The sequence below is a fragment of the Pecten maximus genome, chromosome 13, assembly GCF_902652985.1.
Source record: "Pecten maximus chromosome 13, xPecMax1.1, whole genome shotgun sequence".
NCBI lineage: Eukaryota > Metazoa > Mollusca > Bivalvia > Pectinida > Pectinidae > Pecten > Pecten maximus.
Window position 1 is genome coordinate 10,751,526 of NC_047027.1, and position 72,089 is coordinate 10,823,614.

A 72,089-nucleotide genomic window follows, 5' to 3' on the forward strand; every position below is an offset into this window, starting at 1 on the left:
GTTTTGTCATATAATAAAGCAGTTATCAACCTGTTCAGGTGAATACGATGACCTTCGGCCTCAGGAAATATCATTTCTCGAGTTGTTTATAAATCATCATATTTACCTGAAAACAGGTCGATAATTGTATATTATCACGAAACTTTTGCGTTAAAATGCGCAGCAGGTTATATCAGACGATTAAATGGTTTCAGAGTATCAGATACTGACTGTAAAGATGGAGGGCGAGAACCAAGATTTTTTTTCTGTCCAGAATTTTGTAATTCATTGAGAATGAATAATGAAACATCGTATATATCCGAGAACTCATTTCCTTATTGTTAAACACTATCGTTTCAAAGTTCGTTTACGTGTTGAATTGCTTAAAACAGCACTATCCACTATTGTTAAAAAACCCTCAAAATTTCAGCTTGGGATAGAAGGCTAAGCTCAAAATAAAAACTCACTAAACTGTCGTGCCTCATGTCAATACTCTTCAAAAGTAGCCGATACTTCTTATAACTATCAATATACAAATGTATATTCGTGATATAAAGCGGAAGTTTCGCGTAATAACGCGTTAGTTTCGCGTAATTACGCGAAAGTTTTGCGATATAACGCGTTAGTTTCGCGTAATAACGCGCGAAAGTTTCGCGATATAACGCGTTAGTTTCGCGTAATAACGCAAATTTTTAGGTCACCTGAGACGAAGTCTCAGTTGACCTATTGCAATCGCCTTTTGTCCGGCGTCGTGCGTCGTGCGTCGTAAACAATTTACATGTTCAACTTCTCAAAAACCGCTGAACTAAATTCAATGAAATTTTACAGGAAGCTTCCATGGCTGAGGGTGAACCAAAATTGTGAATTATATGGTCCCCACCCCCCAGGGGCCTGCGGGTCGGGGCAAAAAAGGGTCAAATTGACAAAAATTTCAAAAATCTTCTTCTCTACTCTCAGATATGGTAGAATCAAATACTCTTAATCAATGGAAGGGTCTTAAGGTGCTTTACCAAAATTGTGAATTTCATGACCCTGGGGTCTCACGTTTGCCCCTGGGGAGGGGGTAAACGTTACTATAGTTTATATAGGGAAATCACATTTTTGACTATTTTTTGTTGGATTTGTATTGGAATTCATTCTAACTTGTATCAAATTATCAGCATGGGATGACACTTTGATGGTATGTACATGTTGGCCCTAGTTGACCCCCAGGGGCCTGCGGGGCGGGGCCAAAAAAGGGTCAAATTGACAAAAATTTCAAAAATCTTCTTCTCTACTCTTAGATATGGTAGAATCAAATACTCTACATAGATGGAAGGATCTTAAGGTGCTTTACCAAAATTGTGAATTTCATGACCCTGGGGTCTCATGTTTGCCCCTGGGGAGGAGGTAAACTTTTCTATAGTGTATATAGGGAAATCACATTTTTGACTATCATTTGTTTTATTTGTTTTGAAATTCATTCTTTCATTCAAATTTACTGAAATATTTCAAAAATCAGGTGACCGTTAAGGCCCATGGGCCTCTTGTTTTTTATTTTCTTCTACAAAAATGGTCCCAACAGGCTTTCGTACTATCTATATATATTCGTCATATAACGCGTTAGTTTCGCGTAATTACGCGAAAGTTTCGCGATATAACGCGTTAGTTCCGTGTAATAACGCGTTTTTTTTTTTTATTTTCCTCTACGAAAATGATTCCAACCGGCTTTCGTAGATAGGTGAGCTAATGCTTTATTTATTTATTTATTCATTTTTTTTCAAATTTGATCATAAAAAATATTTTAAATATTGACTTACGTAGAATATACTTTCCGTGGACTTGCTTGATTCCGTTTGCAGACCACTGTCTGTGATAAACTCCGGACTCTCGGTTTGCTTTCACATTCGATTTCCTGTTGAAAGAAATGTAGGGAGATATTCAAAGTCATTGTCTTCTCAATTAGCTATATGAAGTACTACTGGTACGTCAGTTTTTTTGATTCAGCCAGTGGTATTCCAGAGGAATATGGGCGACCATTCATTGGTATACCACTGTATTCAAAGCATTGATAGATGCATTTCATTGGGGAGCAAGGTGCCAGTGATGACAATGATGTCAAAAGTATTGATACATTATATACATGCCAGTGAAATTCGATCAACCTTCACTGGTGAAGAGCTGCAAAATACAACATGTCATTGAAAGTGGTAATGGGTTTAGGGGAAGAAGTCGAAAATGTAAAAGACACCGAACTATGATGGACGACGCGCCACGTCATAACCTCACGTAGTCGTCTAATCACAATTCTAGCACGATTCGTTTGCAACGCGTGTTTTGATTGGTTACGGGCCATGTTCTTATCTGCGATAGAACCCCGATCTATCGCGTTAAGCCACGCCCATCGCGATTAAGCCACGTCCCGTTTCTAATCGAAACAATATGGCGTCAAGTTCCCCCTCTTAGCGAAATTAATAACTCCGCAACATTTAGAATTAATTACTCATGTGATTGGAATGAGGACGATGACATCGAAAATGACGAAATGATGGCAGAAGAGATAAACATGACAGACGAGAACCTGGCAAGTCTTCTAGCATTGGCTGACCAAATTGGTCAATCGTCTGCTGACCCGTCGACTGTCCATCTTAGTCAGCCACATGATGATACGTAATTGTTGTGTCTCCATTTTTTTTTACCTTTTTCTGTAAGTCCGTCGTTAAATAAATGCCGCCCCAATGGTAATGTGTTCATATTAAATTCCATGGATTGTCAAGGTTATATTCAATCAAGTGAATTTCTAGCAACGGTTTGTTTTCTTTTTTTAGAAAGCAATATGAATTTTAAATTTTAGAGCCATCCAAGAAAATGACAGAATGGCTGAAGATATAAGCTTAAACATGACAGAGGAGAACCAGACATGTCGTTTAGCAATGGCTGACCAAATCGGTCAGTCGTCTGCTAACCCTTCCCTCAGCTCTACTGTCCATCTCAGTCAGCCACAGGATCATGCGGAATTCGACAAACCTAAAATGTATGTTATGTCTACCATAATTCAATTTTTTCTACAATAAATAAATAAATAGAAAATGAAAAAAAAAATCTTGAAGTTCGTAAATAGATCTAGATTAATATCACTGACTTATGTTTAAAAAAAATTCAAACCAAGGATACTGTATGTCAAGCGGCTAAAAACACTAATATATCAAGTAGCAAACAATTCCATTTTTTAGGTCACCTGGGACAAGTGACCTATTCTAATCCCCTTTTGTCCGTCGTCGTGCGTCGTGCGTCGTGCGTCCGTAAACAATTTACATTTTCGGCTTCTTCTCCAAAACCACTTAACCAAATTCAATGAAATTTGGCAGAAAGCTTCTATGGCTAAAGGTCAACCAAAATTGTAAATTATATGGTCCCCACACCCCAGGGGCCTGAGGGGCAGGGCTAAAAAGGGTCAAATTGACTAAAACTTCAAAAATCCTCTCTACTCTCAGATATGGTGGAATCAAACACTCTTCATCAATGGAAGGGTCTTAAGGTGTTTTACCAAAATTGTAAATTTCATGACCAGGGGTCTCACATTTCCGAGACATACCAGAGTCTTTAAAAATGGTAGTTGCTGCTCCTGCTTAGCGCTCAGCATATTAGGAGTGGGACGACTGGTTCGCCCGTTGTCAGTATACTGTGACCGGGTGGGGTGTGGGGTGGACTTCAGTTGAGCGTTCGCCCCTGGGGTCCCCTGGCCGAGATATACCGGAATATACATGGGGCAGTTGTTACTCCCGCTAAAAGACGACTGGTTCACCCGTTGTCTGTATAATGTGACCGGATGGGATGTCCTGCTGGGTGTCTTCGGCAGTATACTTCAGTGAGGTAGCACTTTAAATCGGCAAAAGTTCCGGCCTATCACAAGGAGACTTAACACGATCATACCGCAGCTTCCCAAAACACACATACGCACTCACCACACGCATGCATGTCGCACGCACGGGATGCCGTCCTTAAATGACCTTGGCTGTGAATAGGACGTTAAACAAAATAAACCAAACCAAATCTCACATTTGCCCCTGGGGAGGGGGTAAAGTTTACTATAGTTTATATAGGGAAATAACATTTTTGACTTTTATTTGTTTTATTTCTATTGGAATTCATTCTAATTTGGTAAACATTGTCAGCATGGGATGACAGTTTGATGGCATGCACATGTTGGCCCTGACTGACCCCCATGGGCTGATGGGCGGGGCTAAAATTGGTCAAATTGACTGAAATTTCAAAAATCTTCTTCTCAAGACGGAACTATGGTGGAATCAAATACTCTTTATAGTTCGAAGGGTCTTAAGGTGCTTTACCAAAATTGTGAATTTCATGACCCTGGGGTCTCACGTTTGCCCCTGGGGAGGGGGTAAATTTTACTATAGTTTATATAGGGAAATCACATTTTTTACTATAATTTGTTTGATTTCTATTGGATTTCATTTTAATTTGGTTAACATTATGAGCTTGGGATGGTAGTTTGAGGGTATGCACATGTTGGCCACGACTGACCCCGAGGGGCTGATGGGCAGGGCTAAAAAGGGTCAAATTGGCTGAAATTTCAAAAATCTTCTTCTCAAGACCAAAATAAGGTAGAATCAAATACCCTTCATAGGTGGAATCTTATGGTGCTTTACTAAATTGATGAATTTCATGACCCTGGGGTCACAAGTTTGCCCCTGGGGAGGGGGTAAATTTTACTATAGTTTATATAGGAAAATCACATTTTGACTGATTTGTTTGATTTCTATTGGAATTCATTCTAACTTGGTTAACATTTTCAGCATGGGATGAAAGTTTGATAATATGCATATGTTGACCCTGACTGACCGCTAGGGGTTGATGGGCAGGGCCAAAAAGGGTCAATTGAATTAACTGAAATATTTCAAATCTCAGGTGACCGTTAAGGCCCATGGGCCTCTTGTTTTTGTAAGAAAGCAATATAAAATTTGAATTTTAGAGCTACCCAAGAGCATGTACTGCCAAAACACGAAACAGTGAAGTCACGATTTGTCAAAATGGAAGAGAGTGACTTGCCAGATTTGGCAGAAAGTAAAGATTCACTACGAACCAAACAACAAACAACGTGGGCAGTCACATTGCTGAAACGTAAGTCATCCAAAATAAATAATTTAAAATTTAAGTAGAATCTACACCAATTGAAAAAAGAGTGGAAATAATGGATAAAATATTCTGGTAACGTCTTATAATGACCCCCCCCCCCCCCCAACACACACACACACACACACACACACACACACACACACCCTCACACACCGTCTCACACCCATACAATCACACAATCACCCCCTACCCCACTCCTTATGTTTCATGAATAGCACCGTTATCAAAAGCATTGTATTTATATTTGAATTTTAAAACTCTAGGTTGGCTTCGGGAAAGGGGACAATCTATCGAATTTCAAGACTACGGCGCTGAGGAACTGGACTCCCTCCTAAGGGTTTTCTATGCAGAAATAAAAACCACAGAAGGGAAAAATTACAGCAAATCAGCGTTTGTTGGAATAAGATTGGGTTTGAATAGATACCTGCGCAATCCTCCACATGAGAAGGCAGTCAACATACTGTCAGACAAAGAATTTCATCGGTCTCACTTGATAGTTATACCAATCTTAAAAAAACTCAAGAGAGAAGGACATGACGTGTCGAAACACCATCAACCTATTTCCGATGGCGATATGTCTACACTTCAAAAGGATCTATGTCAAGCATAAAAACAACCAACTGGTCTGCTACAGAAAGTGTGGTTTGACTTGACATATAATTTCGCACGGCGTGGCAATGAAAACAAAAGGAATTTGAAACGAGATTCTTTTTTGTTCAAAGTTGACGACATAGGTAGAGAATATGTAGAATTTAGCTATAACGAGGCAACAAAGAACCACCCTGGTGATTTAAACGAAAAGGACAATTTTAAACCACGTATGTATGCATCCGGTGATGTTCTCTGCCCAGTACAGTCGTTGAAAACTTACAACAGTAAATTGAATCCAAACTGCGACGCATTCTTTCAAAAACCAAAAGGTGTGGTACATTACACAGATTCCGTTTGGTACCAAAACAAGTCATTAGGAAAGAATACTCTCAGCAATATTACTAAATTACACCTACACCAACCATTGTGTTAGGGCTACATCAATAACTATTTTGTCGCACGCGGGAGTAGAGTCAAGGGCTATTATGAGAATTTCAGGTCATCGTAATGAGTCGTCACTGAAGCATTAAAATGCTGACAGTTCGGAGTCGCAAAAAAGGCAATACTTTGACATTCTCCAAGCTAGAGCTGGTGTTAATCAGAAACCATCTTTCCCGATGAAACGTCCTGAACAAATCAACAATCCCCTTAACAGTCAGCTGGTTCGTCAGAGTCAACAACAAAAATAAACAACCTTGCCCTCAGCCCTCTGACGTCACTCAACAAAGTCAACTTATCTTACACCAGAACTCTCAAAAACTCACAGGACAATTTGCAATTCATAATTCAACTGTGAGTATCTATAATTATTATAGTTGAAATATTTATCTATTAAGAACGAATACTCTTTATTCACCAAAAGTTACTGTTCTAACGATATTTGTATTTCTAGGCCCATTATTTGATAAATATGTCAGGGGTACGGTAGGGCTAGGCCTATAACCACATAGCAAACATTGACAGAAAGTATTGTACAGTACCAAATGGAATGTATTTTGTTGAATGAATTGAAATATAGTAAATAGTGTTCTTACCGTCATTTATTGATTGAAACTTTCATTCCGTCCGTTTGTAGGCATCTAGCCTAGTCAAATCCGAAATGAAATGGAACAAGTGCACAAACCTTCGCATAACGGTTGAGCCTTTAGAAACACATCAACACCGATTTTGTCAAAACGCACATATCGCTACGCATACGCATAGTAAATCCAAATATGTATTTAAATCTTCGGTAACAGGACTTTCCAAACAATCAAAATACACCGCTTGTCAACATACAGATCAAACTCTCGCCAGTATTGGCGTGGCCAAATGACCGACTTTGAAAGCTTCTTTTTGATTGGTCAGTTCGCTACAGTATGACACGTCACTAGCGGGGGTCACAGAGTACTTTACGGCGTACTTGTATGATGTTAAACAATGTTTGTGCGTAAATGTGTTAGAATGGGGATAGTACGTTGTTTTTCGTGGCTATACTGGCGATTAGAACATGAAAAGCGGGACTTCGAATTATTCATGGTTGACAAAAGATCGATGTTTTCTTGATAATGACCACATCTGTTAACGTTCATGTCATCGGTGTCTTCGTGTCGATCGTCGCCTGTCAGGCTCACATCGAAATGTTTACTTAATTTATACCTCAAAGACAACAAAATAAAAATTCTTTTCATTAATTATACCTAAGCATTTTGTTAATTAAACAAACTATGTATCGGTTACAAAACACTGATATCGCGTTTAACAGATAAAGCATAAGAAGTACAATGTACACTTAATTACGTAAGTCGTTAGGCTTTTCTGCTAAAGACACGTGTGCATATTAAATACGGAATGCCGATCGGTTAGAGAGTGCCTGATTGAATGACAAATAATCAATTTACTTGGATATTTTTGTATAAGTTTGAAACGTGACAGTTTGAATATGAGTGAAGACATCGCTAATTGGTTCTGTTTAAAATTGGTCCGCTTGATTTACAGTTCCGTAAAATTTACTCACCGACCGCTGATTTCAATGGCGGCGGAGATTATCAGAGATGACTACCGAAATGTTTTACCGGAGTGACTAAATGTCTTGGCTTCTAAATACACCTTTTATCTATCAATTTGGTCTGATTATTAATTAACTCAATGATTGGGAGTGACAACACACGCTATCGTTATCCCGATTGTCAGTCAGGGCATTTGGGGGAGAGGTGTGAAATCTTGCCGCGGGGGTCACGACAAACACCTGTCCAGTGGTCAGTACAGGTAATATTTTGTTCGAATCATGAGATGTCACTTACCTATAATTTAATAGCTAACGGGACATGAAAAAAGATCGATACATCGAAAACTTCGATTTGTAAAAATTCGAATCATGCATAGGTTCGTTAGTAGCGTTATATAGTAAGGAAATTCGGTACCAAGCAAAAAGTTCGATAAAGCGAGAAATTCGAATCAACGAAGTTCGAATCATCGAGGTTTAACTATTTAAAAAGATCGACTTACGTCAAAAAAACGTGTCTTTAACCTGCTTGATCTCAAGGACCATCCAATATCAGGTCTCGTGCTCCAATGTAACTGTTTTCTTCCTACTCTCTGTTGGTAGAAATACAGGGCACTCAAGTTCATTACCATTTAAATAAGCGACATGGTTATTATTCAAACCAAAAGTACCAAGGGCGGAAAAATATATGTCACTTTGTGTATTTAAGTGATATACATTGTTCTGCTGGTGGAATTTTTGTTTAGAAATAACCCTGTATTTAATTAATATTTGCATTGAAGGATTGATTGTCAATTTTGTTGCTTGCATGGACTGATGAAGGGAAGAGTGAACCTCGTGCAACTGAAGTGAACTGCGAACCAGTTCACGTACCATTTGCGCGAGGTTGACTTCCCTTCATCAGTCCATACAAGCAACAAAATTGACAATCAATCCTTATATTTACGTTAACCAAATTAAAAACTTCGTCACCAGATTGCAAAATTCGGTCGCAACAGTGTGATGTAAGTGTGTTACTTTGTAACATTGTCATATTTATCGTACATGTGTGCACAGTAGTGGAACAGCAGACAGCTGTTCTCGTGGCCAAGGCAACACAAAATATAGTGCCATACACGTTTTGATTATTACGATGTTGATACACATAGATACGATATTTTCAAGGTAAAATATTCATTTATAACAAATATTGATGATATTGTATAATAAAAACTTAGCAATACCCATATAAATACGAATTTAAAGTGCAGTGTTGACAGTATAGTATGTGCATGATTTGGTCACTCGAGACACAGGGACTCGGTTAAAAAATAAGCACCAGGTTAACGTGAGGACAGTTCAGTGAAATGTCACAACATAAAAAATAGTGTTTATATACTCTCTTAAGCCTTGAAAAAAAATCGATTTCGGTAATGGGTTTAGGGGAAGAAGTCGAAAATATAAAGACACCGAACTGTGACGGACGACACGCCACGTCATAACCTCACATAGTCGTCTAATAACAGCGTGAGCTAAAATGAAAATTGTCAAACTTCTGAATACCATTTTTTTCTATTAAATGTTTGTCTGTGAACCCTTGAAACAGCACCTAAAATGCCTAAAATCGAAAAATTTTATTCAGAATTTGCCTCACAATGAATTATTTAAAAAGATCGACTTATGTAAAAAAAACAACGTGTCTTTGACCTGCTTGATATCAGGGACATTCCAATATCAGGTCTCTTAATCCGATGTAACTGTTCTCTTCCTGCTTTCTGTTGATATAATTGCACTTAAGTTCATTACCATTTAAATTAGTTACATGTTCATTCCTAACAAAAATAGCACGGGCAGAACAATATACGCCACATCGAATAAATTATGGCAATTAGTTTTGTAAAAATATTCGAATAAAAAGGCTATGCAGGGAAACAACAATATACCATGGTTTACAAAGCTTACTTTAGTTCAAAGAAAATTTAGATCACCCGACAAAATATAACCAAATACCGAAAAAAGGAAGGGAAATAACTTCTAGGAAACACATCTACATATCCTGGTTATAATTTAAGATGAAGGAGGTGATCCCCAGGCAAAGAAAATGTATCGCTGGACTGACGGACAGGGGTAGGACGTCATGAAATAATTCATTCGCCGGCAATTGTAAAATCACTTTATCTATATCTATCAAACAGTTATCAACAGATACGACATGTTCAATATATTTTTGTGGGTTTGTATCAAATTCATTAACATTGTTGGTGGGCTTTTTCCCCAGAAAGTATTGCGGTACTGTTGAATGATATTGTTCACATGACCGTCAAAGGCTGTTTATTGTTGATGTTGATGAAATAATATAATATTTCACCATCTTGAATATACATTTTGATACGATCTTCTTGTTAATTCAAAATAAATTTTGTGTCAAGGCCATTTGATTGAGAAACCTTGATGCACCCCTAACCTAGCAGGCGACTGTTTACTTACTGAGAAGGCTGGTGAAAGCAGTCTTTTTCTGTCTCTGTATCTACCATAAACTGGCCGCATGATATTTCGATCACCTATTGTTCGCTGTGGAAAATAGGTGAAGACAAATTCAAAAATATCGTATACGTGTACATCTGCATTTTCTACCACAGAAAATTGATAAATGAGGAAAAAGAAGAAATTTCGTTTCGTTAATCGATTTGAAGGGACAATTCTGAATTACCCAATAAGATCTAAATACATGTCGGCCATGGGTGCTTTCAAAATGTTTCTCATCCAGTAATTGTTCAATGTTCTTAATCTACAACAAAATACCGGTACTTGTATCAATGTACAATCAGTATGTAGACAACATATACAACAATCTTATTATTGTACCACTTGATACAATTAATTGATAACCACAGAAACAGATAATATATATATCCAAGTGCAACATTTTATTAATGCATATTCAACACTTGACATACAGAACAAACGTTCAAATCAGCAAAGAGCACAATTAAGTTTTATTTCAATGAGCCCTTAACATGAGTACTACTCAAATACTAGTTTTACAGCAACAATATTTTCTGACACCACAACCTGTCATTCGATTATAGACAACTGTCCTTTTGTAGATTTATTTACATAGATATCCTCCGGCCGCTGAGCCTTCTTGCGATTTTCTTGCAATCCCTGTTGAATGGGCATCCGAGTATGCTTTGTGATGGGAAGGAGATGTGAGGGCTCCCGACTCTCGGCTATCCAATATCGACTACTACTACCCATCTCATCTTCAATAGTAGGTTCTGAAAAACAAGAAGAGGTTTCTTTTTATATATTATGAGAAAGTATGTTGTACCTGTAGTATAGATATAAAGAGCTAAAGTGTTTCATGATTATATAAATTGTAATTAAGATAGAAGAAAATGTTCCTTGGATGGTATGTGTACACATATACCGGTGGTTGCATTCATAGCTCATGGCTGCTATTGTTGTTTGCCGGTAAGTCCTTTAAATTTGTATATGTGTATATGCCTTGACATTTTTATACATACTTTTGACCTCTTCCCTGGCCTTTGTGATGTCCCTCCATCTCTTCATCTTAGCTGTTATGTCCAAAGCGGATGGCTGCTAGTGTAAAATAAAAACTTTCTCCACATTCATTCATTTCCTTACTTAAGTGTAAAGCTTTTTTTTCAAACTCATTATCGCATTTTAGATACTATTTGGTTGCCATGATGATATCTAAAATTCATTCAACAAAAATATTTGATTATTTAATGGTTATCTCAGAAAAAGAATTTCAATAATACCTGACAGGCAAACTCCTATCGAAACACATTTTCATATTAAGAGATCTGAACAACATAGTTAAACAAAGACTGAATACTCCATTACGGTGTGACATACACACTTTGGTATACCTTGTAGCGGTTTTCGTTTACCTGGAATTCTTCAATATGGCTATTAATTTCCATAGCACCTGGCAAAATTGTCAATTAACAATAAAACACCATACATAAGGAGGATAACAAGACATTTTTTTTAAAATAAAAATTGATGCATGCAATCAAAAATTTAAAAAAAATCAATCTTATCTAAATATCACATTTGCCATAAACGCATGTATTCCTGTTTAATATAAATTGTCTTATTTTGTGACAGTCTGTATGATAAATGAAGCCATGTTTATAAAATACATGTTTTTATATTTGAATTATTCGGGCACAGAAATTATGTATGCTGTGCTATAACCAGGTTGGGTACATTCCGGATCACATGACAAGAACGGTAATATGATACTGAAAAAGATGCTGTTAAAATGGACACAGAAATGTAACGCTCGATGCGTTGTGAGGAGAGGCCGCATGATTCAGATAGCTTAGTAGTTATCGAATATAACATTACACTACCAATTTATCGATAGTTGAAGCCAAACAGACATGTCGTCTATACTGGTGTTGTACTCGGTTTACAAAGCTTTCATCTTAAGTGAAAAGTTATTGGAATAAACATACATGTATTTCTTGCGGTCATATAAACACATTTGCAGAACCTTGAATTGGTTAATTTGTTTGAATTAGCATGTGTATCATTTGTAGATATATCTTTTTTGGATTTATTTTACCTTTTTCTGTTGTATATAAACTTTATGTTTTGTTGAATTGACACGCTATTTGATTTTCTTTTCATTGAATTGAAGTAACCATTGTTTGTCCCGCGTTAGAACATCTACCTCCAGTGCTGAACTATTTATGAGGCAATTGCAAACACGCAGCTACTCTATACATATGCAATTGGTAACTTTGCAGGGCCAATACTTTACACTTGTCGGAGACTGACATTCTTCAGCAACACGTCGAAAGATAATATCGCAAGATAATACTTCGCTGAGTATTCATTTCTAAGTTTGTTTTAAGAGTTCGAATATACCGAAATAAAATCGCATGCAGAGAAAACCAACTATGTGCAGTATTCCTAATACTAAACTTGGCTTCGCTTAGAATGCTTTAGTTTGTTCTTGTATCTATCACGTGGACTGCTAGCGCAAGAACTGAAAACATATTTTGGTGTGAAAATACTTCTGACTGTTTTGAGCAGACAATAATAGGAAACAATACAATAATAACTACAAAAACAGAACAGACAACGAACGAAAGTGAACTTACCAGCGACTGTCCTCTGTGGCTGTTTAACAAGATCTCAAAAGATGTTCAAATAAATTCATATCGGAGATACGAGAAAAAAAATGTCGCTGTTACAAAAAACGACCTCTTTACAATACATTAAACAAATTATATATACTTTTGTGACACTTGTTATGTTTCCTGGGATAAGCTATGATTTCAGCGAACTTGACTGGTCTTATTCGTAGTGGTGAACTTGCGCACCAGCTTTTTATAACGCAACAGCAATACAAGTGATCCCGGCACTGTAACTAGCCGAGACATACCAGAGTCTTTAAAAATGGTAGTTTCTACTCCTGCTTGGCGCTCGGCATTTTAGGAGTGCGACGATTGGTTCGTTCGTTGTCAGTATAATGTGACCGAGTGGGATGTGCTGCTGGGTGTCTTCGGCAGTGTGCCTCAGTGAGGTAGCACTATAAAACGGCAAAATTTCCCGCCTTTCACAAGGAAACTTAACACGAACATACCGCAGCCTCCCAAAACACATACCCACCCATACACATGCATGTCGTACGCACGGGATGCCGTCCTTAAATGACCTTGACTGTTAATAGGATGTTAAACAAAATAAACTAAACCAAACTATACGATAAATGCGGTATATAAAGGTTTTTCAATACGTACCTCTGTCTAGGAATGTTGATACGCAGTAAACTCTCCTTATTCACTATACATAGCTGTCCTTCGGTTTTTTATAGCTGAAGTCGTCAATGTCATATATATAATCATGGTATACAGACACTGTAGAGCCAAGGTCCTGCAAAATAATAGCACAATGAGGATATTTTGTTATTATTACAACTGTGGTAAGTGTTTTCAATAAAATCAGAAAGATATGTCAAATGAAGCAGGGATACTGAAACAATATTTCGAAGATTGAGTTCAATTCATTTTTAGATATCCTAGTTATATAATATGGTTGAGCGTCTTATACATTTTATATAAACTAATCAAATCTCGTGAGTGCATGGTTACTCCAAACCGGGTATCTAGTGTCAAAATGTAAAAATGTCGCTTTAAAAAAGATATTCATATCATCATCGGTACATTTATTTTCCTTTTTACGCAATGACACAGACAGATGGACGGTGAACAAGCAAGACGACTTGATCGACAGACATACGGGTGGACAATAGACAACATGATACGGGCTGCCTCTCACGATATTGGGCCATAATAACTCACTAAAACATATTGATATATCTATAGTTTAAATCATGGTGTTCTTAAGTAAAGAATTATCAGTTTAGTGTTTAGTTTAAAATGTTTAATTCCAAGATTAAGACATGGATACAGAGGTAAATCATCGATTCTTTCTATTGGCTCGAATGATGTATTGTAAAAATAATTAATAACAGGTCTTCGGTCTATTTTCTTTTCATTTTGGAAAAAAATATTATTTATAAATCTTCCAAAATGAACACAAGAAGAGCGACAGACTCGACTGTAAAAATGTTTAAGGAATATTTAAAAGAAAAGAACGTGGCAGAAAAAGTCCATAATTGTATAATATTACATGGAGATAACAACATGAACAATGTTACGGTTCAATATCATATGCCAAAAGAACAGTCAGTAACCGATAAATAGTTAACTATGGAATTATAATGTATTATCACTAGACAAAATGTATTTTGTATTTGTATTTATTGTAAACACTGCATAAAGGAATCTCCTTAGATGCATCTTTGACGTTGATCAGTCATTTATGCAGTTTTTAAGCTTATTACCTTTTCTATTAAATAAAATATTAGGCTACGTTTAATCAATTCAATACATTCTGCAGCTCTTCATTTAAGGATACTACCGTCCAAAACCTGGTCTCTGGGCCCTTGGATATTCTTCAAAGATTTTGACACGCTTGGCCGATGTTATCTTGCAACTAGGGCAATGTCATCGATTTTAACAAACTTGGAAGCCATTTCGGGTCTTTGGGCATCTTAAATATTGAAATTTCAGCATGTTAGGTCAGGGTCATACATAGCATAGTTGACCCATGTGACCTTGAATGTATGTTAATATCATTTATCCCAACAGAATATCTTGGCATCTTGGTCATTGAGAAGTCGTTTATAAATTTTAGCCTATTTGACCCACATGACCTTCAATGTAAATCAAGAACATTCATTTAACAAACCTGACAGCCAATTACCCCGCATAAAACATGCCCCATAGCAGGGTACATGTACTGAGTATTAGGTCCATCCTCGACAATCCAAAACAAAAGGAGGCTTAACACGAACATACCGCAGCCTCCCAAAACATAAATACGCATTCACGACACGCATGCATGTCGCACGCACGGGAGGCCGTCCTTAAATGACCTTAGATGTTGATAGGACGTTAACCAAATAAACTAAACCAAACCAAACCAAAACAAAAGTACAAAACTATTTTGAATGAACAGGACGAATGTTACACTATGTTTTGCAACATGTTTTACATTCATATATTAGTCTTTGATAATTAGGAACTCATTTACTTTCACAAATAAATTACATAAATGTAGATGTTAGTTACATTACCTGTATAGAAACATTCCAAGTCAGTCTTTAATACCACTGAAATTACCCTTTGCTATATTTAGAATTACACTTAGCAACCTTATTTACCCTTATCAACTTTCTGTTTTTGCTCCGCGGCATATTATGTCAAAGTTTGGGACGTTAATTCCTTTCACCAAAGCAAAAAACTAGTTTAACGGAACAAAGAGAAATACAACAACAATGCTAATAGGAGAATTATAAAACAGTATAATTGTTTGTCGGTGAGTTCAACGACTTACGCTTCAGAAAGTTCCCCGCTTTTGCACTATATCTGAATAAAAAAACTAGTCATCTGCTCCCCTGATATAAACATGTATATAGACATATTGTAAATGGCAAGCTGACAGTTATTTTGCATTTACGGTACCGTAGGTAAGGGATGACCGAGATATTTCGAGTGTGATGTGTACTGACATTGTCGGCTGTTGGGCGTATTATGTGAAGGGAAACAGTGATATACACATTAAAGCTGCGAGTATGGATAAAAAAGTTAACAACTTAATGACTGACTTAAATGTTGCATGAATTGGTATGATAATGAAGCAAGCTAACAAACATGTTGAACTATTATAAACCCAACAGTCCTAGCCTGATATCAATACCTCATTTGTTGAGAACACATTGACTTTTCCTAATTATACATTGCAGCCTATTTATAAACATTGATCATGTGTTTGACCTGCGACGCGCGATGACGTTACTTGACATTGTTGAACATTCTACAGTTGAAAAGTATACCGTTTTGATTGGTGAAAATCACTTATTTGACCTTTGTCGTAGTTAAACATTTTTGTAAGACGTACCAAAGTGTATATACAATATTGAATTGTATCAATTACTTCATAAATCTGTGACCTGGAAACATATCTTAGGTTTCGGACAAAAAAATTAAAATAAAAACTTTTGTTTTGACACAATGGTCACGAACGTAATTGACTGATAATACTTTACGTACTAGATTGGTAATATACCAATACATAATATACATGTATATGTAATATATAAGTATATACCAGTGTATGTAAGGTCCTTTGACAATCAGCTATCATAAAAATAATATATTCATTATTAAAACTTTACATACAGTGTACTTCCTTTAAAACAATATCTCACATTTATTTTACATCGATAAACAATTGAAGTCTGTTTGGACAGTGCAAGTGTCAGCGCCATTTTCATTAATTCGACATAACTTCCTGAATCATAGTGACGTAATACATTATGATATATACGCTATACCAGACTACAAACTCCCGGTAGATTTGGTAATGTGTAACACTACTGATAACTTTACAATAATAACTCCCTATCTTCTCTGCCAGAGTTAATCGGGCTTATGTATGAGATGTATACAAGCCCCACCCGGATAATGAGTATCATATGATTCTTCAACGTTCCGAAAACAAAAGTACAAACATGTAAATTTTGAATAAATAGGATAGATGCTACCTCCTCCTTTAACATAAACATATAAACATATATCTGACTGATTATTCGAAAATACATGTACCTTTTCAAATAATTTAGATATTCAGTTACATACCCTGTCCAGAAACGTTCCTGTCAGTGTGATTTAAATGGAAATACCCTTTTCTACATTTAGACATTAGGAGTAACTACTTAGTAACCTTATATACTTCCCTTCTATACATCACGGCCTACTCCGTCAATCTTCGGGACTATATTAACAGTAATTAAAGTTACAAGAATCATTGTAAAGTTGTTTCAAACAAAAATGTCCCAACAAATGTCTAAAAGGATAATTCTCAATCAATGCATTTAAAAATAATAATAGGACCAGGCAAGTGTGTTTTGATATTAATGTGTGACATTTATAAACTCGCCACGTAATCATACGAAGGTAAACATATATAGGTGTATGGTATTGTATAAACACGTGGTAGCACAGGCGCACGTACATACGTTACGGACTAGAGAGAATGTACATACTAGATGTAATCAGAAGAGGACTGATTATCTTGAAAATAAAAGAAAAATGTTTACTAAAATGCAATCTAGTTAAAATCTAGATGGTCATTCTCACTACATTACATGAACATCTAACAACATCCCATAAGGAGTCACGTCAGGGTGACCTTTTGGATTAGCCAATCAAATGACTATTTCCTGAATCTTGGAAGTGAATTTTATATGTCCGAATTAACATGACTATAGTTCAGAGGTCGCATAATCTTTCACTTTATTTCAAATCATTTCGTCCCACGCAGAATATTGCTATATACAGGCTGTGCCGAAATGTTTTGCTTCATATGCAAGCTAGGACGAAATGGCTTGCTTTAATTTCATTGACAAATAGACAATTCGCCCTGAAAGTGGCATACACCTATCTCAAAGGTCATCAGAACGTGACCCCTAATGGGATGTTGTTAGATGTTCATGTAACGTAGTGAGACTGACTAAAATGTTTAGACCATGGTTTTGTGTGTATTGTCAACTTAACTAGAGGCACTATTCAAACAAAATGTATGCATATAAAAAGTATACCACATTAATTGATATCGATAACTTATTGATTAATATTGATCATTGTTTGACTTACAGAATTCGATGATCTTTATAATGACCCCTGACGTTACTTGACGTTGTAAATTCTGCAGTTGAAAGGTATACCGTATTTATTGGTAATATTACTGAAAGATACATTCACCACCAGACCTCGTTTCGACACTTCAAGCGTGATTTTCCTTAAGTCTACAAAACCATATGAATCGTACGGGTATATGACATTATGAAATACCATACAAAACGTTATAGACTCCCGATAGATATGATAGCTTTTAACACCAGATATATTAGTATATTAGTGTTTGATTAAATTCGGAAATGCATCTACTTTTACAATTAATTAGATATCCTATTACATAACTTGTGAGAAACGTTCCCAGTCTTTTAATACCAATGGGAATACCTTTTTTCAATATTAAGGCATTGTGCGTAGGTGATCTCATTGCCTACTTTCGACTTAGAAAAGGATTTAAACAAGTAAAAGTTTTAGAAATATCAGGCCAGCGTCTCGTAATATGTTACATATACCCGTTGACATGTTATCACAAAGATCTAAATTAGGTTATGTAATGGCATGCACATATGCTAGCACACCTTACCAAAAAGGACAGATTTTCCCGACAGTATTATGAGCATTTAAAGGTCCACGCGTGACTGGAGGCTTTAGACCATACAATTGTCGTGTTAAGTGTTGTGTGTATAGTCAGTTTAACTGACTGGATAAACTACCCTATGGATTGATATCGATTACCTACGTGGTGATTGTCTTGTATTGATGATACCGCAGCCTCCCAAAACACATACGCACTCACCACACACATGCCTGTCGCACGCACGGGAGGCCGTCCTTAAATGACCTTAGCTGTTAATAGGACGTTAAGCAAAATAAACTAAACAAAGTATTGAAGAATCAAGCTTGAATAAAAAATGAAAAAGTGAGTCATACATATTATATGTTTATTTAAGTGTTTAACATTTCACTAAGGAGTTAAGGAAGTAATGGTCAATACTCTTTCAATTTGTTCAATAAGATGCTGATATTTTATTTCTATCTTGTACAATCCTTGTAACCAATACTGTTAATTCACATGCAGAAAATTAAATTATACGAGAATGAAACAGACCCATCTCCAAGTTATCAAAATATGGTAATACCGTGTAGACATTCACCATCCATAGTGTACTTACATTTACAGCATTTACTGCCTTATACAGATTTACATCAAGTAAATAATGACATCATAGCGAGTTAAGACACTGACTTTGTCTTATTCAGTTATCAAATGATGAAAAATGATGAATGTTTAGAACATCATTAGTTTTGTCGATTTAATGACGATTGGTTGGCTACATGGATGCTACTGTCGTGACATGAGGCTGATTGCTATGTTATCTTTATTTTGAAAGATTGTGTGGGGGTCCATTACGTCATCGATAATGAAAGTTAAGAACGCTTTTAATAATTGTACGAGAAATCAAGACATGTACATTAAACAACATTTTAATTATGTATAAACTGTGATAAATTGTCATCCAATAACACGAAGCGGTAAAGGCGGTCATCATCTCCAGTGATGCGTGTTATAGGCAATAAAAGAATATTGCGGGTGTGACGTTTTCTCACCAGCGCAAAAAAAAAAGAAAGAAATAATATTAAATAAATGTAAGAAGAAAACGTTGAAATATAGAAGATTCATTTAATTATATAACCTTCTCAGCCATATGTTATCTTTTATTTAGTCTCATTTCGATTATTCACTACATCACTGGTCGATGATTTCTGCTTATTTATATTCTGGAGTTCAACATCCTCGCACCCAGGGTTTGGGGCAGGTATCACGGAAAAAATATAGAGGAAAAACACAAAAGGACGAAGATCAATGAGAAAAAAAATAAAATTTGAATCCCAGTTTGTGCAAACAGTCTATTTTAGTCTCTTCAGTTTCCCCTACATCGAAGACACGGAAAGAAATCATCTGCGTGGGCAGTATATTACTCATTACTCCATCCTACTACATCAAACAAACATCTGGTATATGTATAGCTCCACCGTATAAAATACTTCGTCCAGTATACGTCACTTAATGCATTTGTTAACTTGTTCGAATGAATTTGTAAACCCTTTAACAATGACAGATAATTTACACTTCTGAAATTTGCATACTGATAATTACCTCAATATGAATAATTTAGTAATACCAGTCATGCCATGAAATGGTACATACGAGGCGGATATACCGATATGCATATATATATAGCCCTCGGTCTGATATTGGATCCCCTGGCTGATATGACATACCATGTTTTATCCTGTTTATCATATACTTAGACACGGACTGTTTGATTCCAAATTCCAATAAAACAACAACAAATGCTGGCGATAAGAATTTCATATGTATATCAATTAAGTTAACAGCAGAATATGTTTTAAATATAATATTTCAACATGTATGTCATAGAAGGCAGATTAACTTAGAAGCCGCTAGTCTCGTGACTCATGCTGCGAACATAGGATTTCCGTTACCATTCCTGACTGGCTCATACAGTTTGACACATAACTGCTGGTTCAGTATATCAAAGCAGTAAAATCAACCTCATTATATAGTTATTTTAACTTATCCGAGTTTTTTGTGCTTGTTCTTGTCAAATCTTGAGGCAGTTATAACCACATATAACGTAAGTAGCACACTACAGTAGGACAGTCTGGCCATGGGCATTTTTTTTTGTTAAGCAAATAACTCCTGTATTATGATATGCATAAAAAATGAAAAAATAAATGTACACTATAATTGATATATTCAGTTTGAAGAAGTACATACAGGCTTCACATTTGTTAAAACAAAAATTAATAAATTGGTTCCGGATTTTAAATTTCCGGATTTTCCGCAAGTGTGTTTACACAGGAAATTTAGTTTTGCCTACAGCGAAAAATGGATGCCCACAGTTAAGGTGAGATAGCGGAAAAAACTTAATGTACAACATATGTCAAAACAAGATTAATTCTGTCTTTGGGATAGAGATATTTAATTTTAAATAGGTTTCAGAAAAAAAATTGTGTAGAGAATTGTGGTATTTTGGGTCAAATATCATAATATTTTGCAATTTTTGAGCATTTTTTAAGCTGTCACCATGGTATTCACAGCTCTAAAAATCACAGAAAATATCAGTTAACTTATCCTTCAGAGCTGTATTAAAATTGCAAATGTTGTACAGATTACAAATATATATATACTTTATTAGAGTTTATATGTAGGGTTAACTGGCAATGTTTACATATCTTAGACATGTGTCATATTTTTCAAAATTGGGCATTTTTACTGTACACTGCTACCTTAGGATTATCGACACTTTGGACATTCAGCATTAAAGACACTCAATACAATAGACACTTTTGACACTCCAGGCTATGGAATATTTTTGACACTTAACATGTTTGACACTTTGGACACTCAAGAATATGTACACTTTCGACAATTTCATAGTGAGCCAGTGATTGTAGTGATTGTATTGTAATAATCACTTGAAGTGAAGATGTCCCCCTTCAGGACTGGTGGTGTCGGGAAAGGACCTTTCTGGAACAGTAAGTGGTGTCAGATAGTCATTTTCAGTACAGTTCCGACAAATATCTTCATTATAACTTCGCGTTCGCTGCCCTTCTTTCCCTCGCGTGTCCGAAAGTGTTGTAGGTCTCACTATGAAGAAAACCAGATAAGGAACACAAGATAGGGATGTCAAAGTGATCTATATATATATATACAAATGTATATATATATATATTGCATTCATACTTATTTACTTTCACTACAGAAAATATATGAAAATATATTAAAGTTTTTATTACGAATATATACGAATATTTGATCATCCTTCCGTTGTTCCTCTTTAGTTGTATAGCGTAATATCTATTCCTGATTTATGTCATTTTCCATTTAAATGTGAGTGAATAACAAGTATCTTTAAATTACTCCTATCAGACGGAAAATCGCCATTATGGAAAACTAATTATCTTGATACATTACAAATATCCAATTGATGGGTGATTGCATGTAGGGAAACCATGCCTTTACATTATCAGGAATTAACAAATTCCTATCCATTTATATGGCAATATCCATCATCCTTACTTCCCTATCCTAATCCTAACCACCAGTTCCAACCCCAAATGAGACACTTAAATATTGATACATCATGCTATTTTTTTCACTTTCTTTGACAATTATTGGTGTCATATTTGCTATTTTACGCCATCAAAACATTTATAACATGACTAGAATTAGATACAAAAGCCACAAAATTATATTATGTATTGAAACTGAAACACTGAAGATTGAGTCTTAAAATACCAAAAAAAAAAAAAAAATTAAAAAAAAATTGTAGTAGTAATTTCTTGCTAGTGTTAAAAGTCGATAAGGAGGCAAAACCCTTAAACTGCATTGTTCCGTAAAATTGACACCTTCATACCTCCAGCAATTTCGTCATACGGCGATGCTGCCTCAATGTCATTTACGTCAAGTTCTTGGTAGGGGTCTCTGTTTTTAACAAATAAAACCGAATTGCTTACTGGTTATTAAAAAATAAAAGTCACAAGATAAAAGAATAAAAATAATGAGAAGATCAATTACATGTACAGTAAAGTATATAAAATTCTGTATTATACTGCATTATTTGTATTATACCGCCTTGTTGATATTATACTGCCTAATTTGTATCGTACTGCTTAATTAGTATTATACCACTTAATTTGTGTCATACTGCCTAATTTGTATTATACTGCCTAATTGACATTGCTCTGCTTAATTGGTATCATACTGTCTTATTTATATTATCATATTTTCATTATACTGCCTAATTTGTATTATACTACATATTTTGTATTATACTGCCTTATTGGCAGTGCTCTGCGTAATTGTTATTATACTGCCTAATTTAAATGATATCTTACCTTTCAGTATAACTCATGCCAGTGTCGACTGCTAAAAGAAGAAGGTTAAAGCATTTTTCTATCTACTCAACAAAGATTGGCGTACATTAATAAGAATATTAAAGTGAAAATACGATTATTTTTAAACAGAGTAATGCAGTATTTGTATTTATCTTAATGGAAATACATTGAATGTATTGTGCTGATGAAGTATAAACTGATTTTCACGTGTCGATCGTAGGCAATTCTTTGTTAAATGTTTGCTGATTATTATAATTACACATGAAAAAATGAGTATTTACTTCTGAATTGTAAAAGAAACTACTTCATCAAACCTATGCTAATAATGACAACACATTGTCAATACAATGTATAACGTGGACTTATGATTTAAGATGAAACATTATAAGTTTACCTCCGGTTGTGCTGTCGTAATGTGATGTCATTCCCATATCTGTTGGGTCGATGTCTTGGTAGTTAGATCTAATTTAGAAAGCAAAATTATGACAGAAACATTAACCTAAAAGTCTCCAAATTAAAACAAATACTATTTTCACCTATTGACAGTTATTTTTTTCATTATAATAGATGCTAATGATCAGGCCAGCGTCTCGTAATATGTTACATACCCGTTGCCATGTTATCACAAGGATCTGAATTAGGTTATGGAATGGCATGCACTTTTGCTAGCACACCTGATCCAAAAAGAACAAATTTTCCCGACAGTATTATGATCATTTAAAGGTCCACACGTGACTGGAGGCTTTAGACCATACACTTGTTGTGTTAAGTGGTGTGTGTATAGTCAGCTTAACTGGATAAACTGTCCTATCGAGTGATATCGATTACCTGCGTGGTGATTGTTTTGTATTGATGATACCACAGCCTCCCAAAACACATACGCACTCACCACACACATGCATGTCGCACGCACGGGATGCCGTCCTTAAATGACCTTAGCTGTTAATATGACGTTAAGCAAAATAAACCAAACCAAGTATTGAAGAATCAAGCTTGAATAAAAAATGAAAAAGTGAGTCATACATATTATATGTTTATTTAAGTGTTTAACATTTCACTAAGGAGTTAAGGAAGTAATGGTCAATACTCTTTCAATTTGTTCAATAAGATGCTGATATTTTGTCACTTACAGAACATTACATTACACGAGAATGAAACAGACCCATCTCCAAGTTATCAAAATATGGTAAAACCGTGTAGACATTCACCATCCATATTGTACTAAAATTTACAGCATTTACTGCCTTATACAGATTTACATCAAGTAAATAATGACATCGTAGCCTTTTAAAACACTGACTTTGTCTTATTCAGTTATCAAATGATGAAAAATGATGTTTAGGACATCTTTAGTTTTGTCGATTTAATGACGATTGGTTGGCTACATGGACGCTGCTGTCGTGACGTGAGGTTGATTGCTATGCTATCTTTATTTTGAGAGATTGTGTGGGGGTCCATTACGTCATCGATAATGAAAGTTAAGAACTGTACGAGACATCAAGACATGCACATTAAACAACATTTTAATTATGTATAAACTGTGATAAATGGTCATCCAATAACAAGAAGCGGTAAAGGTGGTCATCATCTCCAGTGATGCGTGTTATAGGTAATTAAAATATTGCGGGTGTGACGCTTTCTCACCAGCGCAAAAAAAAAGAGAGAATGAAATTATGTTAAATAAATGTAAGAAGAAAACATTGAAATATAGAAGATTTACTGAATTGTATAACCTCAGCCATATGTTATATTTTATTTAGTCTCATTTCGATTATTCACTACATCACTGGTCGATGATTTCTGCTTATTTATATTCTGAAGTTTAACATCCTCGCACCCAGGGTTTGGGGAAGGTGTCACGGAAACAAATATAGAGGAAAATCACAAAAGGACGAAGATCAATGAGAAAAAAAATAAAATTTAAATCCCAGTTTGTGCAAACAGTCTATTTTAGTCTCTTCAGTTTCCCCTACATAGAAGACACGGAAAGAAATCATCTGCGTGGGCAGTATATTACTCATTACTCCATCCTACTACATCAAACAAGCATCTGGCATATGTATAGCTCCACCGTATAAAATAATTCGTCCAGTATACGTCACTTAATGCATTTGTTAACTTGTTCGAATGAATGAGTAAATCCTTTAACAAGGACAGATAATTTACATTTTTGAAATTTGCATACTGATTATTACCTCAATATGAATAATTTAGGAAAACAAGTCATGCCATGAAATGGTACATACGAGGCGGATATACCGATATGCATACATATATATATATATAGCCCTCGGTCTGATATTGGGTCCATGTTTTATCCTGTTTATCATATACTTAGACAAGGACTGTTTGATTCCAAATTCCAATAAAACAACAACAAATGCTGGCGATAAGAATTTCATATGTATATCAATTAAGTTAACACCAGAATATGTTTTAAATATAATATTTCAACATGTATGTCATAGAAGGCAGATTAACTTAGAAGCCGCTAGTTTCGTGACTCATGCTGCGAACATAGGATTTCCGTTACCATTCCTGACTGGCTCATACCGTTTTTTGACACATAACTGCTGGTTCAGTATATCAAAGCAGTAAAATTAACCTCATTATATAGTTATTTTAACTAATCCGAGTTTTTTTGTGCTTGTTCTTGTCAAATTCTGAGGCAGTTATAACCACATATAACTTAGGTAGCACACTACAGTAGGACAGCCTGGCCATGGGCAATTTTTTTGTTAAGCAAATAACTCCTGTATTATGATATGCATAAAAATGAAAAAATAAATGTACACTATAATTGATATATTCAGTATGAAGAAGTACATACAGGCTTCACACTTGTTAAAACAAAAATTAATAAATTGATTCCGGATTTTAAATTTCCGGATTTTCCGCAAGTGCGTTTACACAGGAAATTTAGTTTTGCCTACAGCGAAAAATGGATGCCCACAGTAAAGGTGAGATAGCGGAAAAAAATTAATTTACAACATATGTCAAAACAAGATTAATTTTGTCTTTGGGATAGAGATATTTAATTTTAAATAGGTTTCAGAAAAAAACTTGTGTAGAGAATTGTGGTATTTTGGGTCAAATATCATAATATTTTGCAATTTTTGAGCATTTTTTAAGCTGTTACCATGGTATTCTCAGCTCTAAAAATCACAGAAAATATCAGTTAACTTATCCTTCAGAGCTGTATTAAAATTGCAAATGTTGTACAGATTACAAATATACATACTTTATTGGAGTTTATATGTAGGGTTAACTGGCAATGTTTACATATCTTAGACATGTGTCATATTTTTCAAAATTGGGCATTTTTACTGTACACTGCTACCTTAGGATTATCGACACTTTGGACATTCAGCATTAAAGACACTCAATACAATAGACACTTTTGACACTCCAGGCTATGGAATATTTTTGACACTTAACATGTTTGACACTTTGGACACTCAAGAATATGTACACTTTCGACAATTTCATAGTGAGCCAGTGATTGTAGTGATTGTATTGTAATAATCACTTGAAGTGAAGATGTCCCCCTTCAGGACTGGTGGTGTCGGGAAAGGACCTTTCTGGAACAGTAAGTGGTGTCAGATAGTCATTTTCAGTACAGTTCCGACAAATATCTTCATTATAACTTCGCGTTCGCTGCCCTTCTTTCCCTCGCGTGTCCGAAAGTGCTGTAGGTCTCACTATGAAGAAAACCAGATAAGGAACACAAGATAGGGATGTCAAAGTGATCTATATATATATATACAAATGTATATATATATATATTGCATTCATACTTATTTACTTTCACTACAGAAAATATATGAAAATATATTAAAGTTTTTATTACGAATATATACGAATATTTGATCATCCTTCCGTTGTTCCTCTTTAGTTGTATAGCGTAATATCTATTCCTGATTTATGTCATTTTCCATTTAAATGTGTTAGCGATTCGATGCATCGGTCTTGAAAAGACCGGGGCAGATTTCTTGTATTCTATAACGTGCAAATAGCATGACCTAATCTTCGGGTGACTTAATTTCACGACTTGGCGAATAACAAATATCTTTAAATTACTCCTATCAGACGGAACATCGCCATTATGGCAAACTAATTATCTTGATACATTACAAATATCCAATTGATGGGTGATTGCATGTAGGGAAACCATGCCTTTACATTATCAGGAATTAACAAATTCCTATCCATTTATATGGCAATATCCATCATCCTTACTTCCCTATCCTAATCCTAACCACCAGTTCAACCCCAAATGAGACACTTAAATATTGATACATCATGCTATTTTTTCACTTTCTTTGACAATTATTGGTGTCATATTTGCTATTTTACGCCATCAAAACATTTATAACATGACTAGAATTAGATACAAAAGCTACAAAATTATATTATGTATTGACACTGAAACACTGAAGATTGAGTCTTAAAATACAAAAAAAAAAAATTAAAAAAAATTGTAGTAATAATTTCTTGCTAGTGTTTAAAGTCGATAAGGAGGCAAAACCCTTAAACTGCATTGTTCCGTAAAATCGACACCTTCATACCTCCAGCAATTTCGTCATACGGCGATGCTGCCTCAATGTCATTTACGTCAAGTTCTTGGTAGGGGTTTCTGTTTTTAACAAATAAAACCGAATTGCGTACTGGTTATTTAAAAATAAAAGTCACAAGATAAAAGAATAAAAATAATGAGAAGATCAATTACATGTACAGTAAAGTATATAAAATTCTGTATTATACTGCATTATTTGTATTATACCGCCTTGTTGATATTATACTGCCTAATTTGTTTTGTACTGCTTAATTAGTATTATACCACTTAATTGGTGTCATACTGCCTAATTTGTATTATACTGCCTAATTGGCATTGCTCTGCTGAATTGGTATCATAATATCTTATTTATATTATCATATTTTCATTATACTGCGTAATTTGTATTATACTGCATATTTTGTATTATACTGCCTTATTGGCAGTGCTCTGCGTAATTGTTTTTATACTGCCTAATTTTAATGATATCTTACCTTTCAGTATACCTCATGCCAGTGTCGACTGCTAAAAGAAGAAGGTTAAAGCATTTTTCTATCTACTCAACAAAGATTGGTGTACATTAATAAGAATATTAAAGTGAAAATACGATTATTTTTAAACAGAGTAATGCAGTATTTGTATTTATCTTAATGGAAATACATTGAATGTATTGTGCTGATGAAGTACGCATGTGGGTTAATGTTGCATTTATAATTAAAAAGAACAAAAATCGTCATGTTTTTATATAAATTCAATATTTAATGATTTCCCGGTAAGTTCTGTTTGTTTTCTTGATCGGATTTTAATGTTAGGTGTCCAACGTCTTTATCGGGATGTTTTCGTCGGTCCTCCTGTTCTCGCGTGGTCACGTGACCGGCACGAAGGACTACATTAACACTTGGTCGATAAATATGGTCAGAGCACCCGACCAACGTATTTCGTCGTACAAACAAATATGATGCACTTATTCATCGTGCTAAGAAACCGAGAAAAAGTGCTGTACATTCTTCTATTTATTCAAGTATGGTTACATAACGGCGTTATAAACTGGTCTTAATTGGCGAAGTGCCGATTAATTGACTACTTTTTAAGTAATTTTGACGATGTTTGTCATTTTCGTAAGAATGTACAGCACTTTTCCTTGTTCTCATACAATTACCTTCACGCTCTTACCTGTTTCATAATTATTGATTTAGGGTAGTCGGGTGCTCTAGAACGATTTATAGAGCAAGTGTTAATGTTCATTCTCCAAAATTGGAACTCTTCAGTGTTTTAAGTATCGAAATCGGCATATAGAAAAGAACAAACGTTAATAAACGAATGCAATGGATCGTAATTAATTCAAATAATTATTTACAGATGATTTCCAAAGACATAAGGTATAGTTAGACGTTTTCGGCTGTACATGCAAGTTTGTAAATTCGACACTGTGATAAAACCACCGTCCTCGTCGTTGCCATGACAGCCGATCGAAGCTCCGATCACGAATGCACTGTCAAAGTGAAAGTTGAAGTATTTTTCGTAACATGCCGTTTAAACTTAAAATTACATCCACACCTCATATTGATTGGGGTTGTTGAATCATACCTGATCAATTGAATTGTAAGAAAACTAACAAAAACACTAAAAAACACAGAATGAAGCCTTCGTGTCAGGCATTGCAGACACAACGCGGGATCTGTAAACAATGTGACGTCATTGGAATGTACAAGTTGCAACAATGTACAACAATGTCTTTTTTACATGAATACACTAATGAGCAACAAAACGGGACGCAACATTAACCCACATGCGTATAAAATGATTTTCACGTGTCGATCGTAAGCAATTCTTTGTTAAATGTTTGCTGATTATTATAATTACACATGAAAAAATGAGTATTTACTTCTGATTGTAAAAGAAACTACTTCATCAAACCTATGCTAATAATGACAACACATTGTCAATACAATGTATAACGTGGACTTATGATTTAAGATGAAATATTATAAGTTTACCTCCGGTTGTGCTGTCGTAATGTGATGTCATTCCCATGTCAGTTGGGTCGATGTCTTGGTAGTTAGATCTAATTTAGAAAGCAAAATAATGACAGAAACATATCCTAAAAGTCTCCAAATTAAAACCAAATACTATTTTCACCTATTGACAGTTATTTTTTTCATTATAATAGATGCTAATGATTATAGTTATGGTATATCAACCTGAAAGTAGGGGGCAATAATGCCGAATGTGAGGTAGTATCAACAGAAAAGTTGGAACGAAGACATTTGTTTAAATGAAGATAAAAGGTTGTGCCGATTTGGGCCTTTCTAAACCTGACACATGTTTAACAAAACGTTCAAATATCATGTTTGCTCCAATATTGAATTTGTATCAGCCCGAACATTGAAACTTGCATTTTGTACCTTTGACCCCTGAAATTTCTATGAGCCCCCAAAAACTAATTTTTAGAATAACTATTTGTATTTGACCTTAAAGTGTCCCCCTGCAACATGTAACCCTAATCACTGATTGGCCGCATTGATAACACCATGTACCCTAATCACTGATTGGCCGCATTGATAACACCATGTACCCTAATCACTGATTGGCCGCATTGATAACACCATGTACCCTAATCACTGATTGGCCGCATTGATAACAACATGTAACCCTAATCTCTGATTGGCCGCATTGATAACAACATGTAACCCTAATCACTGATTGGCCGCATTGAGAACAACATGTAACCCTTATCACTGATTGGCCGCATTGAGAACAACATGTATTCCTTATCACTGATTGGCCGCATTGATAACAACATGTAACCCTTATCACTGATTGGCCGCATTGAGAACAACATGTAACCCTTATCACTGATTGGCCGCATTGATAACAACATGCAACCCTTATCACTGATTTGCCGCATTGATAACAACATGTAACCCTTATCACTGATTGGCCGTATTGAGAACAACATGTAACCCTTATCACTGATTGGCCGCATTGAGAACAACATGTAACCCTTACCACTGATTGGCCGCATTGATAACAACATGTAACCCTTATCACTGATTGGCCGCATTGAGAACAACATGTAACCCTTATCATTGATTGGCCGCATTGATAACAACATGTAACCCTTATCACTGATTGGCCGCATTGAGAACAACATGTAACCCTTATCATTGATTGGCCGCATTGATAACAACATGTAACCCTTATCACTGATTGGCCGCATTGAGAACAACATGTAACCCTTATCATTGATTGGCCGCATTGAGAACAACATGTAACCCTTACCACTGATTGGCCGCATTGCTAACAACATGTAACCCTTACCACTGATTGGCCGCATTGATAACAACATGTAACCCTTACCACTGATTGGCCGCATTGATAACAACAGGTAAAGCTATAATGTCTTACCTGTGGGGATAAGCTTTTAATCACAGTATAATCCATCAACAAACCACCGCGCAACCCGTTATTTTCGGAAATGTTCATATAAAAGGAAACAACAACAAAATAACAATTATAGTTTCGCGATGTGGTTATAAGATATCTACATTTCTCGAATATTGTTTCTAATGTCGAATAGCAAAGTGTCTAACACGTTTTAATTTTGCTGTTTTTATGCATTTATCTAGCTGTGAACTGATCACAATGCTATAGTTAACATGTACAGTTTACCTGTTGGAATCAAACATTCTAAAGACAGTACAATATGACGACTATCTTAATCAGATTGATATCGCGGTTGATATTTACTCCTGTCTGATTATTCCACAGATAACATTTTCGCGGCCACATCAATCGCCCATGAAATAGCGAAAATAACCGACTAAATGCTATATGAAAATATCCGGAAAATGAAAATTAGTCGTGCTATTAAGATCGTAGCAGTTGCATCGATCTTTCAGCACGTAATCATTAACCCATGGCCAAAGAAACAATAATCTAAGATACCCTAGAGGGAACTTAACGCCCCCCATTTTATGTTCTTAAATGGTTTGATGGACGGATGTTTTCTAACATTCTATACTGATAATCCGAACACATCATGTTATATGTACATGTATATTACGCGTCATTTGAGCATTTCAGCAATTGAACGGACCTCAAATGGTATTGGTTGTAAGACCGGAAGAGACGTCGTTCTAAATTGCAGATCAAGATATCTTCAGTTGTTGCTAAACCATTATAGTCAAATGTATTTTAAATGTTTTGTTAGAATACCAAGGTCTGCCCTTCAGATTAAAGCGTAAGAAGATACCTATTGTAAGAGGCGACGCTCTCTCGGATCTTTTCTTTTCTCTTCATTCTTAACAACTCTATTTTCACTTATTTATCCCATGACACTGCCTCATTTATGGACTTCAGTTGAGCGTTCGCCCCTGGGGTCCCCTGGCCGAGATATACCGGAATATACATGGGGCAGTTGTTACTCCCGCTTAAAGACGACTGGTTCACCCGTTGTCAGTATAATGTGACCGGATGGGATGTCCTGCTGGGTGTCTTCGGCAGTATGCTCCAGTGAGGTAGCACTATAAATCGGCGAAAGTTCCGGCCTACCACAAGGAGACTTCACACAAACATACCGCAGCCCGAAACACACATACGCACTCAACACACGCATATTGCACGCACGAGAGGCCGTCCTTAAATGACATTAGCTTTTAATAGGACGTAAACCAAAATAAACCATACCAAACCCAAAATAGATACACAGTCATCACGTGCATGGATCTCGTACATACGGGAGGACGTACATAGTGACAATAGCTGATGATAGGACGTTGCACAGGACATTAAATTAAACCTATTGTATGTGCTTCCATATCAACAAAAACATGCGATTAGACTTATTTCATATATTACCTGCGGAGTAAACGGGCCTTTCCTGAAAAAAAGAAATGTACACTCATGGAGAGATATAAATAGATTATGATATGAAAACTTGTGAAACAAGTTTAATTAATTAAGCAATTTCTGAAGTATTATAGGAGATTTGCGTTTTAGTGTCCAAAATTTGTTTAATTTTTTTTTCTGAACTTTGTATTTACATAATTTTGAACGGTTTGTTAATGTATGCTATATGCATAACAGATGTGTGGCTTAATAGCCATATGTTTATACTCTATCTAAAGTATAACTATGTCTGCTGTCGAATGTGTACTTATTTGGTAAAGATTACTCTCTTACGGTAAATTGTTACGGAGATTCCGAATGCAGCAATGGCTACAACGAACAGAACAGCTCCCACTGTAGTCAGAGCGAATGAGGTAGAAGAAGCAGATTCTTGAGTAGCACAGCCTACATCCACGGAATCTGTTTGGTAAAGATACAGTTAATGTTACAGCTAAATGCCCGTTTTTTATCAGACGAACGCTGACCATTAGGTGGCCGGACGATAGAGCTGATAGAGAGAAAAATCCGTTCTGGTCGAAACGATCGCTTATACCGATAACAAATTAACGGTTGATCGCAAATCAGAACAGCTATGGTCAAACATGGTCAAACGAACGATAAATATAATATGTTGGTCGTTAAGAAATAACTGTTGTAGTATCCTCGAATGCAAAAATAAGTATTAGGCGTTAAGTTATTGTATGCTGCATGATTATAATACTAGTTGTTGTTATCAATGCCGCAAGGGATTAGAGCTTGGGTTAGGGCTAGTCCAGGATCGTTCAGGTCGATATGGTGTTTATATTTGTACCGACTGTAATAACTGTGATATGAGGGATATAGAGTCATAGGTCATTTCTGAAAAACACGTATTTGAATTCTTTAGTGATGTTTTCCTTTTTTATTCTATTTTAAGAGTACATTTAATTTTAATTAAATCCCCCTGATACCTTGTCAAACACATTTCTCGGATCAATCTACCACCGAAAAGAAATGATAAATATTTACGCAACAGTAACTTACCGAGTATGACTACATGTACTGATAACGACGATTCCCCCTGATCATTTCGTGCACTGCACGTGTAAGTCCCTTGTTCTGATATGTCCAGATGTCCGAGTGACAAAACAGGTGAGAGAGTAAAAGTGATGTTGTCTTGCCGTGTCCAGACAAATGTACAGCCAGGTCTACAGTCCGCTGTACAGGTGATGTCTGGTAAAGTACTTCCCTCTGTCATGGTGTAGGATGTAGTAGGCGGGGACAAGGACATTGATTTCCCTGGACCAGCTGTGTATAAATGTGCGTGTTGAAGTAAGATATAATTTATCATGTCAGTACTATATAAACATCATATTTAGAAGGAAAAAAAGAATTAATATATATGTTGCATATATTTTAAAAGTATGCGAAATGGAGATCACATTGATTTTACGACAGTCTTAATCGATAAGTATAAGTCTGTGTCGTTGTCGGAATGATTTATTTCTGAGGGAATATAGATATAAAACATAATTCCGCATGTGGTTTCTTTGAAAATCCTTATGCTGTCTATAACATAGTTACTGTTTACATATTTTAATAATACTTTTGGAACTTACCAAGTTTAATGAAAAGAAAAGCCCTTATTGTTACACCCACTAAGCGTAGTAAGGCTTATCGTGTACTTTACCTGCTATTTTGAGTCTGTAATCCACACTATCCAGTTTTTGATAAGGTAGAGTGGCTCGACAGAACCACGCAGATCCATGGTCTCCTGTTTGTGGCTGTATGACCCATCGGAACAATGTACCAAGTCTTCCAGACGATACACAGGAACATACATCCGGTATGCAGGGACCATATGGAATGGTAGTGTAACATTGGTCAATACCTACTTGTATAACACCTACTGCAGTAGTGACGTATGGGAGGCGGAAAAATGACACAACAAAGGCCCTTTCTGATACATTACACGACAATGTGAAGTCAGTCCCAGGGACAGCATACTCGGAAGACCCGCTCATTGTAACACTAACGGCATCTGTAGTGATCAGAACAGTCTATTAATCAAAACACAATTACCAATTTCAACTTCCGACCATTCTCTACCGATGGACAATCAACAAGCATCAACTCTCTCTCTCTCTCTCTCTCTCTCTCTCTCTCTCTCACAATATTATCACAAAGTCATAAATAAACAAAAAGACACATGACTTTCTAGTTAGAGACAAAAACAGATTTAACGCAAATTGGTATCATTGACGTTAATCGTGCCTCAAGTGTTGGTATGTTACAAAAATAGCCGGTATAGATCTTAATGTCTCATATCTTCTAGAAACTTTTCTTTCTATGTCCGTTTGTTTGCATGTTTGTCATATTTCGAACATTTATTATAAAACACAAGAAATACACATTATAGATGAAACCTGTTCCATATAAGTAGATACATAATGCTCAATTACGTAAGTATGTATTGAAAATCAAACCGTTACATTAAAAAAAATATACATACCAGCCAAGGCCAAGACGGTGGTCAGTAGTAAAATCATGATAGATCAACCTTACTTATTACTCCTTCAAATATCCATATATCATCCTCTACTACGTCGCGGGATGCGTGTTTCATTTTAAAAGTCCAGATCATTGAAAGTTTCCGGGTTTGTTTAAAAACTAAAGCAATACATGAGGTCAGTACTATTAGGACAGGAAATTCAAATTTTTATCCTCTTCATCATCAATAATTAATGTTCATGATACATTTTGCTTTTTGTTATTATACATACTGAATATATTTCAATGTTTTGGAGATAAAACACGAAAACGGATTATACTATAAACCAACGGGCAGCGATTTATGATGATAGTAGATATCGTTTTTGCGTTACATCTCAGAAACATAGAAATATATGAAAGTGTATCCTAATTATTTAATATTCTCTTCACAATTCCAGCTGTAACATACTTTTATCGGCAAACACTTTACCCTTAGAAATAATTAAATTGACATTATAAGACGGCCCTGTATCAGTACAAAACGATAACATCACCTAACGATGATAAATCATTTTTAAAATTAAAAGAAAAAAATCGAAAAGGAATTTTATGTTTATTCCATAGATTTGGAGTGGTGGTGTCGGAAAATCAATATTATTGCTGATAATCAGATTAAGACAGTTTTTTCCTTTATGTCTTTTGTCGATTAGGTATGTTGGGTTCGTGTCAGCAGTCCAAGACCATAATAAAGAAATTCTCTCTAACTAATTAGTAACGTTAAACATAACTACCTGTTCTTACAAACGTCGCCTACAGCGGTGATTTATAACGTTTTTGAATGCTAAAGGGTGCGAAATGAAGACATTAAAAGATTTATCATATAAAATTATTTTAATAAAGTATAAAATGAAAAACAGTAATCGAATTACAAACAATGACATTATGCACCCGAACAGCGAATGTCCTTTCAAAAAAGTATATGTGTGTCTGGTTACTTTAAAACAAAAAACTTCATAATCAAGTACATTCTAATGTATGATACACTTGTGCATTCATAGACATATTTAGTCTCTCTGCTTTTGGGAAATCATCATTACAACACAGAACTACTCTATACCCGACGTAAGAATAGGACAATCTTTTATAAAGCAAACATTAGAACGAGCTCTCGGAAATCAGAGACGCATGTCGCTCTCTTATAATGTCTGTATATACCGACTCGTACAGTATTATATAGAGTTAAAAGTAAGATTTTGGTTATGTAAACACTTCCGGTTTCAGCTTAATTATGGAGAATGTAAGCATATGCACATGAATGATACTCGTAAAACATGTAGGTTGTTATAGACACACATATGTAGGTAAGATCTGGTACAGTTTGAACCATTACATGATAACTGTGTAAGCCAAGAGTAATGCTACATCATTGATATACAAAATACTTGTTATGAAATTATGATGGGCAATTGTAGACAAGGCACAATACTCCAAATGCAGGTTTTCATTCCTCTTCCCGACTGTCTTTAGATACGAGCCGAACCTAGGTGGCAGGCAAATAAATAAAGGGCCGTAACTCTACTACATAGCCGCTTAAATAGCTTAGCAAACAATGTCTGAGGATTTGTAGGCTGTTTACCCGTATTGTCGAGACTGCCGACTAACACAAAATTATCACAAGATATCAGCCAAATTCATAAAGCGCCTTCACCCCTTAATTATTGTCTTGTGATATATAACTAAACTAAACACATTCGATCGCGACATGTATAGATGTGAAATGTTAAAAGGCAAAGTAATTAGTAAATATCAGATATCGACAGTAAGTCACTCTGTTTCATTTGTACAATTATGCTACAGTTATGTCTCTAACACACAATTGTTGTTATTCCCTTTTTCATGTATTCGAATACAGTGTTGCAGATTTCACTCTGAAAATAAAACGGGTATATGATATAAGATACGGGTAACATAGTGATTCCAACTTATTGATATCCAGATAGACGTACTGATGTGTTTTAGATGTTATGTTGTATATATGTATTGTATTGTATGACTTGATGGATTCGTTTATCGTGTATGTCAAAGGTATTTTTTCTGAAAGTTGCAATGTCTGAAAAAATAATTATTGGGTTTTTATAAGATTTAATCGTGTATGATTATTATACTATTTATCGTCATGTATCAAATGACAACACATTGTCAATACAATGTATAACGTGGACTTATGATTTAAGATGAATTATTATAAGTTTACCTCCGGTTGTGCTGTCGTAATGTGATGTCATTCCCATGTCCGTTGGGTCGATGTCTTGGTTGTTAGATCTAATTTAGAAAGCAAAATAATGACAGAAACATATCCTAAAAGTCTCCAAATTAAAACCAAATACTATTTTCACCTATTGACAGTTATTTTTTTCATTATAATAGATGCTAATGATTATAGTTATGGTATATCAACCTGAAAGTAGGGGGCAATAATGCCGAATGTGAGGTAGTATCAACAGAAACGTTGGAACGAAGACATTTGTTTAAATGAAGATAAAAGGTTGTGGCCGATTTGGGCCTTTCTAAACCTGACACAGTTTAACAAAACGTTCAAATATCATGTTTGCTCCAATATTGAATTTGTATCAGCCCGAACATTGAAACTTGCATTTTGTACCTTTGCCCCCTTTGAAATTTCTATGAGCCCCCAAAAACTAATTTTTTTAGACAAAGTACCCCTGTATGTAACCTAAACTATTCCCCCTGAACACATGAAACCCTAATCACTGATTGGCCGCATGATAACAACCATGTACCCTAATCACTGATTGGCCGCATTGAAACAACATGTAACCCTAATCACTGATTGGCCGCATGAAACAACATGCAACCCTAATCATTGATTGGCCGCATTGATAACAACATGTAACCCTTATCATTGATTGGCCGCATTGATAACAACATGTAACCCTTATCACTGATTGGCCGCATTGAGAACAACATGTAACCCTTATCATTGATTGGCCGCATTGAGAACAACATGTAACCCTTATCACTGATTGGCCGCATTGATAACAACATGTAACCCTTATCACTGATTGGCCGCATTGATAACAACATGTAACCCTTATCACTGATTGGCCACATTGATAACAACAGGTAAAGCTATAATGTCTTACCTGTGGGGATAAGCTTTTAATCACAGTATAATCCATCAACAAACCACCGCGCAACCCGTTATTTTCGGAAATGTTCATATAAACGAAACAACAACAAAATAACAATTATAGTTTCGCGATGTGGTTATAAGATATCTACATTTCTCGAATATTGTTTCTAATGTCGAATAGCAAAGTGTCTAACACGTTTTAATTTTGCTGTTTTTATGCATTTATCTAGCTGTGAACTGATCACAATGCTATAGTTAACATGTACAGTTTACCTGTTGGAATCAAACATTCTAAAGACAGTACAATATGACGACTATCTTAATCAGATTGATATCGCGGTTGATATTTACTCCTGTCTGATTATTCCACAGATAACATTTTCGCGGCCACATCAATCGCCCATGAAATAGCGAAAATAACCGACTAAATGCTATATGAAAATATCCGGAAAATGAACATTAGTCGTGTTATTAAGATCGTAGCAGTTGCATCGATCTTTCAGCACGTAATCATTAACCCATGGCCAAAGAAACAATCATCTAAGATACCCTAGAGGGAACTTAACGCCCCCCATTTTATGTTCTTAAATGGTTTGATGGACGGATGTTTTCTAACATTCTATACTGATAATTCGAACACATCATGTTATATGTACATGTATATTACGCGTCATTTGAGCATTTCAGCAATTGAACGGACCTCAAATGGTATTGGTTGTAAGACCGGAAGAGACGTCGTTCTAAATTGCAGATCAAGATAACTTCAGTTGTTGCTAAACCATTATAGTCAAATGTATTTTAAATGTTTTGTTAGAATACCAAGGTCTGCCCTTCAGATTAAAGCGTAAGAAGATACCTATTGTAAGAGGCGACGCTCTCTCGGATCTTTTCTTTTCTCTTCATTCTTAACAACTCTATTTTCACTTATTTATCCCATGACACTGCCTCATTTATGGACTTCAGTTGAGCGTTCGCCCCTGGGGTCCCCTGGCCGAGATATACCGGAATATACATGGGGCAGTTGTTACTCCCGCTTAAAGACGACTGGTTCACCCGTTGTCAGTATAATGTGACCGGATGGGATGTCCTGCTGGGTGTCTTCGGCAGTATGCTCCAGTGAGGTAGCACTATAAATCGGCGAAAGTTCCGGCCTACCACAAGGAGACTTCACACAAACATACCGCAGCCCGAAACACACATACGCACTCAACACACGCATATTGCACGCACGAGAGGCCGTCCTTAAATGACATTAGCTTTTAATAGGACGTAAACCAAAATAAACCATACCAAACCCAAAATAGATACACAGTCATCACGTGCATGGATCTCGTACATACGGGAGGACGTACATAGTGACAATAGCTGATGATAGGACGTTGCACAGGACATTAAATTAAACCTATTGTATGTGCTTCCATATAAACAAAAACATGCGATTAGACTTATTTCATATATTACCTGCGGAGTAAACGTGCCTTTCCTGAAAAAAAGAAATGTACACTCATGGAGAGATATAAATAGATTATGATATGAAAACTTGTGAAACAAGTTTAATTAATTAAGCAATTTCTGAAGTATTATAGGAGATTTGCGTTTTAGTGTCCAAAATTTGTTTAATTTTTTTTTCTGAACTTTGTATTTACATAATTTTGAACGGTTTGTTAATGTATGCTATATGCATAACAGATGTGTGGCTTAATAGCCATATGTTTATACTCTATCTAAAGTATAACTATGTCTGCTGTCGAATGTGTACTTATTTGGTAAAGATTACTCTCTTACGGTAAATTGTTACGGAGATTCCGAATGCAGCAATGGCTACAACGAACAGAACAGCTCCCACTGTAGTCAGAGCGAATGAGGTAGAAGAAGCAGATTCTTGAGTAGCACAGCCTACATCCACGGAATCTGTTTGGTAAAGATACAGTTAATGTTACAGCTAAATGCCCGTTTTTTATCAGACGAACGCTGACCATTAGGTGGCCGGACGATAGAGCTGATAGACTGAAAAATCCGTTCTGGTCGAAACGATCGCTTATACCGATAACAAATTAACGGTTGATCGCAAATCAGAACAGGGAATATGGTCAAACATGGTCAAACGAACGATAAATATAATATGTTGGTCGTTAAGAAATAACTGTTGTAGTATCCTCGAATGCAAAAATAAGTATTAGGCGTTAAGTTATTGTATGCTGCATGATTATAATACTAGTTGTTGTTATCAATGCCGCAAGGGATTAGAGCTTGGGTTAGGGCTAGTCCAGGATCGTTCAGGTCGATATGGTGTTTATATTTGTACCGACTGTAATAATTGTGATATGAGGGATATAGAGTCATAGGTCATTTCTGAAAACACGTATTTGAATTCTTTAGTGATGTTTTCCTTTTTTTCTATTTTAAGAGTACATTTAATTTTAATTAAATCCCCCTGATACCTTGTCAAACACATTTCTCGGATCAATCTACCACCGAAAAGAAATGATAAATATTTACGCAACAGTAACTTACCGAGTATGACTACATGTACTGATAACGACGATTCCCCCTGATCATTTCGTGCACTGCACGTGTAAGTCCCTTGTTCTGATATGTCCAGATGTCCGAGTGACAAAACAGGTGAGAGAGTAAAAGTGATGTTGTCTTGCCGTGTCCAGACAAATGTACAGCCAGGTCTACAGTCCGCTGTACAGGTGATGTCTGGTAAAGTACTTCCCTCTGTCATGGTGTAGGATGTAGTAGGCGGGGACAAGGACATTGATTTCCCTGGACCAGCTGTGTATAAATGTGCGTGTTGAAGTAAGATATAATTTATCATGTCAGTACTATATAAACATCATATTTAGAAGGAAAAAAAGAATTAATATATATATGTTGCATATATTTTAAAAGTATGCGAAATGGAGATCACATTGATTTTACGACAGTCTTAATCGATAAGTATAAGTCTGTGTCGTTGTCGGAATGATTTATTTCTGAGGGAATATAGATATAAAACATAATTCCGCATGTGGTTTCTTTGAAAATCCTTATGCTGTCTATAACATAGTTCCTGTTTACATATTTTAATAATACTTTTGGAACTTACCAAGTTTAATGAAAAGAAAAGCCCTTATTGTTACACCCACTAAGCGTAGTAAGGCTTATCGTGTACTTTACCTGCTATTTTGAGTCTGTAATCCACACTATCCAGTTTTTGATAAGGTAGAGTGGCTCGACAGAACCACGCAGATCCATGGTCTCCTGTTTGTGGCTGTATGACCCATCGGAACAATGTACCAAGTCTTCCAGACGATACACAGGAACATACATCCGGTATGCAGGGACCATATGGAATGGTAGTGTAACATTGGTCAATACCTACTTGTATAACACCTACTGCAGTAGTGACGTATGGGAGGCGGAAAAATGACACAACAAAGGCCCTTTCTGATACATTACACGACAATGTGAAGTCAGTCCCAGGGACAGCATACTCGGAAGACCCGCTCATTGTAACACTAACGGCATCTGTAGTGATCAGAACAGTCTATTAATCAAAACACAATTACCAATTTCAACTTCCGACCATTCTCTACCGATGGACAATCAACAAGCATCAACTCTCTCTCTCTCTCTCTCTCTCTCTCTCTCTCTCTCTCTCTCTCTCTCATCTTACCAGTCAAATATTATCACAAAGTCATAAATAAACAAAAAGACACATGACTTTCTAGTTAGAGACAAAAACAGATTTAACGCAAATTGGTATCATTGACGTTAATCGTGCCTCAAGTGTTGGTATGTTACAAAAATAGCCGGTATAGATCTTAATGTCTCATATCTTCTAGAAACTTTTCTTTCTATGTTCGTTTGTTTGCATGTTTGTCATATTTCGAACCTTTATTATAAAACACAAGAAATACACATTATAGATGAAACCTGTTCCATATAAGTAGATACATAATGCTCAATTACGTAAGTATGTATTGAAAATCAAACCGTTACATTAAAAAAAATATACATACCAGCCAAGGCCAAGACGGTGGTCAGTAGTAAAATCATGATAGATCAACCTTACTTATTACTCCTTCAAATATCCATATATCATCCTCTACTACGTCGCGGGATGCGTGTTTCATTTTAAAAGTCCAGATCATTGAAAGTTTCCGGGTTTGTTTAAAAACTAAAGCAATACATGAGGTCAGTACTATTAGGACAGGAAATTCAATTTTTATCCTCTTCATCATCAATAATTAATGTTCATGATACATTTTGCTTTTTGTTATTATACATACTGAATATATTTCAATGTTTTGGAGATAAAACACGAAAACGGATTATACTATAAACCAACGGGCAGCGATTTATGATGATAGTAGATATCGTTTTTGCGTTACATCTCAGAAACATAGAAATATATAAAAGTGTATCCTAATTATTTAATATTCTCTTCACAATTCCAGCTGTAACATACTTTTATCGGCAAACACTTTACCCTTAGAAATAATTAAATTGACATTATAAGACGGACCTGTATCAGTACAAAACGATAACATCACCTAACGATGATAAATCATTTTTAAAATTAAAAGAAAAAAATCGAAAAGGAATTTTATGTTTATTCCATAGATTTGGAGTGGTGGTGTCGGAAAATCAATATTATTGCTGATAATCAGATTAAGACAGTTTTTTCCTTTATGTCTTTTGTCGATTAGGTATGTTGGGTTCGTGTCAGCAGTCCAAGACCATAATAAAGAAATTCTCTCTAACTAATTAGTAACGTTAAACATAACTACCTGTTCTTACAAACGTCGCCTACAGCGGTGATTTATAACGTTTTTGAATGCTAAAGGGTGCGAAATGAAGACATTAAAAGATTTATCATATAAAATTATTTTAATAAAGTATAAAATGAAAAACAGTAATCGAATTACAAACAATGACATTATGCACCCGAACAGCGAATGCCTTTCAAAAAAGTATATGTGTGTCTGGTTACTTTAAAACAAAAAACTTCATAATCAAGTACATTCTAATGTATGATACACTTGTGCATTCATAGACATATTTAGTCTCTCTGCTTTTGGGAAATCATCATTACAACACAGAACTACTCTATACCCGACGTAAGAATAGGACAATCTTTTATAAAGCAAACATTAGAACGAGCTCTCGGAAATCAGAGACGCATGTCGCTCTCTTATAATGTCTGTATATACCGACTCGTACAGTATTATATAGAGTTAAAAGTAAGATTTTGGTTATGTAAACACTTCCGGTTTCAGCTTAATTATGGAGAATGTAAGCATATGCACATGAATGATACTCGTAAAACATGTAGGTTGTTATAGACACACATATGTAGGTAAGATCTGGTACAGTTTGAACCATTACATGATAACTGTGTAAGCCAAGAGTAATGCTACATCATTGATATACAAAATACTTGTTATGAAATTATGATGGGCAATTGTAGACAAGGCACAATACTCCAAATGCAGGTTTTCATTCCTCTTCCAGACTGTCTTTAGATACGAGCCGACAGCAACCTCAGGTGGCAGGCAAATAAATAAAGGGCCGTAACTCTACTACATAGCCGCTTAAATAGCTTAGCAAACAATGTCTGAGGATTTGTAGGCTGTTTACCCGTATTGTCGAGACTGCCGACTAACACAAAATTATCACAAGATATCAGCCAAATTCATAAAGCGCCTTCACCCCTTAATTATTGTCTTGTGATATATAATTAAACTAAACACATTCGATCGCGACATGTATAGATGTGAAATGTTAAAAGGCAAAGTAATTAGTAAATATCAGATATCGACAGTAAGTCACTCTGTTTCATTTGTACAATTATGCTACAGTTATGTCTCTAACACACAATTGTTGTTATTCCCTTTTTCATGTATTCGAATACAGTGTTGTAGATTTCACTCTGAAAATAAAACGGGTATATGATATAAGATACGGGTAACATAGTGATTCCAACTTATTGATATCCAGATAGACGTACTGATGTGTTTTAGATGTTATGTTGTATATATGTATTGTATTGTATGACTTGATGGATTCGTTTATCGTGTATGTCAAAGGTATTTTTTCTGAAAGGTTGCCAATGTCTGTTTATATATATAACTACTAATTTACGATTGTGAGGTGTTGATTATAACGATGGTTATATCGATGTTTTATTTTGATAATTTCTAATTATACTTTTATGATTTTACTGCTCGTTAGGAGACACTACATTTGGGGATACCTTTCTAATTCTTCTGAATTTCCTCCTAATGTCCCGCTTTACCTTGCGTTACGTTTTACTCCCTGCTTGACGTTTAGCTTGATAGTTGGTCGTAAGCACAGGTTCGCCCGTTGTCTGTGTAATGGTGGGTGTCGCATTAGTGTTCATGGGTGACATTTCAATGTGATTGACCTTATATAAGCGTCAGTCAATAACCCAATTAGCCTTAGAATATCATGAAATCTCGTGGTGCAATATGCAAACAATACCTGTTATTGACCAATAAAACATTAAAATATGTGTCTTTTTATTGATGTTGTTTGGCACTGACTCTAAATAGCAAAATCACGAAGAAAGATATAATTAACTTCTTTGATTACATATTTATACATGCGATACATTACGTATAATAAAATATTGTATGTACGAAATGCATTATTCTCGTTATCCGCATTCATATCAAATAAAGAATAGGAACACAACTCACCCTGAATCAAGGTGGCCGACGCCTTTATCAACTGTAAATGAGTAATTTAAACATACTTCTTTTTTATATAAAACATTGATTTATGATGTCAAAGTATTCTACTATTTGTTAAATACCATTAGCTTTATATACTACTTCATATAATCAAAATGTAAATATTGAATATTGTCTTTAATTATATTTAACTTACTTTAATGACGTTGAATTAAAAAAAAAAAGAATATGTTATATTATTATTGATTAACAGCCTGTTTATAGTACCAGTGAACCTCTGAAATATACTGTTGTGACAAGAAGTGAATCAGGTAGATATAGATAGGGTCGTATTAACCTAAAGTTACATTTTACGTGTATGGTAAATGAATATATACAAACCTCCAGCAGTGTTTTCATACGGCGATGGCTTCACATCAAGTTCATGATAGTGACCTCTGCTTCAAACAAATGAATTACACATTGTTTATTATATATCAATAAAGACAAGCGATACTTTTAAACCCGATGCATACATATTACTTGTTTGCGAATAAATATGAAAATTAAAAAAAAAATCCGAATTCACAGGACTTTCTTTCGTTGCACTGTTAGCTGAACTTTTTTTTATGTATGCATTTATCTTTCTCAGAAGGATAATTATTATATTTCAATGGAGATTTCGCTTTAATCGCGCTGTTGACGTACAACCATGAACCATTTACTTCAAAATCCTCGATACGTATTTACGTCTTACCTTTCAATATTCTTGTCAGCATCAACTGTGAACAAATGACTTTTATAAGGTTTTTTTTTGTTTTGTTTAATACAACTATAATGATGAAAACACTATTAATCTGCGAGGCTGGAACTCTTGGCTGCTAAATAACGTCGCATCTTGTTACCTCTTTAACACCTTATATACACTTCCTGTCGTATCAAACACCAGCAGTAAATTTGAGCATATCTTGAGTGGTAAGCAATCATGTTTTAAAAGTGTTTTAAAAGTATATTAAAAAACTCTACTGGTTCAATAATTTCCGTTTACTAAAAACACAATCTGAGTGAAATGAATAGCGTACATATACAAAATGTACTTATATTCGATACGGCTATCTAATTTTCGATTTATATCTAAAGAAGTTCATATCTGGTGTGCCTTTTGTGAATCTCAATCAATTGGAAGAAATATCTACCAATTGATAACCTTGAATTTTTCGGGATTCAATATTTAAAATGAAAAGCGTATGGATGCAACCTTATATAAGAAGTGACACATAGATTATTGACATATAAATATGTGTTCAAAAAGGAAATTGGATCAAAGTGATTTGATTCCTTACCGACTGTGCTGTCATAATGTGATGTTATTCCTATATCTTTAGGGTTGAGTTCTTGGTAATGATATCTGATTTCAAAAATGAAACGCGGTAAAATTAATTAAAAAGTTACCAAATCATTTGCAACACATTGGTTTATTATCATATCGTTATAATAATGTATCATTAAGCTATCAATTCGATACTAAAAACGTTCAGAGAAAGAATGAACATTGATGACTTGATAATGAATTAAAAACTATTCGTATACATTAAAACAAACCATAGTTCATGCAGACCATATCAATTTTCTTAATGAAAAAAATAATTATATAGTTTCCCATAACATATTATAATATATTTAATAGCTACAACATGTAGCTTAAACGATTCAATATTTATTTTATTTCTGATAATTCAGTCTTTTTAAAATGATGCATAAACAATAAGTATTAGTATTAGTTAACGGGGTTACCGATAGTTTCAATTTAACACGAACTTACTAAAGTAAATAAGAGAACGGATATTTTACCAAAACGAATCGTATTGTAAACTCAGTTTACCTCCTTTACAGTACTTTCACGTGAATTCCGTAACAAGCATTCACGTTTATAATATTTTTTTTTCTCATTGAATGACGTAACAGACTTATCTAAATATAGTGATTGATGCATACATTTCATCTGTCCGATCTGGTGTTGTTTCTGAAATTAAATAAAAATATAAAAAAAATCTCAAATAGAGGAAATGCTTGTTAAAAAGAAACAGTATTAAACAAATTACATGTAATCGTTTATATAATACGGTGTTAATTGATTTGGTATGGTATTGTTTAAAGTCCTAACATCAACGATGGTTATTCAAATTTGCTACCCTGTGAGAAAGGCTTAAGTTTTTGATACCTAATAATATACCCGAGTCAAATGACAGTTTCTGTTTCTGCTTAACGCTTAGCATTTTAGATGTAGGACGAATGGTTAGCCCGATGTTATATGAAGTAACTAAAGTACTTACCATCTTTAGCTTTAAGTACGTTACTGAATTTAATCGGCTGTTCGATCTTCCCCTGCCGACGTGCAGATCTGAAAAAAAAAAAGGTCTGAAGTAGGTCTGTTTTGGAAGTTTGACCCGTGTTTCAGTTAAGGAATAGACATGTCGAAGGATTGTCATTTATTTGCAGTATCGTTAAGTTATGCAATCAATATTTCATAGCAGAATTGTGGAGCTGAATGAGTACAACTTATTTAAATGCATTAACAATACACGTAAGGATCATGCCATACGTATATACGGCTGATGACGTGCTGTCCGGCGATCTTATCAATACATTGTAGATTAAAGGACTAACATGTAGACAGCAACCTTAATCCATACAAATGAAAGAGTGAAATACATTGTTTATGTTTTATCAAGAATTAGTTTAATTAGTTAGAATGAACGTGTGAATACGGTGCCTAATCTAATAACATACAGAACTTCATAATACACATTTGTGTTGGAATGTAAGCAATCAAATATTTATTTCAGACAATACATTACCTGCAGAGTAAACGTCCCTTCCCTGGAAAAGAATACAACTTCGGTGAATTATATTATTATCGTATACTCTATATTTGTTCGGTGGTGTTGTATATAATAGAAGAACAAAAGGAGATTGACATGCTCTGAATTCTTAGTTAAGCATAGCGGGATATGTGATCTTTATAGAAAAAAATGTTTTACTTTTTGTTGAGTAGTGGACATATATGTGTACATAAGCAGGATGTACTTGCAGGGCAATCAATACATGTACTCTAAACAACATTGTTGATATTTACGTGTTAGTTATCAATGTCTTCAAAAGTCTTTCGAAACCGCTTGCTCAATCAGGCAGTATTTCCATATTTCACCTTGATATAGTCATACATATATTACAAAAAATGCTTATTTTTAAAGAAAGTATTCTTACGGTAAACAATTACGGAGATTCCTAAACAAATCACTGCTGCCACGATGAGAATAGCCCCCACTACAATCACAACAGTTGAGGTGGAATCATCAGTTTCCTGAGTAGCACGGCTTGTAGTAACGGTACCTGTATGACGTGTAAATGTATGAATGTAAGAATAAGAGAAAATCAAGAATATAAGGAATAACAATCAAACAAGTACATAAAAGCAAAGATCAAATTAAGCACCTGCAGAAAAAAAGGAAACTTTTATATTCATATTGCAAAATAATTGACATTATTTACGGATGTATATATTTGTATTTCAACTCTGATTTTAATTATCATCGTGTTTTATGATGCTCACATTTATTAAGAATATCAATGAAAACATTCCGCAAAGTAGGTTCATTGGAATCATACCAGGTGCAGTTGCTGCAATCAATCTCGATGAGATGCTTTTGCCAATCGTATTAGTCGATGTGATGTTTACGTAGTATTGGGTGTTTATAAGTAGACCAGTAAGTGTCGTAAGTTTGAAATCTCCATTGTTTTCTATATCAACTGGCATCCTCCCTATTACGTCACATTCTCCACACGAATACGTGATACTGTAGGTGTTATCGGAGGTAACATGTTCACTGGGGGCCCATTTCAATGTCAGTGACGATGACGACACATTCGTGATGCCGAGTATCTTTGGTGCCTTTGGAATTACTGTAACGACAAGTTACGGACCATTTAAAGCATGAAACATTTCGGGTAAAGGGAAACTTTGTTTTATAACCATTGGGAAAGAAGAAATGTCTATCTATATAAATCACTCTTGTTGATCGTGTAGTAGCACACGATGGCAGAGAAAACCCACGTGGTCGGGTAATAAACATGTCAACATTTCACGTCCACAGGGAATCGAACCCAGCTATCTACGTAAAGGGCTGGTATGTTACAACAATGCCTCCCGATATGATATTTAACGTGGACTAACTATCTTAATTACTCACAGATAACTTTGACTGTGATATTGGCTGTCGTGGTACCAATACTGTTACTGGCGGAACATTTGTACACTCTAGCGTGTCCCGGTGTTATAGTAGGTAGATTGTATATACCAGTACTCGATACCTCGGTTGACCCCTTGGTCCAGGATATAGACGTCACAGGTGGATTTGTTAGAGTTGCTGCGCACTGTAAGGTTAAACCAATCTGGCCTTCAGCAACTATGAATGGGTTTGTAGATGGGTTGATGACTATGTATGGCCGATCTGATAAATTGAAGGGGAAAAATATTGTTAGTAAGCATGCAATATAACTGCAATGTAATAATAACAATGGAGTATAAAATTAATTTCAAAGTAATATCTAGTCAAAACTAATTATGAACGGATTGGTAGATGGGGGATGAGTATGTGTGATCAATACAAAGTTGTTCTAAAAGATGAAATAAAAAAGATACAGGTAAATAAGGTAATCTATCATTCATTTGTCAGGAGTAGGTTCATATACTTTATGGTCGCATCTTTGTAACGAGAAAGCAGGGCAAACGGAACTTATTTACATGTCAAAGGATAATTAGAAGAGGGTATATCGTTATAACATAAAGCGTTGATTCAAGCATTGGTAATCTAGATTTTATCATTATTCAAACATCTTTGATAATCAATGAAGATGGTTCATATAGCATTTCAGATTACTGTTGCATAAAGGGTTACATGTGAAGCCACTGGTCATTCTACCAAGGTAGTTGAAATGATGTCATCTATTTTCATCTTCTTTAGATTAGTTAATGTGTAATGGTCGCATTTTTTTTAGTAAATATGTGTGCATTCGAATTTGTATTGGATAATATAACAGATACTTGTATAATCAATTTTGTTCATAACACTTCATGAATTTGATAACTATTTACACATCAGTAACTTACGGAGTATGGTAACATTTACGGATATCGACGACTCTCCGACATTGTTCTTAGCAGTACATATGTACGTCCCGTGTTCTGATCTGTCCAGTTGTCCCAATGACAACACCGGTGAGGCAATAATGTTGGTGTTGTTTGGTCGTGTCCAGAAAAAGGTACAGCCAGGTCTACAGTCCGCTGTACAGGTGATGTCCGGTAACGTGTCCCCCTCTGTCCTAGTGTAGGCAGTGTTGGGCGGAGACAAGGACATTGAGTTTCCTGGACCAGCTGTTTATGAATGTGTGTGCAAATAGAGCTCATAATAATGTTTTATGCATATAATTCTTTATGTCATAATTCTTTGTCTTTCTATCTACATTTTACAAAATAAACTACGCATTCGCTGTTAAATATGAGGAGAGTTCTACTTGCTGCAACTAAATTTATGTTAATAAAAAGCATTCATATCTTAAATCGCTACGTTTAGGAACATCGCGGATAATACCTGCTATTTTGAGCGTATAGTCCTGACTGTCCAGTGTTGGGTTAAGTAGTTTATAGTTGGTACGTCTACAGTACCACACAGATTCATGGTCTCCCGTCTGTGGCTGTATGATCCACCGGAACACTGTACCAAGGTTTACTCCAGACGTGACACAGGAACAGACATCCGGAGTACAGGGGGAGGCTGGGCTGACCCAAACATTGTAACATTGGTCATTACCTACCTGTACACCACCTACTGGAGAAGTGACGTTAGGGCGGCGGTAAAACTGGACAAACATGGCCACCTCTGGTGCATCACACATCAATGTAAAGTCAGTTCCAGGAACAGTGTACTCAGACGATCCGTTCAATGTAACAGCATCTATAATTAATATAGCAATGTATGGGTAACACAGCTCAACCGATCAACAGTGATATTGAAGGGTATTTATACACATTACAGACTATCACTGAATACTAAACATACAATAAACATGCGTATGATACGTAGTTTCCAATATTCATTGGCATTACCCCTTAAGGGGCATCTAAACAGCAAATCCAGTCAAAACATTGATATTTTACAGGCCTATAGATCCCTATTATGGTGCAATGTCACAGAAGTAACATGATGGACTTTTAGTATGTATCATGGCAAACCCTGGGTCTTGCTGTTGACATGTAATTTGTTAAGCTGTTTGTAAATTTCAACAAAACTTAAGAAAAATGCATGTTTCAGGGGGACATAATTAACTCATTTGTATCCCATATATTACACAAACTTGCCATGTCGTTTTGCTCACAAGTGTCTAAAGCACAAAATAGGAGCATTGGTTTTACCAGCTTTGACGTTATTGTATGTAAAAACGCTGTTTTTATTTTGACCTTGAATTGCAAATGGCGGTCGTGAATGATATCATACAAATATGGCATATAAGGAGGTATTTAAAACATCAAAAATGCTCTTATTAGACAATATAAAGTATTCTTGAAGTGGCAAGAAGACTGCTTTTATGAAAAAATGTTCAACCGTTGAGTTTGGGGTAAAATATGCCTATTTCTGAAAAAGGCTGTAAACTCACCATTTTAACAAATTGACATTCAAATGTTCATGTTACTATGATGAGATGTCTTAAAAGTACGATATAGGAGTTTTGTTATTAACTGAAATGCCTCCTTTAAGCCATATTTGTGTAATATTATTCGCAGCTGCCATTTGCATTTCAAGGTCAAAACAAAATAAGTGTTTATACGTACATACAGTAAAATCCGGTCAAACAAATGCTCCTACCCTGTGCTATAGATACTTGTGAACATAACAGCATGGCTATTTTTCAGGTTTGATCATTTGCGTGACTTAGAATTATTCCATGCCAAATCTTACCACAAAGTTACTCTACAGAAGAAACTGGTAGCATCTATAGCATATTATTGGTGATTGTAAGAAGCTACATGTCCAAACAAACATTTTGGTATATTACATGACATTTTTTGTGCAAATCTTAAGATATTTATTCGTGTTTGAAATTCAACAATATTCTGCTATATAGATGACCCTTAAACCACTCTTATTTTTTCTTTTATGTCTTTTATTTTTTATCGTTTCTTGAATCCATTTCTTTTAATATTTGCTTTAATTGATATTTAAATGTGTATTAATTTTAATTTTTGTGTTTTACGTACAATCTTCTAGGAAATATTCATTTTTTTCATGGTAAATACACATTATCCCCATTTCCAGTAATGTCTGTATTGGTACATCCAAATATCACCCAACAGACAAACAAATATGTATCATACAACAGACCAAACAGCTATATCTGGTTAATGAAATAGCTTGGTAATTGTTTTTGTGTGAGGAATAGAAGAATTTTATCCGTTATGACCATACCTGATCACGTTCCAGTTATTCAATCCCCTTTTTTGAGTGATACTAGGTTGACAAGATTTAGAAAGAATGAAAAGTAAAGGTTTCTAATACCACATATCTCCTGAGTACAAAGAGGATATTTAATGGTTTACCGTTTAAATAACGCTTCACGAGTATAACAGAATATAGATATGTTCACGAGTGCGAAGTACGAGTAAAAATAACGAAATATTCTGTCAGCGAGTGAATTATGTTATATTTAACGGGAAACCATTCAATTTTCTCTTTATTGCATTTCATAAAGTTTAAAACAAAATCAATAACATTGAAAAATTAATAGCGTCAAAAAGTGCGGGAATCAGTAATGACGTCATCTCTTTGTGACGTTACTCCACGTCAATTTGACAGCGCCATTTAGAAAGTACTGATCAACACAATTTAAGCATTTACTGCTGTTATGGGAGAATCTGCATGAACAGCTTACGTCAAGTGAGTATTTTGTGAAAAACTAGTCTGAAAATTTCAGAAATACAGCAAAATAACCTATTTATCTATCCCCGCTTCGATTAGAAAAAAACAGCAAGTTTAAAAGAGGTGAATACAAAGGTCCGCTCTGATTAGTCATAAACGGAAAACTTATATTTCCACTGCAAACTTATATTTTCGCTGCTCATCGCTGCAGTAAAATTATAAGTTTTATTAGCTGGCAATAATGCAATAAATCCCTGTTTTGGGAACAGAAACAAACTCCCGGCTTCAGTTCGAAGCATCACACAATTTCACTACATTATCTTAGAGTGGTACGTAGCATGGTGTTTATTTCTACATTATTGTCCAGATATGACATAAGAAGGTCATTAGACGTACTCACAACCATTATTATGATCAAGCAACATCACTTTCTTCCGCGCTTTGTGTTTCGAGATTGTTGAGAATTGTATTTACGTAATACTAGCACCACGAGAATATCTAGAAAACAAAGTTCCTCGACACTTATTTATAGATACAGCGGTCGTCTCCATGTCCTACGACGCGTTTGTACATTATCTTTATCAGATGTATCATATTGAGAATAGAAGTAAATATGTGTCAAGCAAGGCTCCGGGACATGTAAAGACCGTTCTATACCCGTGTCCATTTATAACTTTTATATGCATGAATAATATTTCAATATTGTTCGGGTGGTGCATTCGGGACCACTGACATTTACCTAGACGGCCGTGGTTCGATTCCCTGATCGGACGTAAAAAGGTGGGTCACCTTCCCGATAACGTAGGTTTTCACCTGATTCTATGGTTTCCTCAAAAACTTAGACCCCTCGTGTGCTTCCAACAAACGTAACTAATATAAGGTGATATAACTTGTATCGCAATAGTTGCAAGATCAATAACAATTTTACATTAAAACCAATGTAAACATACGTACATCAGTTGTATACATACCTGCTAAGGAAATCACCGTGAACAGTAATACAAACATATTGATAGATATCCATGTATTACCTCTCCTAACGAACTTTCCGTTCGTGTGTTTTATTCAATGTCTATATTATGTTAAAACTTCCTGGTCGGTGTAACCCCGGTATGTGCTAACTGTGACACATACATACATGTAATTGTAAGCTGTGTACACCAAACAACCCTTATATGTTTAAGTGATACAATGGACACCTTCATTATTGATATATTTTCATGTCTTGACTATTGAACTATGTAATGGTTTATCAGATACCCTATCAGTTACTGACAACTTCCGAAAATTACCGGTTTTTTCCTTCGTTTGTTTTTTGTTGTTTTTGTGTATTGTGTTGTGAAAAGCAATCTTATACAATCTTACAAACTAAACCACCCAGCCTAACAGTCTTCATGTTTACCCTTTTATCTAATGATACACAATGACAAAATATATAATTCGGTGAAATTTAGGAACATAGGTGTAATAAACTGTATGTGTACATCCTCGTGTATTAGCTTATTTCAGGAAAAAGACATGTACAGATTATAGAGATCCCACTTCAGACTGATAATCGTTTGATGTCGTTGTAGTGGTGGTATCAGGAGCAGCAGCAGGTTTATCAACGTATATGATATAAAGCTCATCACCAATCACCTGTGCTGTTACATCTGATGTTGAGAAATCTTGTTGTGGTCGAGAACTGTCAGGGAGTTAATAATCAAAATTCTGATCGTGATTGATATACGATAGTACACAGAGTGAAACACTCAAAACCATTCAAAACGAAAGTCTTTATTTACTTTTTTCTTCTTATGACATACAATAGAAAATATCATTGAGTGAAATCTCTGAGTGCCGGTGTAAAGCTTTGCATACCTCCATGTATTAGCCTATCACAAGAAATTGATATGTTACAAACCAGAGACCACACCGCAGATTGAAGGGGTCTCAGGGGTTCCTTTTATAAATTTGTAAGCTACAAAACCATACCTTCCTGGTTTCTAACAATTGTATGATATTTTCAATACAGAAGAAATACATTATTATAGAGCAAACACACACTTGGACAGCGGTTAGTTAAACTGTTTAGTGTTTACTGTTTGCGGTATAACAATATGAATGTCACTACTGTACATAATTCTAGTAAATACTGGAATATAACAAGATGGACTGCATATATAGGAACAATAAACATTCAGCCTAGCATGTACGATACAGTAAAGAAAATATGTTATGAAATTATGACAAATTTCAAAATATGGCAGTATTGAAGATTATAGATGTCTATCTAGCACACTAGATATTTCTTTTACAACGGGATCATGATTTCGTTCATGAATCTTTCTATCCCTTCATTAACCTACATACATTGTATTTCTATATTCGGTATTGTACGTTTCCTCTGTGTAGATGTTTCTTGCAGCATTTCCGGGTGTCTATCAAAACCCCATGGATAACGAAGCTATATCTAGGGTCTGTTTCCATGTTTTAATGTCTCCAATGTGAGCAGTTGTTTTTCATTCCCTGTACAGAACTGCTCTAGATGTGTTCGGTGTAATTATCGCTCTGATATAGAGGCCTATAATATTGTTATACGGATGATCAAATATGTTATCGGACAGTATGGCCAAATCCTTTATATTTAAAGTATGGCAATATGACAATATACACCAGAACATTAACTGTGAGCACACGTTCATTGATCAACAATACCATTCGTCGTCTAAGATTGTATGTAAAGATTCAGGCTATTTCGTAATTGTCACAATATATCTCACTGCTTCGTACAGTCCCGAGGCTATTCTTCATCCTCAATCATACGCATTTTATTCTATCACGTGTTTGAATAAAGTGCTGTAGATTTCCTTCTGAAATTAAAAATGGTATATAAAATTAGAAATGTGATTGATTATAGTTATATCCAGTTTGAAAAAAACTACCGCGTTATCAAGGTGAGATTCCATACATTTATCAGTTAGTAGACGAGGTGATTGAATTATTTCTGATGATTTTTTTAGGGCTTACATGTGCTTGCTGGCTAGATCTAGTGTTACTATTTTGCCTCTTTTCTGATACCGAATGTTTTTCTTCCTTATACAGCCTTGCATTATACCTCAATTTTTATTCCCCGTTTGCCGTTAAACATGAAAGTAATACCAGTTTCAACGCGCTACAGTAGTCACCAGTGAAACTTTATTGTAATGGTTCTATAGAAGCATCTAATGTTCTAACTATTTATCTTTTAATTCTCTGTACCAATGTGACGTGTTTTAATTGAATAATATGATTTGAAATATATGTACAATGATGAATATATTATTTACTGCGATTAAGTGAATGTCCCTGTCACAAAATAGCCATGTCGCACATATCTTTTTTTCCGTATCAACATCGCACTCGAGTCTTCAGCTGGCCTTTTTCATGGAGGTTATCGGTATTTGATAGTAGGTTGAAGTGTAGGAACCAAGTCTCCGGCGGTTTTTCAACCAGTTCGTTTTCTATGATTGAATGTTTGATTTTAAGAGTTTCACATTTTACCCTTACAGTCTGACATTTATATATTTTCCTAGTATGTTTTGCACTAAATGATCCCAACTGCCTGATATTAATCAAGCAATACAACACTTTAATTAAGTCAAATTTGTGTCATTTATTATATCGTTTAGGCTTAGATAGTACTAAGAAAGGGCAAACGTTAGATAGGTGATAAACCATACTAATACACATGGCTTTTATGTACACAAAAAATGTATTCTCATTATCAGATATGAACGAATTTTAGTCAATAATAACAGGAATGCAGCTCACCTTGAACCATCATGGCCGACTCCAGTGTCAACTGAAATGATACATGATGTAAGTAATCAACTTCCGGATAAAAATGAGTTTTTGACATAAATTACAGTACATTGAAGCTGAAGCTGATATAAAAAAAATGTTTTGGTCATTATGATTCACATCACGGTACCCTGATTAAAAATGCAAATTATTTTAAAGCATAAATTATTCATTTATTCTCGATTGAGGAGAAAATGTAAATATTTTATAAGGTTAACATCTCAAAGGTTGATAGCGATAGGTCCTAAGAACATAAAAATAATGATTTGAAAAAATGAATATTTACAAACCTCCAACAGTGTTCTCATAGGTTGATGGCGTCTCAGTGTAACTTACGTCGACTTCTTGATAGTAACCTCTGATTCAAACAAAGAAAAAGTTATTTATGTCTTGTTTTATTGTGTCCTTGATAAACGCATGCATGATTGGATACGAAACGTTAAAACAGAATTATATGGAACTCTCTTGCAATAGAAATATAAAAATTAATTCAACAAATTAATGAGACTTGCTGTGTTAGGGGTCCCTACCTTCTTCAGACGGAAAGCTATTGAAGCGAGTCTTGCTGGATTATAAGTTTTAAAATGCGATACCAAATTAAAACGTTTCAAATAAAGAATATACAAATATGCATTAATGCATGTTCAAGTTTTACCTTTCAGCGTTGTTCTTGCCAGTATCAACTGTGAAAGATAAAAATTAAAAGCCTCTTAATTTCCAGAAAAAAAATTGTAACTATAGTTTGGTTTGTTTTCGCTTAACGTCCTATTAACAGTCAGTGTCATTTAAGGACGTACAAGGTTTGGAGGTGGAGGAAAGCCGGTGTACCTGGAGAAAAACCACCGGCCTACGGCTAGTACCTGGCAACTGCCCCACGTAGGTTTCGAACTCGCAACCCAGAGGTGGAGGGCTAGTGATAAAGTGTCGGGACACCTTAACTACTCGGCCACCGCGGCCCCTGTAACTATAGTCTCACTATAACACCTGGTAATATGTTTAGCGGTCATTTGTGCATAACGTCCATAATTAATTAATATGTTCAAACTGGAATGATTTTAATTATATGTTACTTAATAGGACATTAAACAAAATAAACCAAACAAAACCAATGTTACTTAATAGAAGCTACAACTTAAGAACTGTAAATACGCGGGAGAGACACATTATCAATAAAATAAATTCCGTTTAAATCAATCATCTCTTATTCTTGAAACGCAAAAGAAACATACAAATTGACATCCTGGTTATATCATCTAACCTTTACATAACAACTCCTTACATCCGGTTGTGCTGTCATAATACGATGGCTTCCCAATGTCTTTTAGGTCAAGGTCCTGGTAATGCGGTCTGAATTCAGAAGTAAAACGCGACCAAATTATTAAAGAATCACCAAATCATATGTTACGCATTTATTGTCATATCGCCTTAATAATGAATTGGAAAGTAAACATTGAATACAATTGAAAATATCTTTTTTTTTAAATTTATTAAGTTTCCTCATGAAAAGTCAATTGTATGGCTTCCGTAACGTGCTATAATTTGCACATATTTCTCACAAGCATTTTCATAAGTATCAGCTCATAACGTCAATAAAAGAGGATTTTTACATGGATTGTGTATAGTAAATCAAATTTAAGGACCAATTTTGACATTTTTTATGATACAAAAAGTAAGAAAGTATTGTACCTGCTGAACGTTTACACGAGAATACCGGAAATTCATAGAAATGTGCACTTTTATAATATTTGTTAAAAAAATATTAAATGAATGAAGTAATGCACCAATTACAAGATGCTGCCTCTTAATTATACGCATCAACATAGAGAAATGTACCTGTCTCCTGTCCGACCTGCGGTTGTATCTGAAAGTATATAAGCATGTTCTGAAGAAATGCTTGTTATCAAAAAATAATATTATAATTATTTGGTTTAATTTTTTAATCTGTCGTATTTGACAATTTGGCTTGATTTTGTATTTTTTATCAACAGCTATTGTCTTTTAAGCCTGCCCCCTCCCCCAGATTTATTTGTGTTCCTTTGAATAGTGAAAAAACTGATAGCGACTTGCTAGTGCTACCTTACTGAAGCATAGTGGCGAAAAGTTCCAGCAGGACACCCCACCCGGTCACAGGATACTGACAACGGAGAACCAGGTTTTTGCATTTATTTAAGTGTTTGCTCTTCTGGTGAAGGTTTTTAGTCCTTTGCCCTAGCTGTCATATACCAGACTTAATAAAGTTTCTGTTCCTGCTTAGTATTTTCGATGTAGGGCGAATGGTTTGCTTGATGTTATATTGTCACTAAAGTACTAACCGTCTTGTACATGAAGAACGTTACTGAATTCAACCTGCTGTTGTATCATTTCCTGCTGACGTGCAGATCTGAATAAAAATCAATTTATGAGTAGGACTGATAGGAAATTGCAATTCAAACAAATCATCGCATTATGGGGCATTGCCAGATATTAATAGAAACATCATTCTACGAAATCGATATTTCATAGCAAAAGTTTTGAACTAAATCAGTTAAAAAACAACAACATTATCATAAAATAATTGTATAACTGGAAATTGAATAGCAACAAATCTATCACGCGGCTATTTAACGTTCTTTGAACATGTGTTAATGAATAAATAAATGACATTTGTCACAATTATTTTACCCCGCAAGTATAAACATATATACTGATTCGTGTTCTCCGTCGTTCTTATAAAGTCGATTAAAAGAGCAACAAGAGAGTGATCTACAACGGTAATTTAAAACAGAGAACTACATTTTGTACATGATGCATTAGGAATTAATTATCTGAGAACCATTGAATATACGATATAATTCATTTGTCTAACCCAATAACACAAAAAAATTCAGAACAAATAATTTCTTCATGCGGCAATTTTAACAATAAAGATTTATTCCAGACAAGACATTACCTGCAGAGTAAACGTCCCTTCCCTGGAAAAGAAAACAATTTATGTAAAAAATTACTCGACAACGTGTTCGTCTTATGGTTTTGTTATATCTTTATATATTAAGGGAGACAATACGTCTCTGAATCATCAACTAAGCTTTACGTTAAATATGATCTTCTAGCTAAGAAATATGCTTAATCAGGCAGTTTTTCCATGTTTCACATTTTGAAAGATAAATATATCACTAATGTATAGGGACAATAGAACCAAATCAAAAATAGTTCTGGGTTTTGTGGGTTTTCCCCGTTTGGGCAGAAGATTTAATAGGAAGGTGAATGCATCGGGTCCTATTGATTGGATATTTAGGTGAGAGAAGTTTCCAAAGTTGTATGTGTGGGCTGGGTAATACATGTAGATGTAAAATATATAGAAAAGAAGTAGATTATTTAGCCTTTTTTGTGAGGGAGAGTTAATTAAATGTGTAATTTGTTGTAAATTTAGGTGAATTGTTGGTGCTGAATTCAATACAACATGATTGCCCCATATATAAAAAAAGTTTAAAATGGTAGATTTTTTTTGCAAGATGACATTCATTAAAATTAGGGCCGGTTGACTAGTTTTGGAAACATCGCTTAAGCGGGACAGTGGTAAAAGTTAACGTTATTGTCTATGGGAAATCATTTGGTAACGTGGTTCATATAAAGAATTTATGCTTACGGTAAACAACTACAGAAACTCCAAAACCAATGAGTGCTACTACAATGAGGACAACTCCCACCACAGTCAGAACAATGGAAGTAGATGAAGCGGTTTCCCTGAGTAGTAGGGCTCACAGTGTCGGTACCTATATGGTGGTAAATATACATATCAATATAAAGAGTATAATTGTAAGAGGAGTGACACGGCCAGACCGGGGTTCGAACCCGGAACCTCCGAACAATAGCTACCTGGTCGCCGAGGATCGACCCGGTCCAGTTCCGCTACATAATTTATAATGGAAATCAAACAAGAAGTATCAAAGATCCGTCATATCAACTAAAGGGAACATAACATATGTTTTATTATGTACTTGGGGATGGTTTCACCTGCTAGCTTTCTTACGTAGCAATGCTTTATTTCGTTCAAATATCCACATTAATAAAAAGAATCAACAAATTGTCGCCCAAGAATATCAAATACTAAAGCACAAATCTGTCTGAATACAACATGAATAACCTGACGTTAAATGACTGCATGGCATGTTCCATACTGACATCTGAACAGGTGCAGTAAAGCAATGACGCTGTATCGATCGTATAAGTGATGTGATGTTTATATTTGACAAAGTGATTGCCAATAAGTCAGTAAGCGTCGTTAATTTGAAAGCTCCACTATTTTCTATATCAACTGGAATCCCCTTTCTTGACGTCACAATCAAGTGTGAATGCTCAAAATTATATCAATATATGTATAATACGTAGTTTCAAATTCTGACAAAATGTTTCAAACATAGACGGAAGTAGCGATGATAACATATATATTTACATCAGGGAAAGTTGTATCATTTTTGTAGTTTGTTGGAAAACGTATATCAACATAATTAACTAACACATCAAGTTAAAATGATTAGAATAGAATAACTGACCAAAGAGGAATTCACTAAGATGTATACTTGGTAGTCCATTATATAATACCACATCAAATACTCACTAACTTCCACGTTGATATTTGCAGTCGTGGTACCAATACTGTTACTTGCGGAACATTTGTACACTCCAGCGTGTCCCGGTGTTATGATAGGTAGATTGTATATACCAGTACTCGATACCTTGGTTGAATCCTTGGTCCAGGATATCGACGTCACATGTGGATTTGTTAGTGTTACTGCGCACTGTAAGGTTACACCAGTCTGGCCTTCAGCAACTATGAACGGATTTGTAGACGGGCTGATGACTATGTAAGGTAGATCTAGTTAATTAAATGAAAGAAAATAATATTTGTAATCATTCAATCTGATATGAAGATTGTTTTGCGAAAACCTCCAGTCATTTTACTTTGCTGGAGTAATGATCTACTTTTATGATATTTGTCCAATCAAAGCTATATTTTTCCAATTCTAATTGAGAAGATAATGGAATCAGTCTCTTGTTTTATTCATATAATCGATCAATTGACGTGAAATATAATTTATATATATTCAAAGTGGTTTTGAAGATTTTTTTCGAAATGGATGGATTATTATATTAATAAAAAGTAAATAATTCTGATCATTTCTATACAGCATAACACATTTCATGTTGAATTGTTTCACAAGTTAAAGGATAACGAGAATGTTGATGTAAGAATTATGTTTCTGAAATCAAAAAGAAAAGATACTGGGAAAGTCACCTGAAGTGTCTCACCAGGATTCATATTTCGTTCGTCACGTGTACTTACTAACTCTACATCATCGAGTCTGTGTTATGAGCAAACAAGGCGTTTGCATTTTATTGACAAATTTATAACTAATAATTCAAGAGATTTGGATTAAGACCAGATTCCAGTATTAGTGAGATAATATTTTCAGAACCATGTTAGAAATAATAAGAGGAGAGTAATTATCCTACTAGTAAACTAATCACCCTGTTTTGAATATATAAATATCTTAAATATTGCTTTGGTCACCAGGTTTAGTTTATACTATTTAACGTTCTATCAACAGCAAGGATCATTTAAGAATGTGCCTGGTTTTGGAGGTGGGGGAAGCCGGAGTAATCGGAGAAAAACCACCGACCTGCGGTCAGTACCAGGCAACTGCCCTACGTGGGTTTCAGCTCGTAACAAAGGTTGGAGGGCTATTGATAAAGTGTCGGGACACCTTAACCACTCGGCCGCCGTTCCATCACTATATCATCGGAAGAAATGATCAGTTGATATTAACATATCAGTAACTTACGTCGTATGGTTACATTTACAGATGTCGACGACTCCCCAGCAATATTCCTAGCAGTACATATGTACGTCCCGTGTTCTGATCTCTCAAGTTGTCCCAATGACAACACCGGTGAGGCAGTAATGTTGGTGTTGTCCGGTCGTGTCCAGACAAAGGTACAGCCAGGTCTACAGTCCGCTGTATAGGTGATGTCTGGTAACGTGTCCCCCTCAGTCCTGGTGTAGGCAGAGTTGGGCGGGGACAAGGACATTGAGTTTCCAGGACCAGCTAAATATAGTATTTTTGTTGAATTAATTTAGAAATTATTCATTAAGTTTATTCAAATTGCACATCACATTTAGAACATTCTAAGTATATTTACCATCTCATTAAAACCATAGCATGTGGCTAAAACTATATGAAAAAAGAGATTATATATACTTCACGGCCTACAAACTTAACAAGTTTTTCCGGAATCATGGATTTACAGGAAAGTCAAAATTCTAAATATAAATTACATGTATTTACTGACGATATACATGTTTACTGAATCTATCTTTGGCAGTCACTAAATTTAAAGAAAAAAACTCTTATGACAAAATCATTAAGCGTGGATACGAGAAATACGTATATTACCAGCAATCCTGAGTCTGTAATTCCGACTGTTCCTCCGTGTTTGATCAGAAAGACGAAATGCTCGACAGAACCATAAAGATCCATGGTCCCCTGTCTGAGGCTGAATGGTCCACTGGAACACTCTACCCAGGCGCCCCCCAGACGTTACGCAGGAACAGGTATTCGTTGTACAAGGATTAGGTAGGAATCTGTTGTAGCATCGGTCACTGCCTGCCAGTATAACGACACCTACTGCGGTTTTGACTTCAGGGCGGCGAAAGAATTCAACATTATGGACCTCCTCTGGTACATCACATGATAATGTAAAGTCCGTTCCGGGGACAGCGTACTCGGCCGACCCATTCAATGTTATGGCGTCTGTAATGTTTACTTTGTTATCAACTATCATATTAATTAAAACCATCTTCGCCAGGAGTGTTTACAAACATACATTTTATAAACAGCTACAATGTACCAACTACGTAAAATCAAAATTGAACAATATTAGTATAATGATGATTTAAGATGATGTATCCATACTCCGCGGAACGTGAAACTACTGGAAGTTATTTAGAAAATGTTAAATAATAATAAACCTATATAATTTTATTATATAATAATATATATGATATACAATGTAATTTATTACATAATGCGTTTGATTTTCCTTAACAATACACATAAGCTATATTTTGAACTATTGCACGGCTAAATGACTATTGCACGGTCGCCTGCGAACTATTGAACACCTGTGACGTTTTTGAAATTTGTCCTACCAAGCCTCTAAGTCACTCAGATGTCAACACTGCCGTCGACAGTCATGCTGACTTCTAGGCCTACAGGAAAATGGAGATGTCAGTGATTCTAACTGTGTTTTAGTGGTTATGTAATCAAAGAAGTATAACATGGGTGTCTGTGCAATAATCCAGAATATTTGACCCTCGGTACTGGTAATCGACCGCTGTTCTATTGGTCGATATCGGTCGATTACCAGTACCTCGTGTAAATTATTCTGGACTTTTGCACAGACACCCGTGAAATATTTGTATTATAATTTTTTTTTGTTTCTGATAACAGTACCATAACAGTTGCAATAACATGTACATCTCCCATTGATACAACACGAAGTTACTTATAGTAATACACATATATAGATAAATGTACATACCTGCTGAGGAAAGTATGATGGTCAAAAATAAAAACATATTAATCAAATTTCGTTGTTATTTTCCCCCACATGTATCTCTGAAACGAAGATGATTCGTGTGCTGTGATATGTCTAGATTATCTGTAAACTTCCTGGTTTGTTTAACGCAGATTTCTTCTGCACGTGCCACGCATCAAGTGCAATTTGATTACATATGTGTATATTTCGTACATCCACTGAGGTCTGTCTGTGTGTGATACAATGGACGTGTGTACTTTTGTTTGGCTTTTTAACAAGTAATGGTGATATTTATACACTAAGAAAGGGCTCGATGGCCAAGTCATTCCGTGACTATTTTGCGGAAACGGGATATTAAGGAAGTTGAACAAATAGCAGTATTTATCATCAAAGCCTGCTATTCCCTCAAATACAAATGTATGTTTTTACATTTCCTTTTATCTGCTGTAGATTATCGATAATCATTGATTTGTTACAAATTCGAACGGATTAGACTGTGATTTTTTTTTATGAGTTTCAGAGTTTTATTACCAGGGCCTGAAGGTTTGCTGGTATGTTGTGTATAAAACTAATTAGCAATGGCCTGTCCTGTGGTGTTTATCGCCGAGATGATGTGTTGCTGTCGTGGACATTCATGGAGTCAAACATCAACATTCTGTCTGTTAACTTATTGATAAAACCAATCATTAAGTAAATTCAGTGCAATGTAAAGTTTATATGACTATTGGTTAGACTGTAGACCTGTGTTTACGAGGCTATCCCAACAAACAATCAGTTGGTCATAGCCTCAGTGTTATAAAAAGAAAATAGCTTAATTAGATTACCCGGTAATGGAAAGACAGATTGGGCGTAATCACTACCACCCGATCATTAAGACTTCATTTCACCGATTTTGTTACCGTTATTAGCTAAATTAAGAAATGGAACAGTGTTTGAATTTAACAGATACAATACACACGGTCAAACAAACAATGCATTAGTGTGAGGATTAGTGTTGGAGAGACGAGGTTGCCATCGCAAGTCTTAGTATTTGTCATACATACGCTTCCCATTCGTGTATACTAAAGTACGATGACCAGAGACAGTAAATAGCATGCGATCATCAATTCGAACTTAAACATGTCTTACTGTATTGTATTGATTCTGATATCCACATTGTATCGATACAAGTCTGAAAAACATTTTTCTAAAGCGGTTGCTAAATGCAATCTGATGGAACAACATTAAAACGGCAATACAACGGATCATCAAATGCCATTTTAGTTTTTATTAACTCATATGTACGAGCTGATCTTTTATCTCCATCAACAAAAACGATTCCCTACACGTAGGGCGTAAGAATTGTACTTGCTGACTCCATTGCATGACGGTAAAACCGAAAAAAACTTGAGGCTTATATTAACCCTTCTGCCTAAAAACTTTCTTCATCCTAATGACACCGTCCCTCATTTAGCGATCAGATAAATGTTTGTGCCCGTATGTTGGTTAATGGTGTCCTAAATTCTGTTGCTCATTAGTGTATTCATGTAAATCATACAATATTGTATTTTGTTACAACTTCAACATTCCGACGACGTCACATTGTTACCTGTTCAGACATGAAGCCTGAACTTAGTATTTTTCACTGGTTTGTTTTTTTTCTTTTCATTCTTTTACGGAAAACGGCAAGTTAGGCATAATTTATTCTTCTTTGACTTTCTCACCGCATTCCTGATCGAAGCCGGGATCGACTGTTTTGGCAACAATGAAGGACTTAGTTTTAACACAAAATTAAATCTACCAACGTGTTTGTATAACTGAAAATGTTATTCTTAATGTATCTTTAAAAATTATCTGCAAGTAATAGATTTAATTAATTACGATTAATTGTATTCCTGTAGTGATGTTTGATCCTTTCTATACCGCCTTTCGACACTAAAAACACTAAAGATTTCAAATTTCGGAAAATTAACAACGATCGCATTTTTTTTCCAAAAGTGCGACCATGCATCCAACCTTCAAAATTATAAAATGAGATTTTTCGGATAGAACATTAACTGACTTATCTAGATGTTGTTTTACATCTGAATGATTTTCTTGACAAATGGGTGAAAAGTCAAAAACACTAAAGTTGGGCCTTTCCTCGACAAAACAACGTTTTTGAAGGGATTCATTAAATCAGACTTTTCAGGTGAATCCAGATGCCTTTTCGAGAATTTGATTTAAAAGTTCCACATTTCGAACATCTTTAACGGTGTTAATGTTTGTGTATTGACCAGTCACGTGATTTTACTACATATGCGAGTGACCTAAAGGGGCCGTCGTTATACAGAAGACAATGTGTACTTTCATTTTAAATTATTATGGGGGACGGAAAACATTGTGAGCAGGATAATAAAGACAAAGATATGTATTGTATATAATGTATGACATTAACAGTGGTGCACCTGTAAGGAAGGATTTGGGTTATATCCCTCTGCCTGATACATGAGAGTTTGGTAAATGGTAGTTGCTACTCCTGCTTTGCGTTCGGAATTTTGGGAGTGGAACGACTGGTTGGCAGTATAATGTGACCGAATGAGGTGTCCTGCTGGATGTTTTCAGCAGTATACTTCAATGAGGGCGATGTCACATTATCACAAGGAGGCAAACACAACCACAATGTAGCTACCCGAAACACATACACTACACATATGCATCCGTCCTTAAATGGGCATTGCTGTAATTTGACGTTAGCAATATTAATCTCAGACTTTTTCTGCAGTTGTTTCAGGTTTAAACCGTTTTAGCCTAAATGTATTATGTGCTGACCATTTTTTATTGATTAGTAGTTAAATACATAATAAAAACAATCCACCATACATGAAAGTACCAGTTAATTCAGTTCCTTTCCAATTTCCATGGTTGTCTGGCTAATACCCATAAAAAATATTTGCGCGATTGCTTTACATAAAATCTTAAATTCAGTTAATATATAGAGAAAAAAATATATGGCTGTAAGGCTGACTTATGCTATTTATATCACAGGTGATGTAATACCTCGTGCAACTGGTTTATGTACAAGTAGAATGTGTAAGGCCACTTCACGTGTCCGGCCTATAGATGTGAATTGTATATGTAGTACTCAACGTTTGGAAGTGCCACATCCTGTACACTTCAGAGAAACACTCAGTGGATGAATTATGAAGAAGATGTCGTAATGACAGCTTTATCATATGATTCAATATATACCAGACGATACTTTACGTATATACATGATTTTATTTGTCAAACAATTATAAATTGAATAACCGATACCAGTTAGAATTTACTTGGATAGTCTTAGAATACTGATAATATCAACAATGATATGTACACTTGGTATATATAACATACAATGTTTATCTATAAATTTACTTTTAGAAACCATCTTAACGTTACAGATAGCATTTCTAGAGATATTCATGAAAAAAAATCCATTCATTATAATAGAAGAGATTAACAAAAAAGCAAAAAAAAAAATCAATTTAAATACATAATGTTTTTCTTTTTGAACCCTTTACTGATGCTAAGGCCTAATTTTCTGATATTTAGGATGCGACTGACTAACAAACCAATCTGAATTTGAAACAATTATTTGTTAATTCGTATACATATACAACCACTTTATACACAGTGTTACAGATCCGTCTCTATCTTGAAGAATAGGACAATACTCTGTAGAACACGCAAACTTGCATTTGAGCGATAGCGCGCCTTTATTGGACATGGCCAATGTTCACATGGATTTTGCAGTAGTTACTAGCCAATACAGATTTACACATGGCGGATCATGACTTTGTAGCGAGTAACACACTACATGTGTTATAACTTAGTTATCAAAAGCGTGCAATTAAGACATCACAATAATAATTGTATAACTTGTATGTGATTTACTGACATAATGGCTTATCAACAGTGAACTTAAGAACATTGAATACGTCACAAAAGGAAAGACAGACTAGTAACGACTTCATGATGTCAGCCATTATGCTTTCCAATACTCTTCATTAACCTGCATCTCTCAAAGATGTGTTTTTTGTGTTTCTCTCTAGAAGTGTTTGCTAGCAGAGGTCTCTTTGTAATCATCAATGTTTCAGGAGGTATGTCTACGTTATATCAAAAGCCTTTCACGAACGTAAAGTCACACCCTACCATCCAATTATGTGGTGACACAATACTCCGAGGGTAGTTTTTCCCCCCTTCAGATCGACACTTTGTGTGAACGATGTGTATGTCGTAAAGGGTCATGACTGCTTTCCCTTCTTTTTCAGGTCTGCAGCTTGATACTCGAGAGATTCAGGACAAATTCATAGAGCCATAGATCCCCTAAAGGTGTGATAAGGTAACTACTATGAAAGTATTTAGTTAATGCTGCACGCACGTTTACAATGAACCACAATATTTGTTAAATTTCGTATGTAAAGTCACACATTACGTCGTAGTATTGAGATGGCAGCAGTCTATTTTGTACAGTTCCGATCATATCCTTCATAGGAAATCCTCAATTACGTTCATTCTGTCACGTGTCCGAATAAACGGCTGTAGATTTCACTCTGGAAATACAACGGGTATAGGATATTAGTTAGTTGATTCAATCGCCTCTAATTCAGATTCAAATCCTAATATGTAATTAATAGGATGTTGCATACATTTACCGGTTAGCAAATTAATTCTGGCATATTTTGCTGTGTTAATCCAATTATATCTAATATATGAATATATTGCATGCTGCCCGACACATCCAGCAACGTTCGACAGGATTACTTTATGTCTTCGATATAGTGGATACCCCTCTCATAAAATACCGAAGACGCATATTGTTTTATTCATATCCACATTGAATTTGAGTTAATCTTTTGGTGGATTGCTGCCTGGAGGGTACTGGCATTGGTAATATATCTAAGGTTTAAGGCAAAAGAAGAAAGAAGAAGAAGAAAAAAGTTTAAGGCCCTGATATGTATCTCCAGAGTGTTGCAACCAATTCATTTTCTATGATTGATTGATTTCAATTTTATTTTTTAACTTTGAGATTTAAGTAAATGACTTCGTGTGTGTTTGAACCTTGATGACTCTAATGGGTCCTCTAACAATGCTAAATCATCATCGAATCTGTGTCAATTACAATATATTAACATCTTAGATGATACTATAAAAGGAAATAATAATACTGTTGATAAAATACAAATACATATACGCTATATGTACATATATATACCTGATTTCTCAGTATCAGCAATTAACGAGGTCTAGTCAACTAATATTAGGATTACATCTCACCTTGATCCATCGTGACCGACTACAGTATCAGCTGTAATTGAGTCAGTAAAACATTGATATGGGATGTACAGTATTTAACTCCTTTGTTAAAAATAAGTTACCTATATACACCTGTGGGCTATCTTAAGAAAGTTGTTGACATATATTATACCAAATTAAAGATGAAAGTGAATTAAAAAATAATGTCATTGGTCAACATGATTTTTACATGACGTTAAACTGCAAAATATACATTTCTTTACCGGGTAAGATCTGTTCATTACTTATCCTTGACGAAAATATGTAAACATTTTATAATGTGAATATTTCTAAAGTTGATATCGATAGGTCGTAAGAACATTAAATTATATATTTTGGTAAAATGAATATTTACAAACCTCCAGCAGTGTTTTCATAAGTTGATGACATCGCAATGTCCTCCACGTCCACTTCTTGATAGTGACCCCTGATTTAATCAAGTTAAAACGATTTACATCTTGTTTTGTTGTCACTTCGATAAACACATGCATGGTTGGATACGAAACTGAAGACATTAGGAACTTCCTTGCGATTGAAATATGAAACTAAATCTAACAAAAATTTACGAGATTTGTTGCGATATGGGTTCCTAGATTCTTAAGGTGGACTGTTAGGAAATCGAATCTTGGAAAATTGTTTCTACTTACGCATAGATTGCTTAATGATTTTTATTTCCAATGCAAGACAGCAATGAACCCTTTAAACACCTTTTAATACATAAATACAAATTTCACGTCTTACCTTTCAGCATCGTTCTTGCCAGTATCACCTGTGAAAAATGGAGATTAAGGACTTCTTATTTCAACACGACTGTAACTTTAATAACTAGCTGAATTGGACCTACTGGTATTGATCATTATTAAGCAGGGGATTAATTAGCTTGATAAGGAAAAAAATGAGATATATTAAAGATATTTTTGTACTATTCAATTTATTTATTCTACTTGCTTATATATAATCATTAGCGGATCGGAAATAGTAAGCAGTCTGTTTATATGGTATAGATATAAAATAATTTTTCAATGTATATCACAAGACACTTCTACAACAGAACTATACCATTGCTGAAGTAGCATATTCTCAATGAAATGAAACGCGTAAAATCTGACCATTGCATATGCTTTTGATGCAATGGAATCATACAGGCTAATCGATGATGCATATTGAAAAGAGTAATGTAATGATATTATAATAATACAACTCCTTACTTTCCGTTTGTGATGTCATAATATGATGGCTTTCCAATGTCTTTTGGGTCGAGTTCTTGGTAATGAGATCTGAATGCAGAAGTGAAATGCGAGAAAAGATTTAAAAATCTAACACATTAATTATTTATTAATATCTTTATGATATTGACTGTATCATTAAGCCTTCTCTATACCCAATCAACTGTTGAGATTGAGTATCACCTTTTATAAGAGGATAATAAATAAAATAATACAACATGTATAGTCATACAGACGATATACAGTTTCTTTATGAATAACAATAATATAGATTCTCATCATAAGATTTGATTTAGTTTTGTTTTATTTCATATCAATTTCAGTTCACTAAGTATTTTTATCTGATTTTACAAGAAACAATAAGTAGCAATAAATTAAAAACATTACCGACCCTTACAATTTCCGACATAGCCCATAAAAATAATTGAATATTATTAATCATGATGTTCAATAAATTGTGATTATTGTTCAATGTGTCATTAACTCAAAACTAAATTTCTAACTTCAGCTGTAAATGTAATACACGTGTCGAACGGTATTTTAAGATAAATTTCGCTATGAATTTTTCATACAAAACATTCACTTTCCTATTTTTTTTTATCTGAGGATATGGATGACGTAATGAACCAATACAAATATAACAGTTACTGATGTCGCAGTAGAGATTTAAAATGTTATACCTGTCATCCGTCCGATCTGATGTCGTATCTGAAAGTATATGAGGTATTCTGATAAATAAACAAAGAAATGTTCATGTTGATAATAAAGAAATATTACATATTATACAAAATAGTCGTTTCTACAGTATAAAAATACAGCTGTATTTGAAGTACTCACCTTCCTTGGAATGAAGTATGTTACTGAATATAACCGGCTGTTGTACCTCTCCCTGCTGACGTGTAGATCTGGAAAAGTAATTAGATGTACATAGTTAGGGTTATTGATACATTACCTATACGTTGTCACGACTATATATTATATAGCGTCTTAATCTCATAATGATCAGTATGTTCTGGCGCTAATGCCACATGATATTATCAATTATTGCATAAGTGTTGTATAATGTACATACATGTACAGCTCATTCATAAGACAGGCTGGTCTCCTTCATACCAAACACACATAACATCAAACATAATATCAGAGTGAATCGACATCATTTCTCATAACCATTGAACAGTCGTTATACTGACTGACAGAAAATCGACATAATAATATCATCAATATATTCTTCCACAATCATAAAAATATACGATTATTGAAACGATACGTGATATCGTACGGAATGGGTTCAAGGAGACAACAGCTGTAAAATGTACTACATAGGGTATCTGTTTTATCAGGAAATATCATTATTGATAATTAAGAAATGTTCAGAATATGATATATTTATATCAACAAAGCAAATCTTCAGAATAAGCATTATAAACAATCCTATGTTAAACTAATGCGATATATTACCTGCAGAGTGAACGTCCCTTCCCTGAAAAAAGTATTAATAGTTTCAGCAAACATAATTCAATTATTTATGTATCATTACCGTATACTATTTGTCATGTACTTCTCGGTGTTTTCAATTAGGCAAAATACCTGACATAT

General features: G+C 35.0%; 4 protein-coding genes across 7 annotated transcripts in view; all 4 read right to left on the minus strand.

The window, feature by feature from the left end:
• Window positions 1-21,137: 21,137 nt before the first annotated feature.
• LOC117340884 lies at window positions 21,138-42,073 on the minus strand. Of its 4 annotated transcripts, none has more exons than XM_033902663.1 (14): window positions 41,921-42,073; window positions 41,076-41,426; window positions 40,428-40,691; window positions 33,311-33,574; window positions 32,582-32,707; window positions 32,258-32,279; window positions 29,395-29,462; window positions 27,892-27,922; window positions 27,411-27,478; window positions 26,372-26,543; window positions 23,237-23,304; window positions 22,843-22,873; window positions 22,362-22,429; window positions 21,138-21,472 (listed from the first exon to the last, which is right to left on the minus strand). In XM_033902663.1, exons 1-14 carry the CDS (start codon window positions 41,955-41,957, stop codon window positions 21,417-21,419), a joined length of 1,626 nt encoding a protein of 541 aa, XP_033758554.1. In that variant the 5' UTR covers window positions 41,958-42,073; the 3' UTR covers window positions 21,138-21,416. The 4 variants fall into 4 exon arrangements, with proteins under 4 accessions (XP_033758554.1, XP_033758553.1, XP_033758556.1 ...); XM_033902662.1 differs by having other exon boundaries at window positions 21,138-21,592; XM_033902665.1 differs by lacking the exons at window positions 40,428-40,691; window positions 41,076-41,426; window positions 41,921-42,073 and adding exons at window positions 33,957-34,307; window positions 34,779-35,018 and having other exon boundaries at window positions 21,138-21,592.
• Window positions 42,074-46,563: 4,490 nt separating this feature from the next.
• On the minus strand, window positions 46,564-53,619 carry LOC117340421. The gene is made up of 5 exons (XM_033902182.1): window positions 53,541-53,619; window positions 50,248-50,610; window positions 48,961-49,030; window positions 46,930-46,997; window positions 46,564-46,619 (listed from the first exon to the last, which is right to left on the minus strand). The coding sequence occupies exons 1-5, from the start codon at window positions 53,575-53,577 to the stop codon at window positions 46,564-46,566; spliced, it is 594 nt and encodes a 197-aa protein (XP_033758073.1). The 5' UTR covers window positions 53,578-53,619.
• Window positions 53,620-54,325: 706 nt separating this feature from the next.
• Window positions 54,326-60,105, minus strand: LOC117340885. Its single transcript, XM_033902667.1, has 9 exons — window positions 60,017-60,105; window positions 59,321-59,342; window positions 58,704-58,771; window positions 58,225-58,252; window positions 57,671-57,738; window positions 57,047-57,074; window positions 56,682-56,749; window positions 56,362-56,392; window positions 54,326-55,421 (listed from the first exon to the last, which is right to left on the minus strand). Exons 3-9 carry the CDS (start codon window positions 58,750-58,752, stop codon window positions 55,388-55,390), a joined length of 306 nt encoding a protein of 101 aa, XP_033758558.1. The 5' UTR covers window positions 58,753-58,771; window positions 59,321-59,342; window positions 60,017-60,105; the 3' UTR covers window positions 54,326-55,387.
• A 7,084-nt stretch (window positions 60,106-67,189) lies between these two features.
• LOC117340422 (contactin-2-like) overlaps window positions 67,190-72,089 on the minus strand; it is a 9,007-nt gene continuing 4,107 nt past the window's right edge. The window contains exons 7-14 of the mRNA XM_033902184.1: window positions 71,952-71,973; window positions 71,328-71,395; window positions 71,171-71,198; window positions 70,474-70,541; window positions 70,006-70,033; window positions 69,624-69,691; window positions 69,247-69,277; window positions 67,190-68,522 (exon numbers count right to left, since the gene is read on the minus strand). Coding sequence (XP_033758075.1) covers window positions 68,489-68,522; window positions 69,247-69,277; window positions 69,624-69,691; window positions 70,006-70,033; window positions 70,474-70,541; window positions 71,171-71,198; window positions 71,328-71,395; window positions 71,952-71,973 — 347 coding nt within the window. The 3' untranslated portion in view covers window positions 67,190-68,488. The remainder of the gene's footprint in view (window positions 68,523-69,246; window positions 69,278-69,623; window positions 69,692-70,005; window positions 70,034-70,473; window positions 70,542-71,170; window positions 71,199-71,327; window positions 71,396-71,951; window positions 71,974-72,089) is intronic.

Excerpts from the sequence above, each read along its gene's own strand:
- LOC117340884 (XM_033902662.1), bottom strand. The coding sequence starts at position 41,957 with ATGATTTTACTACTGACCACCGTCTTGGCCTTGGCTG. Across the intron at positions 41,427-41,920 it reads CACCGTCTTGGCCTTGGCTG|ATGCCGTTAGTGTTACAATG; the intron begins GTATGTATATTT and ends TGATCACTACAG. Across the intron at positions 22,874-23,236 it reads TTACGACAGCACAACCGGAG|CAGTCGACACTGGCATGAGT; the intron begins GTAAACTTATAA and ends TTCTTCTTTTAG.
- LOC117340421 (XM_033902182.1), bottom strand. The coding sequence starts at position 53,577 with ATGTTTGTATTACTGTTCACGGTGATTTCCTTAGCAG. Across the intron at positions 50,611-53,540 it reads CACGGTGATTTCCTTAGCAG|ATGCTGTTACATTGAACGGA; the intron begins GTATGTATACAA and ends TATTAATTATAG. Across the intron at positions 49,031-50,247 it reads CTATACGCTCAAAATAGCAG|TGCGCAGCAACTCTAACAAA; the intron begins GTATTATCCGCG and ends TTAACCTTACAG.
- LOC117340885 (XM_033902667.1), bottom strand. The coding sequence starts at position 58,752 with ATGATACAACAGCAGGTTGAATTCAGTAACGTTCTTCATGTACAAGAC. Across the intron at positions 57,739-58,224 it reads GCAGGTCGGACAGGAGACAG|ACCGCATTACCAGGACCTTG; the intron begins GTACATTTCTCT and ends TTCTGAATTCAG. Across the intron at positions 56,393-56,681 it reads CTATGAGAACACTGTTGGAG|TTGACACTGGAGTCGGCCAT; the intron begins GTTTGTAAATAT and ends GTATCATTTCAG.